General features: G+C 31.6%; 10 protein-coding genes across 18 annotated transcripts in view; 2 read left to right on the plus strand and 8 right to left on the minus strand.

Moving 5' to 3' along the window:
• LOC148193449 (uncharacterized) overlaps positions 1-2,718 on the minus strand; it is a 3,048-nt gene extending 330 nt beyond the window's left edge. The window contains exons 1-5 of the mRNA XM_088099424.1: positions 1,897-2,718; positions 769-1,866; positions 461-684; positions 118-375; positions 1-28 (exon numbers count right to left, since the gene is read on the minus strand). The exon at positions 1-28 is cut by the window's left edge and continues 330 nt beyond it. Of these exons, the coding sequence (XP_087955550.1) occupies positions 1-28; positions 118-375; positions 461-684; positions 769-1,866; positions 1,897-2,607 (2,319 nt within the window). The 5' untranslated portion in view covers positions 2,608-2,718. The remainder of the gene's footprint in view (positions 29-117; positions 376-460; positions 685-768; positions 1,867-1,896) is intronic.
• A 2,894-nt stretch (positions 2,719-5,612) lies between these two features.
• Positions 5,613-7,648, minus strand: LOC148193450 (protein transport protein Sec61 subunit gamma). Its single transcript, XM_088098110.1, has 3 exons — positions 7,480-7,648; positions 7,269-7,384; positions 5,613-5,841 (listed from the first exon to the last, which is right to left on the minus strand). Exons 1-2 carry the CDS (start codon positions 7,571-7,573, stop codon positions 7,269-7,271), a joined length of 210 nt encoding a protein of 69 aa, XP_087954236.1. The 5' UTR covers positions 7,574-7,648; the 3' UTR covers positions 5,613-5,841.
• Positions 7,649-17,011: 9,363 nt separating this feature from the next.
• On the plus strand, positions 17,012-28,249 carry LOC148193451 (uncharacterized). The gene is made up of 4 exons (XM_088099426.1): positions 17,012-17,059; positions 24,949-24,972; positions 27,348-27,452; positions 27,532-28,249. The coding sequence occupies exons 1-4, from the start codon at positions 17,012-17,014 to the stop codon at positions 28,063-28,065; spliced, it is 711 nt and encodes a 236-aa protein (XP_087955552.1). The 3' UTR covers positions 28,066-28,249.
• Positions 28,250-35,336: 7,087 nt separating this feature from the next.
• Positions 35,337-36,281, minus strand: LOC148193452 (uncharacterized). Its single transcript, XM_088098257.1, has one exon. It carries the CDS (start codon positions 36,133-36,135, stop codon positions 35,596-35,598), a length of 540 nt encoding a protein of 179 aa, XP_087954383.1. The 5' UTR covers positions 36,136-36,281; the 3' UTR covers positions 35,337-35,595.
• Positions 36,282-37,718: 1,437 nt separating this feature from the next.
• LOC148193453 (uncharacterized) lies at positions 37,719-38,509 on the minus strand. The gene has a single exon (XM_088099533.1). It carries the CDS (start codon positions 38,358-38,360, stop codon positions 37,989-37,991), a length of 372 nt encoding a protein of 123 aa, XP_087955659.1. The 5' UTR covers positions 38,361-38,509; the 3' UTR covers positions 37,719-37,988.
• Positions 38,510-40,889: 2,380 nt separating this feature from the next.
• Positions 40,890-41,827, minus strand: LOC148193454 (uncharacterized). The gene is made up of 2 exons (XM_088099853.1): positions 41,708-41,827; positions 40,890-41,426 (listed from the first exon to the last, which is right to left on the minus strand). The coding sequence occupies exons 1-2, from the start codon at positions 41,799-41,801 to the stop codon at positions 41,104-41,106; spliced, it is 417 nt and encodes a 138-aa protein (XP_087955979.1). The 5' UTR covers positions 41,802-41,827; the 3' UTR covers positions 40,890-41,103.
• Positions 41,828-43,923: 2,096 nt separating this feature from the next.
• On the minus strand, positions 43,924-45,164 carry LOC148193455 (uncharacterized). 2 transcript variants are annotated; one of them, XM_088097984.1, is made up of 3 exons: positions 45,040-45,164; positions 44,742-44,795; positions 43,924-44,623 (listed from the first exon to the last, which is right to left on the minus strand). In XM_088097984.1, exons 1-3 carry the CDS (start codon positions 45,149-45,151, stop codon positions 44,130-44,132), a joined length of 660 nt encoding a protein of 219 aa, XP_087954110.1. In that variant the 5' UTR covers positions 45,152-45,164; the 3' UTR covers positions 43,924-44,129. The 2 variants fall into 2 exon arrangements, with proteins under 2 accessions (XP_087954110.1, XP_087954109.1); XM_088097983.1 differs by having other exon boundaries at positions 44,742-44,801.
• Positions 45,165-61,433: 16,269 nt separating this feature from the next.
• On the minus strand, positions 61,434-63,607 carry LOC148193456 (uncharacterized). Its single transcript, XM_088098874.1, has 2 exons — positions 63,460-63,607; positions 61,434-63,300 (listed from the first exon to the last, which is right to left on the minus strand). Exons 1-2 carry the CDS (start codon positions 63,572-63,574, stop codon positions 61,667-61,669), a joined length of 1,749 nt encoding a protein of 582 aa, XP_087955000.1. The 5' UTR covers positions 63,575-63,607; the 3' UTR covers positions 61,434-61,666.
• A 2,866-nt stretch (positions 63,608-66,473) lies between these two features.
• Positions 66,474-67,759, minus strand: LOC148193457 (uncharacterized). 4 transcript variants are annotated; one of them, XM_088098368.1, is made up of 4 exons: positions 67,620-67,759; positions 67,398-67,545; positions 67,145-67,327; positions 66,474-67,024 (listed from the first exon to the last, which is right to left on the minus strand). In XM_088098368.1, exons 2-4 carry the CDS (start codon positions 67,525-67,527, stop codon positions 66,792-66,794), a joined length of 546 nt encoding a protein of 181 aa, XP_087954494.1. In that variant the 5' UTR covers positions 67,528-67,545; positions 67,620-67,759; the 3' UTR covers positions 66,474-66,791. The 4 variants fall into 4 exon arrangements, with proteins under 4 accessions (XP_087954494.1, XP_087954493.1, XP_087954492.1 ...); XM_088098367.1 differs by having other exon boundaries at positions 66,474-67,066; XM_088098366.1 differs by having other exon boundaries at positions 67,067-67,327.
• Positions 67,760-70,636: 2,877 nt separating this feature from the next.
• LOC148193458 (uncharacterized) overlaps positions 70,637-71,276 on the plus strand; it is a 2,496-nt gene continuing 1,856 nt past the window's right edge. Inside the window, exons 1-2 of one of the 5 annotated variants that reach the window (XM_088099653.1) lie at positions 70,637-71,069; positions 71,192-71,276. The exon at positions 71,192-71,276 is cut by the window's right edge and continues 58 nt beyond it. In XM_088099653.1, the coding sequence (XP_087955779.1) occupies positions 71,260-71,276 (17 nt within the window). In that variant the 5' untranslated portion in view covers positions 70,637-71,069; positions 71,192-71,259. Of the gene's footprint in view, positions 71,070-71,150 lie in introns of all 5 variants that reach the window. The other 4 variants (XM_088099652.1, XM_088099651.1, XR_015782352.1 and 1 more) reach the window with 4 other exon arrangements.

A 71,276-nucleotide genomic window follows, 5' to 3' on the forward strand; every position in this document is an offset into this window, starting at 1 on the left:
GACCTCAAAAAATTTTTGTCCTGACCAACTGCAAATTTTTAAAACACAAATCACTGTTTAAAGTACAAAATTGAATACATAAAGAAGTCAAATGGTAATGTAGTGATGTCAACATACCTAGGGATCCAGTATTTAGTCAAGTGCAAATCCTTGTCAAATCTTTTCTTAATCTTTGGACAAATAGTACCTTCATATGTACTTATTTTGTTTCTATTTGTTGCCCATCTCTTCATGAGGTACAGACGAATGTCTTCCATCATTGTGATGATAGGCTTACCTCTTGCATGTAATATTACACTATTAAATTCTTCGGACATATTATTCACTAAGGTGTCACAAACAGCATTACTTGTAAACCTTGACCGTGACCAAAATCTACTTACACAAATAACAAGTGCAAAATATCAGCTATGAAAACAAAGAACAATTAATAGGAACAATGGCATGTGGATTGACATACCTTGGTGGAATGACTAATAAGTATTTAAAGGCGTCTGGATTCACCTCTTTAACTTCTCTCATCACTGCTTCCCATGTTTGAGGGTGTGTTGATGCTGCTGCCTTCCATAGTAGACGTTTTAGAATCTGGCCAGGAAACCTCTTCCTGAAATTAGCATAGATGTGCCGAACACAAAACCTTTGCTCCACACCAGGGAGAAGTTCTTGTAATGCTGGTAAAAGTTCCTATTGACATGAAGGTATACAAGTTAAAATAAAAGACATGAAGGCTTAAAAGATAAAAAAAAATTGCAATAGTAAGTTACTCACTTTTTGTTGATCTGACATAAATGTGATGGTTGAAGAAATCTCCACACCACCAAGATCATTAATGAGGAAATGTAGAAACCAACTCCAACTGTCCTTATTCTCCACCTCCACAACAACATATGCCAAAGGACACATTTGGTCATTCCCATCTTTTGCTACTGCAGTTAACAACTCACCTCCAAATTTCCCTTTTAAGAAACAACCATCCAAACCTATAATCTTCCTACAAGACACGAAGCTGTCCTTACAGGCCTTGAAACACACATATAGTCTCTTGAAAATTGGAGTGTCCTCATTAGGTTCAACATGAACTTTGACAGTTGAACCAGGATTTGACCGAAGCAACTCATTGGCATAGTCATACACTCTTCTATATTGTTCTTTAAAATCACCTTCTATTTGTTTAAAAGCCATTGCTTTTGCCCTACACGTTGTGGACCGAGAAACACCAATGTTCCACTTCTTAGAAACTTTGTTATGGAGGTTATATAGATTAATATTTGGATTGTCTTTCATAGTCTTCTCTAACCTTCCACTCAACCATTTTGAAGTCATTAAACGAATGTTAAATTCTCTACTACAAGTGTGGTTGTCTACTATTTTCCTTAGCTGCCATGTTTTTTCAGCTGCCTTATATGCACAATATGCATTCCAAGGACATTTCCCTTTTGCCCCACAACATCTGACACACACTCTTCTTTTGTCATTTTTATAAACTTTTAATTTTCTACCATTTTCTACTCCATAAGATCTTATAGCTTCTGTAAAATCTTTTTTCTCACTGAAGTACGTGCCCACTTCCCATTTATATTGTTCCATAGTTTTGGGCATTGAAAAAACACCAAAATCCCCATAGTCATCCCTGTCATCATCTGTGTTATCACTTTCCACAACACTGTTCAAACTGTCGGATTCCCAATCGCTATCAGATAAACCCCTAGGTCCACCAAATTCAACTTCATTAGTAGCTTCAAAAATATCGAATCCCACTTCATCTCCATGGTCACTCAATACATCCTCTTCGGACCCATTCCAACTTCTAACATCATACTCATCAGCTTCTACTCCATTACCCTCTACCTCACCCTCTACCTCACCCTCTACCTCACCCTCTACCTCTCCTTCTACTTCTGACTGCACATCAGACTGCACGTCTACATTCACATCATTTCCCTCAGCATTTGAATCACTCTGTACCTCAAGATGTGCCTCCACACCAACATCCTGTACCTCAACCTGTGCCTCCACACTAACATCACTCTGTACCTCTACATCACCCACTACATCAACCTCAACTTCAATCATTTGTGGGGCTACTTCTGATTCAGGTTCTACCTCAGGTTGTACATCAACCTCAACTTCTACCATAGCCTCTACATCAGGTTCTACCTCAGGTTGTACATCAACCTCAACTTCTATCATTTGTGGATCAACTTCTGATTCAGGTTCTACCTTAGGTGCTACTGTCTGAACCTCTGCTTCACCCACTGCCTCAACATCTGCTTCACCAATCTTTATCTCAACTTCCTTTTCAACACTCTCTCTCCCAACTTCTCCTTCACCACTAGGTCTATCAACTTGCAAATCAGCACTCTCTCTCTCAACTTGTCCTTCACCACTAGGTCTATCAATTTGGGGTTCAAAAAAGTATTCCAACTGCAGAAGATACTCAGGTTCACACACCCTATGTATAACATAAAGGTGAGCTTCACCATTCAACATAGCAATATTGATCAGATGACAAGCACCCTTGTCATCTAATAAAGGTTCCAAACAATCCTCTAATACAGGACCACGACCCAATGAATACCATAAGTCCTTTACATTCTTATAACCCATCTCCTTTAGAATGCTTAATATTTCAAAATAACTCCATCGGTCAGGGTCTATTTTTAAAGTTGTGGTTTGACCATAGTGATATCCAAATGTCCCATTATTCTCAAATTTCCCTCCATGGTGAAACACGACTTCAATGTCTGAGTTGGCCATATTATCTAATATAAAAATTGTTCACAGTTAATCTATGCTTAACCCTTGACCCAAATGATATCTAACCAAAACACAAAGCATAAACATACCACTGTACAGACCATAAACAACTCAAACAAAGCAAAACCACATTTATCACAGTAAATAAAGAAAATGCCACAACACAGTACCACACACTATCATGGGGGACCACAACGACAATGGCGCAACAGAAACAAAGCAAATGCACTGACAATGGGGCACACAACACAGACAAACCATACAAAAATCAAAACTTCTGGGGGGACCACACCCAAAGCAACACAACACATTATAAAACCTGCCATAAACGCACCTTCGAAAGTCGCTTTTCGATACCCCACCAACACGATCTCCACGAATGGTCGTCCACTGACAAATGCTTTCTCTTAAACTTAATGGTTCCCGCGATCACTGCCTCTGTCTTCTTTCGCACACACCAAAATGCCCTAATCTGCAACAAATCACCCCAAATCAGTTTATCCCCCAATTTCCAATTAGGTGCCCTAACTTTAAAATCATGTGCCCTAACACCACGTAAGCACAATCTCAATTACGTGTTGACACCTAATCAGTGACTACTGCCACATCATCAGCCCATTAACTCCGTTTGCCTCTATTTAACGGAAGGGACTAAATAGACTCACATAATTACAAGTAAGGATACATTACAATAAGTTTTATAAAAAGGGACTAAATTGAGATTTCCGAACCAAAGTGGGGACAACATTGGGTATTAAACCTAAAATATTTTATGTATAGATGTTCCTACTAGGTGAAGCTCAACTTTTTTTTATGCTTTAAAGTGCTCTTAAATACTAATGTGTGTTTGGAAGTTTACACCTAGTTGACTAGAATTATAAGTATTGTTTGTCTAAGGAGAAATTGAAAAAAAAAGTACAAAAAATATATATTTTTATGTCACCATCTAATGAAATTATAAAAATGATTTCTAGCTACCCTACATCGAACTTGTACCTTTTACATGTTTGGAACATCCCAACCCTTTTAATGGAATGTTTAAAAGATAAAGATGGAGTTGTCAAAAATATGGCTGAAATAATGGCGTAGTTTGATAAATACTATGATAAATATAATATTATCCTTACATTTAGGGAAATTTTAGATCCAATGATGAAGTTAGAAACATTAGGATATTGTTATGAGAAGATAGATCCTTTGAGAAGTAAAGTTAAAGAAGATGAAAGAAAAATTATACAAGCTTTTCTTTGAATATTGTTCCAAGAATGAGACTTCCCTTGTTCTAAAGCGAATGCATGATTTTTGTCAACATCATAGTCAATCTCTTTTTATGTAAGTCATATTATTTTCTCGTCATTTAATTACTATTATTATACAATAAATTAAACTTTGATTTCACTTTTTATATTAGGAAATGAAAAAAATGCAAGCTTTAGGCGATTGCTAAAATGGAGAGGAACCAACTTGATATATACTTGAGTGAGTCAACATTGAACATTGATATTATTGAAAGTATATGTGTTCTTGAATGGTGGAAGAATAATAGTCAATGTTTTTCAGATTTGTCAACCATAGCTAGACTTGTTAAGTATCACAATTACTATAATTGCATTTGAACTACTTTCAACATTGGTTTAAGGATTTTAAAGAAGTATAGAAGTCGTCTATTGTCAAAAAAGGTTGAAACAATAATTTGTACTTCCAATTAAAAACATGAATTTTGTGATTATAGTAACTTCTCTAATTTAAAATTTATTAATTTTTTTAATTTTCATAAATAATTTTATATTCTAACTTCTTTTTTTCAATTCCATTCCAAAGATGATGATGTTGATGAAGATAGAAGAGTGAAGGGAAGTTGTTCTAATGATACATCTAATAACCCTAAAAAGGAAAATAGTGAAAATTGAAAGAAGAAATATTTTTTATGTTATGAATATATTGAATCCTGAGTTTGTTATTTGTGTTCAAGTGAAAGTTTTGTGTTGAAACTCCTTCAGGTAGATGGCTTGTGGCAAAAGAAGAAAGTTGAAGTTTTTTATTATGTATTAACTTCTACCTTTGCTAGTAATATTTGAGGATTATGATTGTCATCTGTGAACAAATTTTCTGAATTTTCATTGGTACAAGTACTTATATGTCCAGTTAAGATTTTTTATTTTTGTAACAATGCATTATGTGAATGTCACTGAATACATCATAAAGGTATTGCACTACACATACAAGTTTTAAAACTATATGTATATAACAAAAAATAAAAAACTGATAGACTAGCCTGCCATCCTCTAAACCGGGTTCTAAGTTTCAATCTATTTTTAATTGACAGAGAAGTCCAACCCAACCCACCCGTTTTCAGTAAACCAATATCAACCCAGACTAAAACAAGCCAGACTGTCCATTTTGCCACTCGTAACTTTAATAGAATTCATTATGAAAGTTATTTATGTATGAAAATGTTGTTTAAATAGAAATTCGCAAGAGTTTTTTAATATTAAAGAAATAACAAAGAGGTTGTGAATGTTCATCCATGTAATGAGACGCTCCGAAGTGTGGGCATGTTCGGGTAGCTAGGATAATCAACTTTAGTTGCGAAGGAGAAAGGAAAATTGTTTTCCCAATGAGATTAATAATTTTTTAGTTTGTTTTCACCAACACCGTGATATTAATTTAATAAAAAATTTGTTGATCTTTTCAATATAAATAGTTCTTCATGAACTACTTCTAATTACTTATAAAGAAATTGTTGAATTTATTTTGTTAAGAAAATACTATTTGAGACAGGAAAGTATTTCTTAGGCAACTATACTGTTGAAGCATGAACTGATCACATAAGAAAGAAAACAGTTATAACCGTCTAAAAACAAAACTACAGTTTCACCATTCCTTTTTCCTCCTTATCCTAAATCAAAACAATGTGTGAAGGTATATAACAGAAGATAAGCACAAACGTTCATAGCTTTCCAGTCATAAGGAAAAACCAAAAATGAAATATAACAAAAGATTAATTATCTATTCATGGGGGATTTTTCAGCCTCCATTTTCTTGATAACTTGAAGTCCTGAGGCAATTGCAGTTCCCCTTAACCTGTGGAGAAAACCGAAGGTTTATTTATCATTCATTTTGCACACTTTGTTCAAGACAATTTCATAAAGAACACGGCCATCATCTCGAAACAGACAAAATAAACTAAAATTATTACAAAAACCAGACTATCTAAAAATGCCTTTTCAAAGAAAGTAGAAATCCCATAATAAAAGTTTATTTGATAAATACTCTCGAATTGCTACTGAGGGGATAGATATGCATAATCTTATACATGTACCCATGAAGTAATCCCCACTAAGATGTTTGAATATGAAATCGTAGCACCTTATCGTCATGTATATTCCTTTAAAACTAACGGCAGTGGAATTTATCTTTTGAAAGCCGTATTACAATGCAAAAAATTATTTCTGGCGCTTCAAACAAATTCTACATTTTACATCAAAAGCAATACCATTCAAAGTAAGCGAGAGAAACATAGAACATAACAGAGTCAAAGATGATAAAGTCACCTGCCAATTAACAAATGGCAAGCATTATGATAAGGTAAAAACTAGTAGTTATTCACCCTAAAAACCAATAGAGAGATCATAAAGTTCATTAAAATGTGGTTGACTTGTCATTCAACCCAGTTCAACCTCAAAACTCCATGAACCATTAATTTATATTGAACTTCCATCAAGAAGCACAGATAAAAGACAACAAGCATACTCTTATACATAGGCCAAATACTGTGTCAATTTTGATTTCTAAAAAGAAGATACTTGAGAAGGGAATCCCCCGCCCTTTATTACAATGCCATCTGATCTAAACAATTATATGATCAGGGCAAAAACAGAAGACAGACAGAGGTTGATCTCAATTTGTACAATGTGAATATAAACAAAACCCAGTAAGGTCGGCTTAGTGGATGGAGTGGTGGTGGGTTAGGTGGACAGTTTGAGTAATATGCGCAAGGTTCAAGTCCATAACTTTGTCGCCGTCATCGTAAACCCATTCACATCATCATATGCATAAAAAGAACCTCAATCGAACAAGAACTCAACCATTCCCATTCAAGACTAAATTATTTATTTGACTTCAGTTTTACTTAAAAAAACATAATTTACTTCATCACTTACACTTATCAATCAATCAATAGAACGAAAACTGTCTGAGCTATTATAAAATTTCCAAACACATGAATTTACACAAAAAATCTCCACTGTTCACTCATCCTTAGATATCCAATCGAATCGAAGCCATATTCGCTTCAAACCATCATATCAAATCGTTACTCGCAATCACCAGAAAATAATGCTAACAACTGAAGCAATACTTCTTCCCAATTGACTAACCAATCAAACAAGCCCTTCAAATGATTATTTTAAAATCTACACGCAAAAAAATCGAGAGATCCAAATAGCCGGAAAGAAGCATATAAAAAACAATTAAAAAAAAACATTTTTGAATGAAGTAGTATAATTCACCTAACCAGATCCGACGATAATGTTGTTAATTGGAATGAAAATGAGCTTAACGAAAAACCCCACAAACCCCATCACCACGAAACCAATTGCGGTACGCACTGCAACCTTGGAGAATTCTAAAATACAAAATGCATGAAAAAATCAGGATCCACTGCACAGATATTCGAATCGGATCGTAATGGAAGAAACGTAATTGGGATTAGGGTTTAACCTTTGCGATCGGGTTTGTGGCAACGCTTGACGAGCCTCACGCTGTCCTTTGCAAATTCTCTGAGCGGATCGAAGACGGAATCAATGGCGTCCATTCTCTCTCTCTCACACTCTTTCCCTGTCTCCCAACTTTGGAAACGAGAACGGAAATAGGCGTTGATGTTTTTTGTTCGGACAGGATAGGAGTTTTAATTTATAAGGAAGCTAAGAATATCTTCTTAGTCTAGATTATCAATATTTAAAATCACTTTTTTAATATGTCCTTAAATTTTTTAAAAAGATGTAGAAAAACACTTTTAATTAAAATATTAATATTAATGCTTAATAACTTAAAATATAAATATTGAAAAAGTTAAGTGAGCCAAAATTTTAAAAACAACATGAAGATGATATGATAACGTATACACACATTGACGAATTATTATAAATAATAAATTTATTAATTCTTTTTCAATGTTTAAAACTAATCACATTATAATTTTGTTTACAATTTTACAATAAAATCAAAATATTATTTTTTTATGGATTTTGTATATATAAATATTATATATTATATTTTATTGTTTTAATAACTAATAATTCAATCCAACAAAGAAAAGTGTAATTGAGTTGGATGTAATTTCCTTTTCACATGCGTATTTTAGATTCAATAATTGTTGTCTTTTTTATTTTTTATAATCGTCTAAAATTTCAAATAAAACTAATACAACAAAAACTTTATACATTACTTAATTTTAAATATTTTACGTTAGCTTTAAAATTGATGTAAATGTGATTGATATAGAGAATGGAGGGCCGTTTGACATTGATTTGATTGACAATTTATGTAGAAAATTGACATACTTAGTTACAATACGAACCAATATGCTATGTGTTACTTTTGTACAGAAAGTAATACAAAAGTGACATTTATTTTACATTACTTATTGTCTACAGTTATTATAGAAGGGGCGTGATGACATTTTTTCTTTCTTTTCTATGCTAGTGAATCTATAAAAATTGTTGAGCATTTCTTACTTATCCACAATAATAACATTTTTATAGATAATCACACTCATAAGGAACATATGTAAAGTGTCTTTTGTTTCATACTTTATTTTTATATAACTTTTTTGTCAAACAAAGAAGTATATACTAGATTATACAGACTCTTCACACAAAAAAAAAAAGGTTTTTTAATGGAATTTTAATATAATACAAACTCAAAGTGTTTATGCCTTTATTAATGGGGGACATATAGCATATTGAAAAATACAAACTTAGCATTTAATTTTTTAACTTGAAAAATACTAACATTAAATTGATATTTAGTTATGACAATTAAATTATTTTTTAAGACAAGATGTTAGTATTGAAAATTTATTTTTGTTTTTAAGATCAAATATATTGTATAACAACAATGTCTCAATGTTAAGACTTTGAGTATGTCATGTTAACATGTTCTTAAGTTTAAGACATTTACTAATACTCATATTAAATTAAAGATGTTCTTAAAGACAAATAAAATTTTATTTCAAGATACTACTCATTTCCTTTAAAATTGTACTAAATGACAATAACATTTCCTATACTTTAAAATTTAGACGTAGCTCTATTATGTTTTTGAAAAATTACATTTATCTTATATTTTTTAAAAATAAACATTCACTTTCTTCGTGGTTTTAATAAATAACACTCAAACATCTTATGTTTTTCATAAAAGGACATTGGCATCTCATGTTTTATTTATAAGAAAAATATTTTCTTAATTTTTTATATAAAACATTCTTTAACTTTTCTATTTTGAAATTTCAATTTCTAATCTTTTTAATGTTTATTTAAATTATAGTCAATTTATCTCCTAATCTCATTGTGAGATTTATCGTTCTTTTTTTTACCTTGCGAATAGAGACGTAAACAAGTATGTGATTGATGATTAAAGATGATACAATTTTCTATATTATTTATTCATGTATAAAGGAAAAGAAAAACTCACTTAAATTATTTTATAACGCGTGGAGAGTGAACTATATATAATAATGATTTTATGTTTAGATTATACATTAAACTTATTCTTAATTTAAATATATTATTTCGTTTTTTTAAATTATTAGTCAAAACCCTATCCTATGTAAACATAATTTTACCTAAAAAACTATCATTAAATGTTAACTTTTATTGATGAAGATTCAATCCTACTACTTGTATCATGTCAGATTTAAATATTTTAAATATATATATATATATATATATATATATATATATATATATATATATATATATATATATATATATATATATATATATATATATTGAAAGAGGTCCGAGTGATTTAATATAACTGAGGAGAGATGAGAGTAATTTTTTATTGAAATAAATAAAATTATATGCAAACAATTAAAAAAAACATGGACACGTTGCACTGTTTTTACGATTATTATTTCCTCTTAATTATTTAGTTTTTTATGATTTCACAACCAATAATAATAATAATAATAATAATATTATTATTATTATTATTATTTTACGGTGGAAAAGGATGAGTTGTGCAATCAAGGAATTTAGGTCGTTTGTTTAGGCAATTACGATGACAATTAAGATTGAGGGTTACTCTTCCACCATCAACACATTGCTTTTGTATCTCTCCATTTCCATTTTGTCATAAAGTTAAAAGTTTTTTCAATCAAGATGCATTGAACAATGCATCTCTCACCCTCTTGCTTTCTTAAAACTCTAATTCTATAGCCCTTACTCCTTCACTTTTCTCTTTCAAGGATTTCTTTTTAACAATTTTTTTATACATAAAAATATTACAAAAATTATTAAATTATGTAAAATTTACACAAATGAACACTTACAATGTTCAGAAATTAAAATCTACAAAAAAAAAATTAATAAACTAAAAATAATAAAAAAATTAAAAGAGTTGAAACGCGAAGGCTTGAACGGATGTGGGAAATCCGTCCAGCCTTCAACGAATCTTGACATCCATAGACGGATCACAAGCTCCGTTGAAGGCTGAATAGATTTCTCACATCCGTTCAAGTCTTCGCGTTTCTCTTCTTCCTCTTACACAACACATTACATACATCCATTTACATAACATATATACAAAAAGAATAAAAAGAAAGAAGCTTTAACCACAAAAATGTACAAGGGAAGATTAAACAAAGAGAAAGTGGAAGGGGGTGGGGGCTTTGTGTGTGTGAAGAAGAGAGGAAGATAGAAAGATAGAAAGTTAGGGGTGTGGGTTCTTTGTGTGAAGAAGAGAGGAAGAGAGAAAGTAAGGGGGTGGGTGCTGCATAATTAGAGTTTTAAAAAAGTAAATAAAGTTAAATGGTAAAAGTTAAAAAATTATAACCTAAGATATTTTTGAAATAAGAAAAAATCTGGGGAGGTGTTGGGAGCAGTTGGGGTGGTGGACGGAGTAACTCTCTGGGATTCATTATTTGAGAGTTGCTCCCTCCACCACCACACAATGCTCCCTGCACCTCCCCATTCTTCTTTTGTCCTTCTGTAAATTTTTAATTTCTGTTTTTACTTTCACCAATATTCAACTATTTTATTAAATCTCATTAATGGTTCCCACCAATGCACCCCCACACTCTACCACTTTCACATAAATCAAATTGCTCTTTATTTTCTTCTCTCCTACTGTGATTCTTCTTTACTGTAATTTTTCAAAACAAAATCAATTAACTGTAATTAAATTAATAATAATTATTTGATTAAATAAAATAAAAATAATTTAGAAATAATTACGTAACAAATTAAAAAGGAAGAGAAAGGAGAAAAGAAGAAAATAGAAAAAGGGAGAAGAGAGTAGTGAGTGTGAGTTTTTGTAAGAGAAAGAGAAAAAAAGAATGATAACATTGGAATGGTGGGGTTTCAAGTTAAAAAGGAAGATGAGTTTTGATAAGAGGAGAGTGTGTGCTGTTTTGAATGTCGTTGGTGAAGAGAAAGGAAGATAGAAAAATAGTGTGTGAGAATTGTTGGGAAAAAGTGAGTGATTTAATGAAGATAAAAGAGTTGATGGTTTGAGAATGGCCAAGGGTACGGAAAGGAGCGCGTGAAGTGTTTGGGAAATTAATGGTAGTGAAGGAGGGAAGATAAGATGAGTTTTTGGTAAAAGAGAAAAGAAAAGTAGAAAAGTATGAGAGAGGTTACATGTGATATATGCATGGAGTAAGAGAATGGTAGGGAAAGGAACGAATATGGAGAGAAAGAGAGAAAGTGAAATTGGGGTGGAGTTGTAGTTGTGAGTGAAAATGAGAGGGAGGTGTAGGATAATTAGAGTTTTGACATAAAAAGTAAAAAGGGATAAATGTTAAAAGTAAAAAATGTAATTTTGGAATTAAAAAATTCTGAAAGGTGTATCCAAAAATACTCTACATCTCCTCACTATTTTCTTTTATTCCAAAAATACCCTACACCTCCCCACTATCCTTAACAATCTTTCTTTTTCTCTCTCTGCATTAATGGAGCATTCATTTGGCTTAAATTTAAACTGGTGATATATTGCAAAATATAAAATTCAGAGAAAACTTTAATATTAGTGCTTCTGCCACTTCCATTTTATAAACTTAAGAGTTAGATGCAAATACAAAATAATAAACATAATAATATTAATAGTAAATAATATATTATTATTATTATTATTATTATTATTATTATATACTAACTTTATAATGACGAAAGAACTAAATAAATTTCAAATCTTTAACAAATAACTTTTCTATTATATTTTAAGTATTTAATAATATTTTTATTATTTATCTAATAAATTAAATATTTTATTCAAGTTATTTGAGTCAAACATGTCGATAAGCTAAAACATAATATAATGTTAAAAATTATATATATTAAATGTAAAAAAAACACATATATATAAACATTTTTCTAAAAATTTAGAACAAATTTTACCATTTATTAAGTAATTTGAAGAAAAAAACATTGAACAGTGAAAATAAGATCGAATCAAACTTATTTAAGGAAAAATGTAAATAAAATTTTGCAATATATCACAAGTTTAAATCTGAGTCATGTAATTGCTCCATTAATGTGGAGAGAGAAAGAGAAATATTTTTGAATATAGTGAGAATGTGTAAGGTATTTTTGGAATAAAAAAAAATAGTAAAAAGTATAAAGTATTTTTGAAATAAAAAATAATGGAAAGGTGCAGGAGCGCTTGGGATGGTGAAGGGAGGAACACCCCTAATATTTTTATCTACAAAATTATGATGGGTCAGCGTAAGGCCCACCAACCCAACCTGTTACAGCCCAATCCATTCCTCTACTTAGAACATATTTGTTTCATGATGAATTGCATCATAGTTTTGTATTAGCACTCAAGCTCCCTAAATTGACTTTCGATTGTTAAATCAGGGTTTACATTTTTTATAACTTTTATCATAATATATATCACTATCATTACCATTGACACTGTAGTGTTACTTGGAGAAAACTAGTGTCGGTCATGGCACCAAAACTACACTAACATAATATTGACTTTTCATCAACACTGATATTCTGCTACAAAGTTTAATCATTTTTATTTCATCCTAATAATTTATAAAGTGAATCCATATCAAATGCTTGTTACATAAGTTTATGCATAAACGTGATATACACTCAATATTAAAAAGCTTGTTTCTTTCACATGTGATTGTGAAAACAATTCTAAATTATATTAAAAATTCAAAGTGATTTGGACGTTTTACAATAAATAAAATAATATGATGATATGTTATATAAACTTGTTTATCATTCATTAGTATTAAATCTTTTTTTTATGTTTCTCCTAAAAAAAATTTAGTATTTTAATAAAAAATATATTAAGATTAAATATGTTTTTAGTTAAATTAAAATTAGTTTATTTTTGAAACTTCGGACTAATTTAGTTATTTATCTTTAAAACTGCAGATTTAGTAACTTTAACTAAATTTTGTTAAATTTATTTGATATTACAAATTTATTTCTTAATTAACATTGAAACAAAAATATATCAAATAAACAATTTAAATGTTATCATGTTTCATGTTTAAAACAATAAAATTTAATTAAAAGATCAAATTTACATACTTTTTAAATTTGAGGAATAAATTATATCAAATTTTGAATACGACTATCTCTAACTTTTAATAAAAATTAAGAAAAAGAATATATTTAATTCCAAATATGATTACTGACTAAAATGCCTTAAGAAAGTTGTTAATTAGAAATAAATTTGGACGTAGATGGAAATTCTTAAATAATGAAAAGAATAGATGTGGCATGAAATGGTTGATATGAAGATGTTTGAATGAGTCAAAGTTTTCCAAGAAAAAGGCATCCTAGGAAGGGATTGAAGAAAGATGAAGTGAAATTAATTACCTGTGAAAGGAAGAAACAAGCGTACACGTGCAAACAGTCAGAGACATATAGGGACAAAATTATTAAATCCCTGTGTGAAAGGGATGGAACACAATGTCAAAATTAAACAAAACCCACTTTGACAACCTTTAATCTCCTACAGAATTCCAGGCTTCTCTGTCGTTCAATGTCTCTTCTTCCCAATCCCCAAAACCTCAAAAACTCTAACCTTTAACTAAACCCACTTTACCATATGACATCTTCATGACATAATAATACTTTCCATCTTTCATCTTCCTCACTTCATAAGTATGGCAAATGCTGTGGTGTTATAAAACAAAACAAAAAATGTTTAGCTAGAGACAATTGTAAGAACATCGACAGAGAAAAAGAAAGTCAACAACTTCCTCGAGCGTAATGTCTGCCGCAGAATTCTGAAAAGGATTTATTACCTCTTCCATACCTTCTACCAAGAACAAAATTTATATATGCATCCAAATTTCAAGTACAGTGCAGCATTTATTACTCTTCAAAACCAAATTCAACATATTGGTTATCTGAAAATGGACACCACAACCATGTCTAACATGCACCATTATATATGTATAAACAAAAAGTGTTTGGAATTCAAACGTAAAAATAAGTTTTATATGGGATGAAAATAAAAATATAATTTATTGTATTGAGATTTTGGATTGAAAGTAGCGCTAATTTTTTTATTTTGCTTGGATTTATATTTTATTATTTATATTTTTATAGTTATTCTTTTTAAAGATACACCAGTAATATCAGAATTGATTTTTAGTTTTAATCATCGGTTCATATAAATTCATACAAATAGAATATGATCTTTGAACTCAAAAAAACATATATTAATGTAAAAGAAACTAACCTTTAAAAAGAGATTGTTGAAATCTAAACATGAGTCTAATATTAATTAAAAATAAAGAAGTTGAACATAATATCAGAATAGGTTATCTTAAAATGTTTAATTGAAAACGGTATCAATTTTCCATGTAAATAGAACTCGAATTTCTTTAGTACTATGTCTAAGTCTTAATTTATTTTTCTCAAGAGATATATGTCGAAAGGTTTTGCATGAAAAAAAAACCACTAACTTTAATAATAATATCATCATGTTTATATTTCAAATAACTTTTATGGAACATGTTTCAATTCTTTGGCATCCCTATCTCTTTTCTTATATACGTGTTTCCCTTTCTTTCTAAACAATATTCTGTAGTTAGTGATTGTTTTTACATGGCTGTTAGGATGGTAAGAAGCATCTATTTAAAAGTAAAAGGTGAAGATCAAATATTTAAAAGAACGTAGTAGTTCTGATGTCAATATGAAAAATGCAGACCCACCAATTTTATAATGAAGCAGCATCAACTTTAATAATTTAGATTTAACTGATATATGTAATAGTATAGAGTATTGTAGTTTCTGTTTCTCGTGTCAAATCATCATGTTTTACCCTATCTCACATCATCAAGCATTTCTGCAGTCATAGTTATGAAATTAATATTTTCACATACAAAATGATTAAATAATTCATTCAAACACTATTCATGTGAACATTTTCAAAACCTAATTTCTGCCTCTAAATGTTTGCCCAAAGAGCATCTATATATATATAAATTCCTGTTTTACAAGTCATATTTAATTAGTATTTTGTATTTTCTTTCTCTAAACAATTAAGAAGTACATTAATTAGCTTATCATTTATGTCTTTTAGTTTTCATAATTATGATTATACTTAGGGTTGTTCTTTGAATTCTTTTTTCATTTATCATAATTTTTTTTTCTAAAATAGTCACTTATTGTAGTCTAGTGTCATGTCAGCTACTACAAGATAATAACATATGTGACACACTATGATTGGATGCATGTTAATATTATTTAGTGGTTGCGATTATTTTAGATATTTTAACATTTCTTATATCCACAAACACAAAATGAGTTTTGGAAAAAACCAAAATCTGATTATATTTACTAGTTTTTTTAAGAATATAGTTAGTGAAATAAAAAATACATTTTCTTCTTGTGAAACTTCGCTTGTTAATTACAAGGTAAAACATTAACATTACATTTTCCTCGTTACTAACGTTTAGCTCTTACTAAAATTGTGCTTGTACATCTACGTAAATCCAAAAACACGTGAAAACAAAAATTTAGATTATATATATGCAAACACAACGAAAATAGATTAATTAGTAATAATTTGACCACGTAAAAGTATCAAGGGACTATATGGTTGTAAAGAAAAATTACCCTAATTATAAAAATATATAAACATAAAAGGCTTAAAAAATGTGTTATTGAAGAGACCAGATTCATAATTAATTAAAAGTTGATTAGTTGGTGCATTTAGAGGCAGAAATTGGTAGAACCTCAATAATCAATAATGAAAGCACATGCACATATCTATAATTACTACATGCATTGGTTAAATAGTCTTCTCTTTGAAACACATGACTAGTTTATTAGGTGGGGTTTTCGAATGATCAAAACACGAGAAATATTGCCGACAAACTAATGCAGAAAAAATTTGGTAGCAAATATCGAAAATGAAGTTTTTAGGCTTTTAGCAGAAACATCTTTGTTTTACAACTTCCTATTTATGCAGATTTCCCCCCAAATATATAACCTTGCAAATCAACCACAACATTACCCTTTTATTATTTGTGATCTCAAAGCAAAAAGAAATCGATTTTATAGAAGAAGAAGAAAAAAGCTCATCAATCTTTATGCCAATCAATGCTATATAACACTAAAATTTGGAGCTACACAGCGAAAGGGAGAAGGAGAGAGCAACATGCAAATGAAGAGGGACATGGAAAACCAGTCACAAATGTTTATTTCATGAGTGTTGTAATCTGATGACCATGATGTTCTAGAACGGTTTACAAATGTCTTGTAGCAGGAAGTAGATTCTAAGGGTTACTGAGCCACAAAAATGAAAAAAAGAAAAAGAAAAAGAAAAAGCGATGATGAATTAATTGCAACAGAAAAGAAGGTTAAAGGAAAATAAAAGTTGAAGAAATGCCTGGCTTTCCCATGTACGCCTAATCTTCCACTGGTGAATTCTCCAGCAGAAACGAGAACCTCGACCTCTTCAAAACAGCGTCTTTGGGCCATGTTGGTGACAAAAAACATCATCGAAGAAGGTTCGAATATGGAAGAAGTTGTTGTTGTTCTTCATGGGCAGGGAAGAAAAGCAGCATGATGATGATGATGATGGTGGTGGTGTGAGTTTATAAGAAAGAGTGAGATGTTTTGATAGAGTGTGTTTAATTTTGGTTAAGGTGGGCCATGAAAGAAGGCAGTTTTGTTTGAGACGTTGGAGTGGTTCTCTTTGTCTTCCCCGCAAACAACAGTCAATGCTTTTAGCCAACCCAACCACTTTTTTCATTTTTTTATTAATTTTCTCCTTTTCTTCTCTTCTCCTTCTTTTTCCATCTCCCTGTCCCTATCCCTATGTCTTCCTTCTTCTGTACCTTCACCTACTAGGGAACAATGTGCATCCAAAAACCTACGTCACCGTTTACTTTTCCACTCTACATTTTTCCTATAATCAAATTACTTACTATTCATAACCATTTTTTCTCATCTTATTTTAAAATATTTTCAACTTTCTAACTTAGTTGAGTTTTAGAATTTCACCACTTAAGGGCACACTCGATATCTGGATAAGAACACCTACCTTGTACACACTCAATTTATATTTATATTTTTTATTAAAAAAAATATATAAATTATATAGTTATTGTTATTGTCACTCGTAATCATAAATCACTATAAATTATATAATTTCATTATCATCTCAAACCATTTATTTCATCCGTCACTGATTTATGAGTGATTCTTCCTACACCTCACTGCCTTCATCCTGCACCTTCAATTTTACTTTTTTATCCTTCATTTATAAAAAGTCAAAATTTAATTAATCAATTAATGTTTCCTAACCGCATTTCGAAGTACGTTTTCTAGTGGTCGCACTTCGAAGTGCGTTTCCTACATATCGCACTTCGAAGTGCGTTTTATATCTTTAGCACTTTGAAGTGCGTTTCTTATATGTAATAATTAAATAATTAAATAATTAAATAATTATAAATAAATCTAAAATAATATTTAACAAAAATTACAGATGATAATTATTATTTAATTCAGTAAAAAATTTAATAATTATTTCAATTTCATAAAAAATTAAATAAAATTAAATACATAATAAATAATATATTACGAAAATAATAATATGTTAAAAAGTAACAAATTCAACAAAATTTAACAAATAAAATAAATAAAAATATATTAAGAAAACATTTTATTTATCAACTAAAAAAAATTAAATTTATTATACTAACCTAATAAAAAATAAACCTAATAAAATAAATATATACTAACCTAACAAAAAATTAACCTAATAAAATAAATATATACTAACCTAATAAAAAAAAATTAAAAACCTTTCACATATGGTTATGCGGTTAGTATAACCTAATAAAAAAATTAAATATCTCAACCTAAAATTAATATCGATGCTCGCAACTATTTACATATATAATTTAACCTAATAAATTAAATTAACCTAATATTTCGTCGGAGTTCGAAATGCGGCGACAACTAACGCACATGGATGTGCGGTTAGTATGAGTCGCCTAGGAAACCCTTCGCATATCGATATGCGGTTTTCCTACTTTCCGCACTTCCAACTGCGGAAGTCTGCTACCACTGGCGTTTAAGCAATTGCTCTCCGGCGCTCAACACCAACATCCAGCGAACTCAAATACCTACATTTTATCAAGATACTAACCTGGACGCCAGAAAGCACCTGAGATTTGTGAGAAATCAAGCACGAAGGAGAAACGCAAACACTTGGCACAAGGGAGGAGAAAAGAGGGGCAGAGGAGACCGGAGAGAACAATGGGAGAAGAGGGAGGGCGGAGGAGGGAGGAGTGATTTAGAACGGGGTGTAGGGTTTGAGGGTGAGATGCGGCAGAGTTCAAGTTTCAAAATTAGTCAACCTTTTAAAAATTCAAAATATTCTTGTTCACTGTGCTGAAGGGTATACTTTGGAATTAAAATATATTTTGGAGGTGCAGGACGAAGGGAGTGAGGTGTAGGAGAATCACTCCTGATTTATTTTTTTATTACTCACACAAATCAATAAATCATAAAGTTACGTAAAGTCACCAATTATTGCTTCATAAATGATCTATTTATTTTGTTGTTATGATCATTCAACGTCAATATAATTTACTCTTTACATCACTGTGAACAATTCATAATAATAAGTGACAAATGTGTGTCTTTCTATGGATTTCTCAAATTGACTGCCTGAATATTTCTCATTTGTAAATCGTTTTTTTAATAACTTTTAACTTATTATAAGTCAATTTTTAATTTATAATTTTGAGTTATTTTACTTTTATTACCAATAATTAATTTTAATTTTTTTTCATTGTAGACATTCTTTTACTTTACATTTGTTTTACTTTTTAACATTTTCTAAATCAGATTTATATTTTTTAAAAAAGTAAATCAAAGTTTAATGATAAATTATTTTCAATGTTACTTAAGATGTAATTATAAATTAATTAATTAATTTATTATTTATAACTGAAAACATAACTTTATCTTTTATTATTATAAAAATATATTATAATTATTAAATAAATATAAATATTTTTATAATAAAACATAATAAATATTTAAGTGATATTTTCATTATAATTAAAATATATTTCAATTTAGCAGTGTTGCCCAGCTAACTCATCTCAGCATCCTATTTGACATTTTTGCCTTTATTTATTAAAGTCTGAACAAATTTAATGATGATTTAATTATGTTTCAACAACCAACAATTCCAAATCTTCTGTTTTTATAAACCCTACATGCATCATCTTCCTATTTCTTAATTTTTTTTCACTAACATTTTCTTTCCTGTTTCGTTGTTTTACTGAGTTGAGAGGTTTTCTGAAAGTGGTGGTGATTGTGATCGACTTTGGTGGTGGGCGTGTTATGTGTGGTGTGATTTTTGGAGGAGGAAGGTGGTGAAAGAGATTCATGCATTCGAGATTGTTGAAATGTAAATTGATTTTGTGTTTTGTGCCTAAAAGATAAAAGTTCAATATTAGAAAAGGTTCAGATAGCATTCTAGAAAATCCTATTTAGAAGGATTCTAGAATGATCTATAAATCTAGAAATGCTTCTCCATAAGATGTTTCTAGATAAGTTTAGAATTTTATAAATGTTTTAAAAATCTCTAGAGAATGAATAATGATGACCCTTAGATTAATTGTGGTGACAATATCCTAACCATTGGTTAAGGATGTGCCACTAGTATAAATAGGAGTGATTGAATCATATGTAAGCAAGCCAAAAAGATTAGTAGAAGCATTAAATACAACAAGGTTTTCCTTCCACCTCTAAAAAATCTTCCAACTTCTCCCAATTTTAACACTTTTTCTCCTATCCTTAAAGTTTCCTCCTAACAAAGGTAAAAATATATAATCATAAACATCCTTAACCGACGGTTAAGGGTGTACCAGACATTTGGTTATGTATTGTGGCACTTTGAAGTTCGGTAGCCTTCAATCAAACTTCGAAGTGCAGTGAAAAACAGACACTAGTTCAATTTCGGTTGTGTAGTGTGAATTTCGTTTTGTATTATTTTATTTTTTTAATACTTGTTATTTTATGTATTGTTATTTTATGTAATATGAGTTAATTTATTTTTTGATATATATTATGTTTTTTATTTGTTTAATATTTTTATGTTTTTATATTTGTTTATTTAAATTGTAATATTTATGTGTTAAACATATATTTTTTAATTATTTTGTTATTTATGATGTATCAGTTAATTTTGCAGACATTATTTTTTATATAGTAGTGACTCTGTTGTTTAATTTTTTTATTTGTTATGAAATTTTTACTTTTTATACGTGTTAATGAAGTTTTATTTAATTTTGAATAAGTTTTTGTTTTTTTATTTAGTATTTAGTTTATAATATTTTATGTTATTTTATATTTATTATATACATTTTTTAACTTTGATTTAATTCAAAATATTTTATGTTATTTATGATGTATTAATTAATTATTTAGGTGTTACTTTTTATGTGGTATTTAATATTTTGTTATTAATTTTTTTATTTGTTATTAAGTTTTTAATGTTTTATATAGTTAATGATATGAAGTTTTATTTAATTTTGAATAAGTTTTTTGTTTTTTTATTTAGTATTTAGTTTATAATATTTTATGTTATTTTATATTTATTATATACATTTTTTAACTTTGATTTAATTCAAAATATTTTATGTTATTTATGATGTATTAGTTAATTATTTAGGTGTTACTTTTTATGTGGTATTTAATATTTTGTTATTAATTTTTTTATTTGTTATTAAGTTTTTTATTTGTTATTAAGTTTTTAATGTTTTATATTGTTAATGATATGAAGTTTTATTTAATTTTGAATAAGTTTTTTGTTTTTTTATTTAGTATTTAGTTTATAATATTTTATGTTATTTTATATTTATTATATACATTTTTTAACTTTGATTTAATTCAAAATATTTTATGTTATTTATGATGTATTAGTTAATTATTTAGGTGTTACTTTTTATGTGGTATTTAATATTTTGTTATTAATTTTTTTATTTGTTATTAAGTTTTTTATTTGTTATTAAGTTTTTAATGTTTTATATTGTTAATGATATGAAGTTTTATTTAATTTTGAATAAGTTTTTTGTTTTTTATTTAGTATTTAGTTTAGAATATTTTTGTTATTTTGTATTTATTGTATAGTTATAATTTTTTTAACTTTTGATTTAATTTATAAGATGTTTATATTTGATAATTTTATTTAAATTTTAAAATTTTTTCTTATTTCTTATTTGTTATTTATTACTTAATTTGTAATATGTAATAATATTTTTAAAATTTAATTTAATTAATAATATGTTAAATTTTTATAATATAATATATTGATATTTTTTTTATTTAATTGGTAATTTATATCTTAATGTTTATAATATATGTTTTTTATCTATTATATAAATTTGAATATGTTATGTTGTTTCGTCATTAGTTAAATTTTAATATTTTAATGTTTATTATAAGATGTGGATAAAAACTATTTTATGATTATAAATTGTTATATTATAGTAATTTAAACACTTTTATATAATCACAATGATAAATTTACACAGAAGAGAACCACTACAAGAAATTCAGGCATTACCGAAGGGTTTTTACAGACGGCCTTTTGCCCTTCGGTAAAATTGCGTTTCCGAGATTACCGAAGGCCATGGTGAAATGCATTCATTACCGAAGGTTTTTTTTCCGAAGGTCTTTGAGCCCTCGGTATTGGCTTTAGTGAATTAACTTACCGAAGGATATATGACCCTCGGTAAGGTGCTCGTGTAATTAACCCCAGCGGACTTGGTTTCCCTCTGCAAACTTTCATTTTTCGAGCCAAAATATTGCGTTTCTTTCTTCGAACCCTAACCAGCATTCCCCCTTTTTCGGAGACATCAAACCCTCACCAGCTTTCTCGTTTCTTCCAGCCATTATACCGTCACCAACATTGCCCAAATTTGGGAGGTTTTGTTGTCGGAGGTCGTCTCAGTCACCAACATTCCCCAACGTTCCGTGGTTGCAGGGGCTGCGTCACAAATTTGTTGTGGGTGCGTCAGGAGGGCTTCGTGGAGGAGGGCACAACGTGGAGGAGGGGCTTCGTGGTGCGTGGAAGAGGCAACAATCGAAGAAAACCCAGCTGTTGGACTTGTCTGGCGTCGATATGTAAGTCTCTTTACTCCTCATTTTTGCTATTTTTCATATTGTTTTCACTGTTATGCTTAAATTTTTAGCTTTGTCAATTTGTTTTGAACTTGTTCTAAACCATTTAACCATGGAAAATATTAGTTGGATGTCATATTTTAAAATTTTACTGTTCTTCCTATTTTTAGCTTTAATTATGCTCATATGTTGTCTGTAAATGGTAGACATTGAAATAGTAATTATGGTCATATGTTGTGTGTAAAACAAACACTTGAAATAGTAATTTCATTCCGCTAATAGGACCCTTGCACCCTAGCATACCTAAGTTGTTTCCTTGTTAGGTTCTTTGCTTTGACATCCATAAAGATACATTACCCTATTATACCAATTGGAAGATGAATTCACCTTCCATATTCGGATTTGAAGACGTTGTCTTTAGTGTAGTGTGTGCTTTCTTGCTGCCAAAGAGTGAAAGTGTTCTTCATATAATAGTAGGGTTGGGCACCCTGGACTTAAAAAGGGACCTAAAGTTCAAAAATGAAGTCAATTAACAAGGGAGAGGGAGAGGATTGAGGAGCAAGTTCTAGGGGTGGTGTGTGAGCTTTGTTAGCAAAGGGTAACAATGTTCTTTGACTTGGTCTGAACTGTTTTTTTATGGAGATGAAGGTTGTTGAGAGTAATTAGCTGATTAAATACAGAGATATAAATTATAATTAAGGTTATTTCTTTTTGTTTTCTCTATGAATGAAGTTATATAACATTAAAAAAAATCAGCAAAACATGAAAATAGCTACTTTCATATCAGCAAAGCATGAATTGACCAATGAGATTAAGTGGATGTTATATGCCTTGTCAATGTTTAAAAAACATCAGTGTTCCAGCCATCTTTGGTTCATTCTGTTGTATACTGCAAGTTTTACTTTAAATTCGTATAGCTTATGCTTGAGATCAATGGAGTAGGGAGTTGCTTCCATCCAATTTATGTTGTTTCCATCCATAAATAGGTTTCATTTTGAAAAAAATACAAAGATTTGTTTGCTGGAGCGTGTAGGTTAAAAATTATGAATTCTTTCATCTAGAAATCCTGCATCAGTCTCTGCATCAAATCTTCTTTTTCTTTTCATCATTCCCATGTGCTCTGATGTCATCATTATATCCCTGTATTTTTCATTCAATGTGACTTAAAATAAAAAAATTACTACTGTCAATCATCTCTTTGTTGAATATATATTGTATTTCACAGTGCAAGCCTTAGTTTGTCATTTACCACTTCATATAAGCTTCCCCTGTGATCCAAAGCTACAAACTAAAATAGAGTCATCTGTGATACTTTTTTAATTACCATTTTCTTGTCCTTCTTCATTTTCACTTGGTCAAAGGCAAGAAGTTAAATTGAGACAGAGGGTTTCACACTCAGCTGCCAAAATTGATGGCTTTACTCTTTGAACTCTCATTGATGCCTTTACCCTTTCACACTCAGTGCATACATTCATTGATCCCTTTACTCTTTCAACCTTGTCTTTTACAAGTTATTTGAATGTGTATGATCCTAGCACCTTCGTATTACTCAACCATAGTTCAAGGTAACCTCAATAATCTTTAGCTGTCAATTAAGGCCAACTTGTATAGATCTCAAGCATTTTTGGTATTTTAATTGATTGAATGTTGATTATAGCATTTTGCTGTGAATATTTTCAGTAACATCCATCAAACATAAAAAATTTTCCAATTCTATTGATGCCACTAATTATTTAGAATTATATATATATATATATATATATATATATATATATATATATATATATATATATATATATATATATTTAAAAAAGCAGCTTTTTGAATACATGCCTGCAAGTGTTTTATTACCTTCCAATTTGATAAGAAGATGAACAAGTGGACTCATACTCCATATTTCCATTTGTTGAAATGATTCTTATAACCAGATTTTCAAGTACTTAAAAGTAAATCAAATATATGATCATTATTTTCAGAAGCTCAGAAGTTGTTGGACTGTTACCCCAAGAGCAGTGACAAGATAACATTGAAGAGGTGGTTCTTTATTGATAAAAGAGTAGGGGAAGTAGACATGTGATAGAAACTCTTGTTTGATCCTTGTCAATACTTGTTTAAGTTTTCACTTTGTTACATTTTGTATTGCCTTAACTGTTTATTGGTTTAGTGTTAACATTTGGATTGATGTTTATATTGTTGGTTTGTGCTGACCTTAAGTGCTGTGGTGCAGTTTCCAACTTAGAGACCTTACTCATTTGAGGTAGCATCTTTAGGAAGAGGAGCTGAAACAGAATATTGGTTGAATAGGGAAGTTTGAGGCAGCTGTAAGTGGTAGCTTCAGTTAAAAAATCTACAACCTGTAAGTTTTATTTGTAATTGATGTCATCCATAATGAATTTCCTACCATTCCAGCTCTGCATTATTGAACTTGATCATGAGGTTGAAATTTAATTATTTGTTACCATTGGTGTTTTTGGTTCTGTTGTGAATTGTGTGAATATGTTCCAGCTTCTTATTTTCATTTTGAATCTGTCCTTAGGTGGTTGTGTAGTAAGATATTAACTTATAAGGAAATGATACCATGTCTAGCCTTGGTGATATGAACTAAAAATGCCAAAACTTGAATTTTATTGCACGAAATCTGCAGAAAAAGTAAAACTGGACCCTATCACATCTTCTAAAATATTTAAACCTTGGAAAATTGGTTCAAACATTCCTGTAAACAAGGTATAACAACAACCCAACCTTTTAACATTTAAGTATAGGCAATTTCATTACACCAATTCATGATGTAACTATAAGGATGAAGTAGAGTACAAGGACAAACCAACATGCATATATGTTGGTTATATACTATCATGAATCCCCCAAGTTACGAAAGTAGAAGGAGGAACCAAAGTTATAGTTGTTTTATAGTTTATATATTAACTAAAAAACTTAAAATTCCTTACTAAGGCTAAAGTAGACCATCTCTTAGGTTAAACTTTATTAACTTTACTCCACCTGGTAGTGGTTAAGGCCACTCCAGTGATTAATTTGGCCTTCAACATGTTCAAAGATACGTGTCTTAAAGTTGAACATATGATTTTGGACTTCAATTGTGAAGTCTCAAAATTGAAGGTGCAGTGGAAACATAAAAAGTGTTCTAAAAATAGTTGACAATTTTGATATTCACCTAATATAAGCAAAGAAAGTATACTGTTGTTATCCTAACAACTTTAAAGTACTTAAATGAAGCTAATAGACATGTCAAATTGGATGAAGTAGCAAAATCTAAAAATTTGACTACCTAAAAGTCTACTAAAAGGGTGAGAAAGAGGCAATTCAGCTAAAGTAGACTAATAATAACTAATGTTAATATCCTAACAAGTCTAAAGTAGTGAAATGAGACTAGGAAACTACTCAAAAGCAAACATTGACCTAAAACTCAGATTTTTGAGTTCTTAGAACCTAAAAAAGTTTACTAAAAAGGAGACAAATGGGTTTAAATCGTCTTTGTACTTGTTGTGCTTGTACTTCCAGTGTTCCTTAGTGTTACTTCATCATCTTAATCAGTGAATTTGGTTTGGCTGAGTTGAATTCCACCTTACATATTCATTTCCTAGTTTTGTCTAAAGTCATGTGCCTAAAATTGGAAGTGAACTAGTGATTTTCTGCTGCAGTGTGTTTGTTGGCTGTTTCAGTGTTTAAACACATCCAAATTGATGATACAAAGTTGCTCAAAACTGCAAATTATGTGTCCAAACGTGTTTGTGCAAAATCACCCTTTAAACCACCAAATTTTGCTTAAAATTAGAAGTAGACCACTGATTTTTTGGTGTAGTCTTTATCTTTATTGTTTAAGTGGTTGCACACCTTCAAATTGATCATATAAACTTGCTTCAAGCATCACTTTTGCTATTGAAACACTTCCAAGCATTTTTGGCCTTAAAACCACCATTTTGAAAGTCATTTTCTGGTGCAGTGGGCATTTCATGTGGTTTTTTAAAATTACCAAACATTATTCTTTAGATGTAGTGTATTATGACCTTCTTGAGTCATTGATTCTACTGTCCAGTTTTGATTCCATTGATTTCTACATTGTGGTCCAAATTTTGTGTAAAAAGTGTTGCATATTTGGCTACAAAAGGGGTGTTTTTTTTAATCTGTCCATTTCAGTGCAGTTTAAACATTTTTCCAAGTGTATTTCACCTTTTCAAACATGTATGCACTGTTCATTTGGCCAAATTTGAGTTCATATGCAAAATCACTTCCTAAACCATCATATTTGCCTTAATTTGGAAGTGAACTAGTCAATTTTGAGTGCAATGTGTTTCTTTGGTAGGTCAGTGTCTAAACACCTTCAAATTGATGATAAAAAGTTGCTAAAAACATCAATTTATATTTCCAAACGTGTTTATGAAGATTCACCCATTTAAGCACCAAATTTGGCCTAAAATTGGAAGTGGACCACTGATTTTCTGGTGTAATCTGTTTCTTGGCTATTTAACTGTTTGCACACATCCAATTTGATGATATAAACTTGCTTGAAGTCTCAATTGAGCCTTAGAGACACTGCCATTCATTTTGACCACTGTAGTCCACTTTTTTATAGCCTGCATACTGGTGGGTCGATCACCATTCATGAGCATGCCATTCGTATGGTATAATCTCATTACATAACTTTTTCTTTCATACACAAGTTATGTATATTGTATTTCATATGTACGCTTGTAATTCTTAATTATGTTACAGGCACAGGCTCTAGGACGGGCGGTCCATGTTGATGAGGTCTTTGCACAGACTCATGTTCGGAAGGGAACTAATCAATTTGTTGATGAAAGATCTCGGAAGACTCATGTAAGCAAATAACACTATTACTAATTTTTTATTTCTGTTATACTGTCGTTCTCTGACATTGCTTTTAATGTTTCAACAGGAAGACTTTTCTACGAGACTTTCACAGGTTAGATCTGAACATGAGTCAGCTCCTACACCGGATGATGCCAGTAATGCAGATGATGACATCCGTAGGACGCAGTGCTGGATCGACACCGTTGGTGGGAAGAAAAAGGGACGAGTGTATGGTGCGGGACAGCTTGCTGCAAACTATACAGCATCCAGAGGAGGTACTCTGAAGCACCAGCCTTCTTCTTCCACCAGTACTCCTGACGAGGTTCTTCAACTCAGGCAGGAACTCCATCAACGTGACCAGGAGCTCACTGATCTCAGAGCAGAGTTTTCAAATTTTAAGGCCCTGGTCATGACTGTCTTGCCTCAAACCTCACAGGACGTACAAAATATCCCTCCCACCCAATCACGACCGTCCTCATCACCTGCTGCCACTCAGCAGCCCACTTCAGTCCAACCCTCATCAGTCCAACCCTCATCAGTCCAACCCACACCAGTCCAGCCATCAATAGAGGAGCAGGATGATGAAAATCATTCTGATGATAGTTATGTACATTATTAGGTTTCATTTTCTCATTACTTGTTAGACAAACTTTTGGATATTAGAACATTTTGAGTTGATATCATTTCAATGTTAGATGTACTTACAGACTTTGGATGTTACAACATCCTTGTGTTACATTGTTTTATGTTTGAACTATAAATACATTATTTTTACATTAATGGATGTCCTGTGGATTATTTGATGTGCCTTGGATATTGATCATTGATTGGATCTTTGAGATGCACATTATGCATGTTTGTATGTGTTTGGCAATTTATGCAGGTCTGTTTGTAAATTAAATTTGTTATACAGGTCTGGGTTGCACAGGGAAAACCATTTCTCTAAAACCTGCTCTGCATTTTACCGAAGGCTTTTGCCCTTCGGTAAATGCCCTCGTCTGGCCATTACCGAAGGCTTCCGCCCTTCGGTAAATACCCTCGAATGCTCATTACCGAGGGCTTCTGCCCTTCGGAAATTACCGAAGGCTTTCGCCCTTCGGTAATTACCGAAGGCTTCCGCCCTTCGGTAATTACCGAGGGCTTTCGCCCTTCGGTAATTACCGAAGGCTTCTGACCCTCGGTAATTACCGAAGGTCAGAAGCCCTCGGTAATGGTTAGCGACAAGGGATTTACCGAAGGATTTTTGGCCGTCGATAGGCCTTCGGTAAACGTTCATTATCGACGGCTTTTGGCATTTTCCGAGGGTTTCTGGCCTTCGGTAATGCCCTACTTTTTTGTAGTGAACATGTTAGGAAACAACATAATTATATAAAAAAATATCAAAATAATATTTTATATATTATAAAAATAAACAAAAGTAATAATATTAAGAAGAAGTAAAAATATCAAATATGTGTTCTAGAAACAATTTGATGTATCACGAAATCACATAAAAAACATATAATTAACATTATGATAAGGGAAATATTTTAAAGATTTAAAAAAATATGAGAAATATGAAACTAGTCAAATTGTTGAAAAATGATGAAAATTATTTTATGTTACTCAATCAATTAAGAGTTTACTCAATTAATGAATTGTAAAGGAGAATTAAACATTTTCATACAAAAATAAAATAAATAATAAGTAAAAATATTAAAATTGAACAGAAATAATTGAATATATATACATATTCATTTATATTACCGTACCTAATTTAAAGAATTATATATTATCTATGTCTCCCGATATTGATATTAATTTTTTTATCAATACATAAACAAGTTGGAATAATACCCGCGTCAACAAGTTTAATCTTAATCACTTGTCATTCACCCTAAACTTATAATAACTTATTTATTGTCATTGTGACATTGTTGTCAGTGGAATTAATATTACTCCTTATTTTCATTTTCACTCACAATGGACTTATTAACTGTGGTAAATTATATACTTTTATAATCACTTAGAAGTTTTCCATCAATCACTATTTTCTTTATTACTTCCACAAATTAATCATTTGTAAGGTTATGTCTTGTCAACTCATACGTGACTAATTTGTTCTTATAATCATTGTATGCTAATACTTTTCACGACTAACAATTTTTTTTACGTTAAGTTTAGAATCAACATAAATATAAGGTTTCCGGAGGTTTTTATTTTTGGACAGAATTTTAATTCGGTCCTTTTCTTTCTCGGCGTCTCAATTGGATCCTATTTTTGTAAAAATTGTAACAATTCGGTTCTTGCCGTTAAATTGAACCCAACGACATCAGTGTCTTGTTGACGTGGCACACTGGAATGAGTACGTGTAAGGGCTACTCTGTCTGATGTGTATATTTATATTTTTTTAAAAACAAACAAATGAAAAGTAGGGTTTTGGTGTTTTTGATGATGGTGCTAAAAACGGAAATGGTAGCCGCGGAGGTGGCGGCTGGGGAGAAACCCACTGACCCTAGCGGTGATCGTCGATGGAGTCCAGAGGAGGCAGAGTTCTTACCTTTAGGGTATGAATTTGGGGATTTAGGTTTTAATTAAAGTTGACGTTGACAGAGAGCATGCACAAACCCTAACCCTTGTCGTTCTACGTTGACAGATTGCAAAGTTCAATCAATTTCACTGACTTTTTTAGATGTGGTTTATGCAAATCCACCTTCTTCCAATGCCTCCCTTCTTCCAATGCCTCCCTTTTTCTAGGATTCTCTTCCATCTGATTTCACTCTGCCAAGCTGGAGGCTCATTATTGGCTCATGAAGAATTTTACTTGAGAAAATCTTTTTCCATTATTGTAGAAGCAAAAGAAAAACAAAATGGAATCTGGAGTTAGGTTCTACTCAGTTGATGAGTTCAGATTGGACCCCAAATGGCTGATTGATGCTAAGCATCTCTTTATTGGGCCACAGATTGGAGAGGGAACTCATGCTAAAGTCTATGAGGGAAAGTAAGTTCGTATATTCAAACCCCATTTCCTATTTCCTATTTCCTCTCCCCAAGGTTAAATTTTTAATCTTTTCTTATTGGGAAATTGCATATCTCATGCCTGGATGTCATTTACTTTTGGATTTGTAATTATTGATTGTGTATGTTATTTACTGATTTGTAAAGCTTATTGGAAAATTGCATATCTCATGCCTTGATCTGAATAATTGTTTTGAAATTTTTGATGAAGTTTCTTGTTTTGTCAATCAGCTTCTAATTCTTTTTGCTGGATTTTAAAATCCCTCCACTCTGTCCTTTAACTTTTCTCTTAATTTTACAAAGTTTTTAATTTTAAAACTATCTTAATACACATCATTTATCCACGTTAAGCAAAAAAATCAGTACAAATCAGGACAACGTGCCACGTTTATAAGATACTGACGCCGTTTGACTCAATTTAACGACAAGGGCCGAATTGTTGCAATTTTTACAAAAATAGGACCCAATTGAGACACCGAGAAAGAAAAAGACCAAATTAAGATTCTGCCCAAAAATAAAGACCTCCTGAATGATTAAACCTAGATATAACTGATATAAAAATTCTAAACTTTTTAAAACGTTGAATAATTGTTATAAAATATGTCAGTTATAAAATATAAAAACCAAGCATGGAAAAAATATTAGGAAAATGATACTTGAACAACCATTTTTGACAACATTTAGACACGCGCACATGTGTCAAAATCTGAGTGGTCCATTTTCATTTAATTTTTCCAACTGGACCACTCAGATTTTGACACGTATGCGCGTGTCTAAATGTTGTCAAAAATGGTTGTTCAAGTATCATTTTCCAAAATATTAAAAGATGTTATTTACATGTTTATCACCTTACTTTCTATGATAATTAAAATTACATTAATATATAAAATATTATTTTCTATGACAATTTTGAGTACAACCATCACAAAAAGTAAATGTCATAGAAAATATATTTTCTTTTAAAATTTATGTATTTATTTCCCTATCTGCACAACAAATATTTTCACACAAGATTTCAAATAAACTACTAATAATCTAGTACATAAATATTTTTAAACTTTACTAAATGTTAATGTGTTTAAATGTATACGATTATTTAAGTTAGCTATACAAAGTTATTAATTCTATAACAATCATTAGAATAAATATTTTTGAAAAACATGTTCACAACTCTCAAATTTTTCGTAAAACTTCATAACGAGTCATTGAATATCTTCATAAACAAATATTTATTTTATCAATAAAGATAAAATTAATAATCAAATATTTACATTACCCAAGTTAATTGCATATTACATTCTTCCATAAATCACTGATATACATGTGCCTAGTCATATAAAACTCGTACTTTTATCTCTCCAATTGATTGATGTGAGCATTATAAAGTTAAATACAAATAATATATATAATTGAATAACAATACAAAAAAAATGACTTATTAGATGTAATGTATTGCAGTCTTTTCTAATTATGAAAACTCCATCAATTTAAATGAGCTTTCATATCTTAATATAAAATAATATTCATTAAAATTATACTAATTACTAAATTTATTTAACTAATTAATGCATATAAAGAATAACAAATAATAACATACATATTATTACTACTATTATTATTGATATTATTGCGATATAAAAGTATTAAAATAAGGAGTACAAGTACATATGATGCTTCGAAAAATAATTTCATCTACTCAAAACTTTAAGAAAAAATCAATAAATTTTATCAACCAACCTTTATTTTATACTAGTCTCTCATTCTCTCACATATTAAAGTAAAGTTTGTCCACCAACTCTTATTTTAAACTATTATCTCATTCTCTGATATATATATATATATATATATATATATATATATATATATATATATATATATATACTACACTGTGTGGCATAAGTTTAAATGTTCACATTTTTAGTATTTATTTTTCTCTGGCTGATTATCTTCAAGAAAGAGTATGAGGCAAACGGAAATCTCTTCTTTCATGTAAAGTTTTTACTCTGTTAATAGTTTCTGTTATAATAAGTCTCATTTATTATGATAAATTTTCGTTGTTATAATAAGTCTGCTTTATTACGATAGATTTTCGTTTAGAAAGAGTTAACATTTTATGACTACCTAGCATCTATTTTTTGTTGTACAATCCGTGCTTACTGAAGTTTATATTAGTTTATACAGTCTCGATCGGATTTTAAGGTTATCTCTTAGCAAATAAACTATAGATGGAGTATAGTTTATCAATCAAGACACAAATTATTTTTGTGTTAAACTTTACGAATTGTACCTATCATCACACAGCAATTTTTGTTTTAAAAAGTTAAAAGAAAGTGAGAAAGATGGATTCACACCATGTTTGGTAAGAAGTGTTGTATCAGTACTGCTATATACTGTTGTTCTAATGCATTTAAAACGATAGCACAATCACATCAAAATTGATAGCAATGGCATCACTCGAATGTAATGGTATCAAATGCAGTGGAGTTTTCAGTCACACATTATTTTGCTCAATTATTGATGTTGCATGCTTCAACCAACAAGCGATAAGCTCCAATCTGCTATTCCTAAACCAGTACTTACATTCAACAACATTACTCAGTTTATTATACATCTAACTCTCCAAATTCAATATTTTATTCACTTGCTTTATAAGAGCCAGCACGAACATATACGTGTGTCAGCATTTTATTACACTGTTGTATTTTTTTTACATTAAAATAAAATAATCATATAAAACTTATTATATTGTTTGGAAAGGACGACGATCATGAAAGTTAAAAAATAGAGAATGTAAAATGCTTTCTTGAAATACAAGTTTATGATAGTTAGTAGTTATGCAAGTAATAGACTCTTCTTTTTATTTTTTTGTCTGAGAGAATATGTAATATTATGATAGTAATTTTGGAAAACAAAAATATGTGCACAAATTGAAATATCTCATCTGTTATTGTTATGAGTGTATATAACCATCATTGGAGGGGCAAGTAAGTGCAAAATTAATGACAAATTTAGAGACAAGTGCAACATACTATAAAAAATATATTGAAATTCTTGCTGATATAGTGAAGAGAAATTGTTTTCAATAGTGAAATGGATAGAAAGATCGAGAGCAAAGATAAATGTCATAATTACGTTCTTACTAGATAACATACTAATGTACATATTTAAAAACATACTAAGAAAATTGAAATGTAAAAACATACTAGATGACAAATATTCTTCACGAGAATTTCACAAGATTTGGAAAATAAGAGAAGGATTCAAAGGATGATATAGCAAAATAAAAATCTAAAGGATAAAAGGGACATAAGGCAGATCTGTGGGTTAAGAAACTTCGACACTTTAAGTCATAATGTTCAAAGTAGGAAAAGTCAAACGAAAGAAGTTTGTCAAAAATGATTCCAAGAAAAAACTAATGTCACATGGAAAAATTTGACTTGGTTGACTTTGAAGATGAAGACATATAGAAGAAGAATCACAACTTTGTTTTATGGTAGCCATGATGGAGTTTAAACTACCTTTGAATGAGTCACATGAATAGGTAGACTTTATTAACATTCATTTTATCATACAGGCATGGAATGAGCTTCTACATAAGTCTTTACTGCTTTTGGAAACCTTCTATTAACTGCTAAAAAGGATTTAAGAGTTGTTTGTGACTAAATAGCTCAGCATTTGAAAATCATGTTCAACTCTACAAATGATCTAATCACTCAAAATTTGGAGCAGAGATAATACAATGAGAACTGTTCAAAGTAAACGAAAATGTGAAATAAAGTCCTAAAAGTCTAAGTAAAAACTTTGGAATAATAAGAACAAAAAATGATTCATTGATTTTGTCAGTAGAAAAAATCTATAGAAAAAAAAGAGAGTCTTTCTTCAATAGGCCATCCTCCACATGTAGACAATCTACTAAGATAGAACAGGGTTTTGAAAAAATTCACATCCTTGAAAAGATCGGAGAAAAAAGGCTTGATCTTCTTGTAAGAAGTTCACAACACCCCCACATGATAGGATATCAATAAGTTGTGAGAAGAGAAAAATAATCTCATGAAAATTCCTTTTAGTTTAATTTCGTTTGGTTATTGATAGTTTTTAGTTCAGTTTAGTTTCTTTCCCACTTCTATTGCTATTTAAGGTTAGTTTTTGCAAAACATGATTTACTTGTGTGGCACGCAGTACTGCAAAAGCTGTGAATAGGATGCAGCATGGTCCAAAAATCTTAACCCTTATGAGAATGTAGATCATAGCAAAATTGAAGAGAGCAAAAATGGACCCCTTTAAAAGATCCATAATGGATTGTCCAGAAAAAAGAACAGTACGCAACATCTAAGACATCATGTAAAAATTAGCTCCACCTTATATTCCGAACAAAATTGGTAAACTTTTCTTCTACGAGTAGGGACTCCATATATACAAGCTTGGTAATATTTAAATATACCATAGTTACTTAGTCAGAAGATATTTGTATAGATAAAGTGTCTCCATACCGTGATGAAATGCAAGTGCAAGCCATTTCATTCAATATTTACCATCGGCAGATCCCAGGTGCTTCTGTTCTTCTCTTTGCAAGCACTTGCTCACATTTTGAAGCAGCATATACAAAGCCAACTGCATGAGTGGCACAGACCAATTAAATTGCTTATTTATAAAAGAAAAAAACTTAGATAAAAGTAGTGTTATTGCTGTTAACCAATTAGAAATTAAGTTTTACCTTGATAATCTGCAAAATCTTCTGATTCAGACTTTTATGATGCAAGTTACCGAAATACAACTTCAATTCTGATAAGAGAACAATATAAAACAGAACTGTATCCAAATTCGTCTCTATAAGTGTTTAACAAGTAGCTAGCATAAAACAAATTGTAGGCGTGGGGTGCGGGCAATGAGAGGGAGGAGGAAAAACTGTGTGCATTTCTACTTCACTTCAAAATCTTGAGAATTTGCAAGGCAAGGATTCCCATAAGTAGAAACATGTGGTTCTACTCAATCAAAATCAACCGAGTTTAAGAAGAAAATTTATTAGCATAATCACCACTAATGAAAAAAACCCATCGAAATCCATCGCACCTTACACCATTTCTGTTACATCTCAACAGACAAAATATGTTAACAGCTACAACCAACACCTAGAAAACAACAACAACATCAACTATCGAGTAGAACTACTACCAGACCTCATGCTGGACCAGGGGAACTTGGCATCATCGACACTCTCGCGGCGGCCCAAACGCCCATGATTTTGGGCCCGGAAGGGCCGTTGGGCCCTGAAGGGCTGCTGGGACTCTTTCCTGTCATCGAGCCAGTGACTCCTGGCGTGGGTGTCTTCCTCGACGACGCTGGACGTGGTTTGCTTGTTGACCCTCTTCTTATCCTCCTCGATGATTCGGATCGGGTAGAGATCGGGCGAAATGGAGAGCGGGTTCTTGAGAGTGACATAAGCCTTTTTGTAATCGGGTTTGGCGATCAACAAGCCGCCCCGTTTCTTCTTCTTACCCTCCATGTTCAATGTCTGAACCTTTTCGACCTCGAACCCGTAGAGGGATTCAAGAACACGCTTGATTTCGATCTTCGAAGCGGAAGGAATGGTCTTCAGTGCAATTTCTTGGATGTTGGTGAAGGTTTTGGGCATCAAAAGTTTTATGGGTAGGTTTGCAAACTGCACCACCCTTCTTCCCATTCTGCTTCCCATGGTCGTTCACGACGTCTCTCGCCACACTACCTTCGCAAAACTTCAAAACTTTCCCCTCTGCTCTTTTGCCCTGAAAATAAATATCGCTTTTCCGGCCAAAACCCAATTTTCACATCGGGCCTGATTATTTTTGTTCTTTCCAGTCCCCAAAAGAAGAAGGCCCAATCTTGAATGAAAAACATTAGGAATTATAAAATAAAATGATATTTTATAATTAAAAAATATATTTTTCAAATCAAACACCTTTAAAATCGTAGAAGAGTAGAAGTAAACTATTTTTCGGAGTTTACCTGAAAGATCAGCAGCATCCAATTCGTAAAGTCCAAACAATGTACAACGTTTAAAAAATGTACAGCGTTCTCACAGTGGTTGCAACATTGTCCCTGGTATTATGCGTTGACTCAACAAACATTCATAATTTTAACCTTCACTTCCATATATTTTTTTTTATTTATTTTGATGGTATAATTTAAAATATAAATTTTACATTTTAAATTATATAATCTCAATCATATTTTTATATTATAAATAATACAATTCAAAATATGATTTTTTATATTCTAATGGATATAAATCAAAACGTGTTCCAGAACATATCCAAACATTTTAACGTTTAAGTCAGTTAAGTAAGTCAATTAATAATAAATATAATAATTAATAAAAATAAATCACATATCTTATTAAAATGCATTATTTGTATCATTGTTCATAAATTCTTACTTTGAATAATAACTTATTAATCTTGAATTATTTTAGTTAATATTAAATTATTGTGAATAGTATGTGTTGATATGATGTCGTCGTGATTTAATAAATACACATTAGGTATTTGTTTACTTAGCAGATCAACAAGTATTCAGGAGTAGGTCATATATTTTTACAATCGAAAGAATCTTGAACATATATAGTACACAAAATATAAAAAATGTATTTTAAAGTATACAATTCATAAGATGTATATATTTTATTTTATATCTCAAAATACATAATATATTCTAAATTTTACATTTAGAATAAAAAAATTATGAGGGTGCAGATTAAAATTATGGAGGTGTAGGAAGAAGATGCCAAACAACCAATTTTTGCTTATTGAGGTGAATTTTTAAAACTAAATCTTTCTTTTGTGAGCCCAAATTCTGTAAAGAAAGAACCAAAACAGATTCTAATAATAAGTTACAAGTGCTTATTTCAAACATTCATATATTTAAGTATGTGTTTCAACTAAGACCAACATATAAAATAATTCACTTTTTGAAAATATTTTTTCTAAAATATTTAGGAAGTTACCAGTGAATATTTCAACTGACAATCTAGTTTTCCTTTTTTTGGTAAACGTTTAAAGGGGAAACAAAATTTAAAGTGAAGTATGAGATGTTATATCAGTGAGAAAAGAGAGTGAATTCTTTATTTTTCTTCTTTATACAAGGCCACCCACTTTTCCATCATTTTCTAGATTTCTGCATTAATTTCTGCAAGAATCCTGTGAACTCTCCTTCATTGATCCACAACAAGAAAGAAAAGAAAAAGAAAAAGCCCCTTCTAAAGTTGGAGTTATGTAGTAATAATTTATCTAAAACCAAAACAAATCATAAGAAAATAGCATAGCCATTTAATCTTACATACAACATTGCATGAAGCTGCTTCAAAATTTGCCATATAGTCGTGCAAAAGTAACCTATTGTAGCTATATAACTCACTGGACTATGGATACCACCACTCCAAAGAAAAATTAACAGTTCACTGCACTTATTCTCTGATACGAGAAAAATGATCTCAGACTAAGTTCTCTGTGTTACAATAACTTTTACTGGTTTAGTTACCTCTTGATAGAAACAGTAACAACAGTAATCATCTCATCTTGTAGCCAAAGGAAACCAACGTTGGTGGAAGGAAGATTGGTAAGCCATCATGAACAAGACAAAGAGAAGCAACAGTGCCACTCCCCATGGAGACCCTCCAGCTCTGTGAAGCGACTCTCTCTCTTCTGGCAACGGTATTGGGAACGATGCTCCGCTTGAGAGGCAGTGAACGACCAGCAGCAACAGCAGTGGAACCAGAGCCAGAAAGATCTTCACCTGCACAAGCAAGTCCTCGAACAAGGACTCGTAGTTTATGTACCAGGAGAATGCCAGCACGAACAAAAGGATGATCACGAAGAACACAAGGTGGAGAGGGAAAGACAAATACTCCCACAAGTAGTAGTACTGATCATGGTACCTTGCCATGTTGAGATGTTTGTGAAGAACTAGTGGCTCAGAATTTTATATGAGATTGAATGAGATCTTGTTAATGTTTCAGATGTTGTGTGGAGCCTTCTCGGGGTTCCATATGAAGAGAAAGTTAGGTCAAAAAGGTTTATATATAATAAGAAAATCACTTACCACATTCGTTATTCATTCTTTCACACCGAAATTAATTAAAAGTCTTTCAATTTATGTCATAACTCTCCTAAAGAAAGTCACAGTTTATGTTTCTGCCATTAATGGAAGCAAAAAGTATATGTTAATTGTAATTATGTTGATGAAGCCACATCATAAATAACAGATAAAAGAAAAAGTATAAGAGAATCAAAGTAAAAATGAACTGCGTTTAAGAAAAGTAAAACATACATAACAAAGTGAAATACGAATTAATAGTGTCTGTCAAAAGAGAAAGTAGAGATTCTACTTTTTATTTTATTCTGGTGAGGAGTGAGAAACATCGAGATTATCCCAGAGACTATAGGAAGAGAATAATAATTGCTGATTTAGATTGAAAATGGTGTGATCCAATGGGGAGGTGCCAGATACTATGAACAAGGAACAAGAAAACGTGTGAAGATGAGAAAATCAAGGAATTAAAATTAGAAATTTAGAAGCAGTGAACACTGTAGTTTTTGATAAAGAGGAGGCAAATGGGGTCATTCCATTGGGAAATCTGCGTCTTGCTTATTGCCATGTATGGCCCATGTTTCCACTTCCAAGCTTTATTAGGGTTTAGCTACCACATTCTTCACTGTATCTGATTCTTATCAGATAAATTCGTGTCCATTTGCATATTCTATATTACGCGAATAATTAATATATATGATATAATAAAAAACAGAAATAAAAATAAAATAAATTAAGAAACAAAATGAAGATATCTTAAGCAAAATGCATAAATTAGTTTAAGTTTGAGCAGAATTTTCTCTTATTTAACTAGTTAGAAGAAAGATACACATCACATAGTACTCTGTCATTCATGATCATGCATATTTTCATCCGTTCTTTTGTCTTTTTCTCTTTTTGATAATGTTCCTCCGCTCCTTCAATGGTTGCTTTCAATTGTTTTTGAAGTATCTCTTACCAGTAATAATGCAATACACAGAATCAACTATTTTGATTAGGTTGGACCACTGTAGTTTAATCCAAACATCATAATAAATATTCTTCACTGTTTTAATAATGTAACTAAAATAAATCAAACTTAGATACCTTCATAACTTGCATGTACATATATAGTCTTAACATCAACTCTCATTTTGAGTCTCTATTAATATAATATAGAATGTTAATAAATAAGATGTATGATGTATGAAAAGACAATTTTTTTAATATATGATTTAAGTACTTTATGATTCAGTTGTTGAATAGTGATAAATACTTTATTTAAAATAAAGTTATAGATTAACTAAACATAACGTAGAAAAATATTTTTCAGACGAAGTTAATATACAAATTATGTCCCTGTTCTGGAAACTTTTTTTATTTAACAAATCATAATTATATTTTTAATATAGGTGAAAAATTACATTTTAAATGATATTTTTGAGTTTTTTTGTTTTATTTTTTGTGACCAACCCACCAAACTCAAACACGCTATGTGTGGGTGAGATTGGGCTTGCTAAAATTAATCCGTTTAGAATATGGACTTTGCGAAGCCCATGTTTCACATGTTTTGGGTTGCGGCATCCATCTTTACGTTAATATAATTTATTAAGAAAAATTACAGAAAAATCAACAAAAACAAGTAATGGTTTCTTTATCAAAATATAAAATCAGGGGTTATATAAGGGTAAGAAACTTATTAGTACCAGTTAAGATTATTGTTCTTTTTATTGAATGTGTATGATTGATGAAACTTTCAAAGTAGTTATTTTACTCCTTAAAAACAATATAAAAAGAAATTTGATGAAATATTTATTTAGGTATGGTAACATATTAATTTTGATCTCATGTATCTTTTTAATTTTTAAAATAAGTTTTAATCATTTAAAAGTCTTTTTATAATTGGACACTAAATAGGAAGGGATGAATTTGATCGTATACGTCTTAAACTACTTGTATCTATATTATATATTAACTTTGGCACGTTTATATTAAAGCGTTTGATTCATAGTTTGTAAAAATTATTATCATATTAACATAATAAAAAAAGAGATATTAGAAATTAAATGATACAAGTGGTGATACATGTATTCATTTAATCAAATATATTATTAAATATTTGCCTTGCCATGGCTTTGAAGACATTTATTTATTACTTTTGATGTAAGACATTTTTATGGTAGTTATATATACCAATAAAATAATTAATTGATTTTAAGACATTTATTGATCTATAAAATTTAAATTTATAACATTTCATGAAAAAATTAACATTTCATAAAAAGGAGAAAATACTCTATAAAAGGCAAGAATTTATTTTAAATGATGCCTATATGGATGGTTAAGAAGACGAGACAGTAATATTGTAGTAACTTCTAAGAACTTAAACTCGTACAAGCTACTCTTTTTTTTTTAATTTTATTATTATTTTAAAAGGTGGTATATTGAAAAGATGTGCTTCAAGTACATCCATGATGATTGTGGGGTAACCCTAGCAAAGATAGATTCAATGCTTTTATTTCTAATTTCTTATTTTCTTATTTCACATAGCAGTCATCACATGGATTACACGTGTTATTTGCAGCCTATTTGACCACACATCCGCAACCTCCGCCGTGACCTAATCTCCTCCGTGTCCTCCTCCGGGGCTTCCACCGGGGCCTCCTCGGGGCCCTCCACCGGGTCCTCCACCGGGGCCTCCTCGGGGTCCTCCACCGGGTCCTCCACCGGGTCCTCCTCTGGGTCCTCCACCAGGTCCTCCTCTGGGTCCTCCACCGGGGCCTCCACCGGGTCCTCCACCAGGGCCTCCTCTGGGTCCTCCACCGGGTCCTCCTCTGGGTCCTCCTCCGGGTCCTCCTCCGGGTCCTCCTCTGGGTCCTCCTCCGGGTCCTCCTCCATCTCTTCCCCAGTCATCTAATCCTGCTCGTGTCTCGGATTCTTCTGCTGCACACGCATATACAAACATTTTTAAATATTTTAATATATAATATCCATTCTTTCATTTTTATGTAGAACAGTGTCTTACATTCAAAGTTTTTCAATTAAACAACATAATTGCATGCAAGGGCTATGTTTAGAAATTATGTTTAAATTCTTTCACTAAAATTAATTTTCAATTGCTTTAGTGAAATGTGAATAGGAATAACAAGAAAGAAAGATGGAGATTAATTGGTAGAACAGTGGTTCTTGGTGATATGAGGAAGGAAGAGATGCAGTATACTTACCCATAGTACCATGTTTAGATGGCTGAGTTGCCATAGCAGAGATGAGAAGCAACGTGCAGAGGAAGCAAAAGAAGAAAGTGGTTTTGGTATTCATGTTTGCTGCTAGGTTAAGAGTTACTGTGAGATACAAAGAAAGTAGTTTCTCAATATATAACTATTTATAGTGATAATGGAAGAGTATAGAAGAGAGCTGAAAGTAAATGATAGCTCTTGATTCAAGACAGAAAAAAAAAATGGAGTGAATGATCCTTATCAACACCACTGAGCCATAAAAGGGTTAAACTGGGACAAGTGTGTAAACTGAGGTAAGCAAATCTAACACAAGATGGCAAGTGGCAAGTGACTAAGGAAATCTGCAAACTCGTTGCTTAAAATATGTAACAAAATTTCTACAAACATTAAACGAAATGGATATTCGTGCTGTATTTTTGGTTGATCAATGTCTCAAATTTTCTGCTTTAAGTTCTGGGGGAGTCCTCAACTTTATCTTTATATGAAAATTTTGATATGTTGAATTTAACTTTATCTGGAAATTTTACTTGGGAATTTCAACTTTATCTTCTCTTTTTCTTCTAAGTGTATACTACTACTAGTACTACACCTGTTACATAAATTTTGAACGGGATTTTATATCGACTTACATAAACGTAGTCAAAATAGAGATATAACACAGTCAAATCATCTTTCTCTATCTACACTTTTGATATACAAAAATTTAAAAAAACCTTTAAAATTTATAAACAAAAGTAAAATTATACAAAATTATTTTAACCTATCACCCCAAGAAAGCGAAAATAATACAAAATAAATAATTACAAAGAACACAAGAAAAGAAATCATCTAATTTGTAAAAATATTATAATTTCACTTAATGTCAAGTAGGAGAGTTTCCAATAATACTTAATTTTGATTACTTTTAGATTAACAAAGAATGTTGCAATTGTAAATATCTCAAAACACTTTTTTCCAAGTTATTATGAGTTTGTATTATGAAAAAGACTTATTTAAATAGATATTTTTTTTTTAAAAAAAGAGACAATTGTTCATAATTATGTAATTTATTTAATTGATTATGTAATTACTTCATCAATTAATATAGAAACAAGAACAATGTTTTAGTTTATATTAGATTAATTGATTATCTTTCAGATTAATTGATTAACGCAGAAAAAAACATAGTTTTAGTTTTGCATTAACATTAAGTGATTATGTTATTAATGTAATTGATTAAAAAAATAATTTTTGCAATTTTTTTAAAACTTGATTTATTTAACGCTAAAACTAACTCTACTTTATTACAATTAAATTAAATTAATTTTATGAAAATCTTAACTTTCGCAACCAATCTAGTCATAATTATGATCTAACTATTCTAAATCATTCACTACGTATGAATATCTTGATCTTATTTGACATATGGTAACAACATTTGTTAGTAATGTTAGCTTGCAGCAACATTTGTTAGTAACAACATTTGTTAGTAAATGGTAACAACATTTATTATAAAGTTTTAAACCTATGTTTGGTTAATTTTTTGAAAGGGATTTCATTAAACATTGCTACAATTACAAATAACTGGCACAATCCTATCTCACCAAATTATGACATCATAAGAATGAAGAAAGATGAAACTAGAACAAGTCTGTTCTTGTATGCATAATTCAAAATTGTTAGAAATCATCCGTGCTTTTCATTGATACGATAGTATCAATATATATATCAAAACAAGAGGAATCATAATCTATGATTATGGATCTTACGAGTGTGAATCTCTATAATTATGATCCTATTCAAATTATTGATTTCTAATAATCATTTATAAGAAAAATATTTGCTATGCATTTATTTACGTTATTTAACAAAAAATAATCACTAACTTTTTCTCAATAAACTATGGGTGACAAGTTCAGTTTCTATATTTTCAAATTTCGTTTTCTTCCATATTTCATCCTAAATGGTAATATAAGAAGAGCTCATCATCAGAATTCACCAATGATAATAAACAACAGAACTACTAATCCAAAAGTATGTGTTATTCTGCACAACTCAGATTCCTCCTTCTCTATACCCACGATATGATCCATATAAACACAACGTTACCAAAGAGCAACCTTAAAACTTTCAACGTGTGAGTGCAGGGATTGCAACTTCTTATATAATATAATTTATGTTCGAAGAAAGTTATTAGTTTTAAATTAGGTGAAACTTGTAGGAGGTACAGATAATAGCATGGATTCCTTGTATAAATATATATTATATTGATTCAATATATGAAGTTAAAATATTACAAGAATAGGGGAGAATGGAATCAATTATCTCATTGAAAGCTACATTTAAGTTCGAGAAAGAACTAAGTAGTTGTCTAACTTTGGACTTTGGTTTCATATGCACCAACTCCTTTATTCTGCATCTCATTACTCTTTCAATATCCTCCTCCTCCTTCTCCGCCACCTTTTCCTCCTTTACCACATCCGTTTCCACTACCGCCACCAGCAATGCCTCCTCCTCCATGGCTTCCACAACCTCCTCTTCCACTGCCACCACCGGCACTACTTCCTCCCCCTTGGCTTCCACCACTTCCCCAACCTCCACCACCTCCCCAACCTCCACCACCTCCCCAACCTCTCCCACCTCCACCACCTCCCCCACCTCCACCACCTCCTCCACCTCCACCGCCTCCCCCACCTCCTCCCCCTCTTCCACTGCCACCACCGCCACCACCACCACCACCTCCTCCTCCTCCTCCTCCAGCACTACCACCTCTTCCTGGGCATCCACCACTACAATCACCACCTCCTGGTTTACCTCCTTGGCCACCGCCAGATCCACCACCACCGTATCCGCCCCCTCCTTTTCCTCCCTTTCCTCTATAATGATCCGTACCATAATTTGACACGAGTTTCCTACCGCTAAAAACTGCAAAATCGCCAGGTTTAGGATTAATATATCATGTTTATTTCCTCAAATTGCCATGATTTGCAAATATTCCAACTGACTAAAACAAAAGGAAAAGAAAACGAAAGGAAATACTCACAGAGTCCCTGCTCGTCATCGCTTCCAGTAAATTTCTCGTCAATTCCACTCATACCTGGAGCTTCACCAGCAAAGGTTTAAAATAATACACGTCAATTTAACATGCATTTCATGCACCAAATAATTGCAAATAGGAATGCACTTCTAAACTTTGATTAATCTTATGGCATCACAAACATAGAGTACTATATTGGCACGTCGTTTCTATATACTCTTGCTAAATTGTTTAACAAGTTTAATTAATTGTCGAAAAAATAAAGTGCATTATCGATACTAAAATAAAGCTGAGAGCCTCGTACCATTTCCCTCTTCTAGAGGTGGATCATCAGCCACAACCGCAGCGATGACAACCACCGCGGACAGAAAACACAGCAGAATAAAAGGCTTGAGATTCATTTTGTTACTAACCATAACAATACTTGAGAAGGATGAAAACAAGGGTCAGGGAAAACCCTATATATAGTGCAAGAAAAATATAAAAAATTGCATGCGAGTGAGTGAGCAGGACCACATCTGAATAGCAACATTAATATCTTTGGCTCTTTTTCGCGCACTTTCAGGCCTTCTCTAACTTTGCCATGAAAACCTGCTATTCTAAACTGTGTATCAAATATTAAACAAATATTTTGATATTAATTTTGATATTAATTTTCCTTACTTTTTACTTTCTTTTAATTTTGAAAAAAATAAAAAAAAAATTATTTTTTATTATCATTTTATTCTTAAACTGTGTATCAAATATTAAAGTATGTCATTTACTATTACTTTTTTTTATGATAGCTTCAATATGCGTATTTATTAAAAGTAATGATACTATGACTATATATTTTTATCTTCATTTCACATATAATACAAATGTAAAATAAAAAATAATTTTTTATATTTTAAGAAAATAAATAAATAAAAAGTAAAAAAAAATGTGAATAACAAATGTAAAAAATTTATATGTATTAAAATATCACTTTTCTTTCGTTACAATAAAGATGACAACCTGACATATCATCTAAGTTTCTTTCAGTCAAAGAAAGAGAAAAAGATTGGAAGAGGACACTTGAAGGTCAAATATTAGGAAGAGTTTCTGATTTCACGTATCCATGTCACTGACCATGATCAACACTAGGACAAATGAGGTAGGTAATATTTAAAGAAAAAAAAGTATTTTGAGACATTTGTTTTACGACATTTTATATGTTATTCTTTTTAATTAATTCACTATTTATTTATTATTATACTGACGTACTCTAAACTCTTACCGATTTGGTTAATTATAACACTATCCATTAAAAAAGACCATGCATGCATGAGTTGTGCTGAAAGCTAAATAATTAACAAGAACTAAATGGCAGTAGAAAGTTTCCAATATCCTAGAATATTAGGGCTTAGGCACATACATACCACACACACATACACACATATATATATCAAGGCCAAGAGGCCATAGGACAATGGGGTTTCCTTATAAATCATTTTTCATTAGTAAACAGAAAGTTGAGTAAAATTTTTTGATAAAAGATTGATACCATAATTATAAAGGAACGAAGGAAAAGGTTAAGAAAGGGGTACTCTTGATATCATAATTGATGGTTAGTTTTGGCTACCGATTCATACGAGTGTAATATAGTTCATGTATCAAAAATCTTCCTGAAAAGAGTTTCAAGTAAGCGTGTATTGTTAAGATAAACGGCGATACAAAAAAAAGAATATTCTTTAGAGGAGGAGTTACCAATGTAACAGGAACTCACCCTTAAAAGGAAAATTACTGAAAATTCAAGTATGAGTCTAAGTCCCACATTCGATAAAAATGTAAAAGTAGAATAGGTAAAAACCCGTTCACCCTTAAAAGGAAGATTGTTAGAAATCCAAGTGTGAGTCTAAGTCCCACACTTTTATACCTTTTAATCTCTTAATTAAATTTTAAAAAAGAATAATTTTGACATAAATTATTGTACAATATTTTAACATAATACATATGTTATTTTTTATTAATTTATTATTTATTTCTTATTATGTTGACGTACTCTAAATTTAATGAAAAATATATATTATTTTTCATTAAGTTTTCATAATAAAGAAGTAATTAACTAATTGCTTGATGCTGATTTGTAGGATATTTTGACTGAAAAAGCTAACTTTTGACAACTCACATTTGTTTTTCGTATTTAAAAATTATGTAATAATATAATATTAAATTAAGTCATTCATTTAAAATATAAATAAAAACATTAAATTAAAATGGTTATGGAATGATGACAGGGTATTTACCTATCATATACGTATTTTGATATAAAGAAAGCATTCACAGAACAATTCATTCAAATAAATAATAATATATTTTAAAATGTTAAATTAAAAGTAAAATAATTTTAATCAAAACAATGTTATTTTGAGTCTGTAAGTAGGTGAGTGGGTGAGTCAAAAGATTATTACCGTTATCCTATTATAAGGATTTCTCCATTGAAGGTGGGTAAATCTTGAACAAATGGGTATATATATGTTGCGCAATAAAATTTTTAAATATGAGTATTTATTCATTTTTATTATTTTATTTTAATAAGGAGGGTTGTTAAACGTTTAATTTTGAAAAGGAACGGTAAACGTATAGCTAATCTAAGTATAATTAGCTGTAAAATAATGAAAAGCACCAAAGTTAACTTGAAAATGCCTACTTGCTTCATCGATTTAACTGACTAATAAATATAAACGAAACTTAATTCAGTCTCTTTAGTTTCTCTTATATAAATTATAAGAATAAAAACAAAACTTTCAATAGTTCATTAAATGTTTATCATAAAGTTTGTAAACCATTAATTCCTGTAGTTTTGAACATGAAATAACCTTCATTAAGAATATGTATTGTACAAAAATAATATCCATTTTTATTTGACATTTTATGATAAAAAAAGAATAGAAATGTTAACGAACTTATAGTTTTAGGTTTCAAAATATAAATTCCAAAAAGAAAAAAAATCGTTTCACTAAAATGCAGCTAACAAGTCGCTTTAAAGTCAAACTAGACATGTTCATAGCTAAATTAAAAAAGAGAGAGACTAGAGACATTGTTCGTGACGAATCTATTGATATGTGTAAGACCCATGAAAAATATTTAAATTTAATAAATAGTTGTTTTTTTTATTTTTATAAAATAAAAGTATGGTAAAAAAAAAAATTAAAATTTATGATAGGTAATAATAATAATAATTTCAAAGGAAGGAGTTTAAAAATTTGAGAATTTATTTTAAAAGTTAAAAAAAAAAAAGAAAAAAAAAAAAGAAAATGAATAGTGAATAGTGAATAGTAAATAGTGAATAGTGAATAGTTAAAAAAAAATATTAAAATAAATTGTGGAAGAAAACACTCCACGTAGAATGAATGATTCAGAGATAAGAATGGTGAATAAAAAATAATTTTTGAATAGTAAAAATGAATAGTAAAAGTGAATAGTAAAAATGAATAGTAAAAATGAATAGTAATTTTTTTTGGCTATAAATAGCCAAGGGGGGGAGGCTGAAAATTTGCACCAAAATTCTAGAGAAATTGTGAGAGAAGAAAGTTGGAGGAAATTATAGTTGAAGAGGGGAAATTCTGGAAGTTTCCGGAGAACGGTTTGAGAAGAGGAACCTAAGTCTGGAATAGAGGTAAGGGGAGTTACATTTTGTTTGGTATTATTTTGAGTCTTGTATATGTTGCTTTTGGTTGATCTTAAATCTTGAGTGTGAAGTATTTTGTTTCTGTATGATTTTGAATTTTTGATGAGAACATGCTTTTGTGTTTAAATCCAAGTGTGATAGTTGTAAAATGTGATGTTGATTATGTTATGCATATGTATGCTATTAATTGCCTATGGATGGATTAGAAGTTGTCTAACCGGCTCTGCCAGATTCAACTTCTTGTTTCCCCATACTTTATATTGTTTTCCTTTTTCGTTTTTATTTTGGAAGGATTAGAAGTTGTCTAACCGGCTCTGCCAGATTCAACTTCTTATTTCCCCAAACCTGTTATTATTCTTATTATTTAATTACGTTGTATTCTTGGAAGGATGAGAAGTTGTCTAACCGGCTCTGCCAGATTCAACTTCTTGTTTCCCCATACTTTATATTGTTTTCCTTATTCGTTTTTATTTTTGGAAGGATTAGAAGTTGTCTAACCGGCTCTGCCAGATTCAACTTCTTATTTCCCCAAACCTGTCATTATTCTTATTATTTAATTACGTTGTATTCTTGGAAGGATGAGAAGTTGTCTAACCGGCTCTGCCAGATTCAACTTCTTGTTTCCCCAAGAGTTTTTATTAAGTTTATTTTAATGATTGTCAAACATTTGATTCTTCTCCGTTGACTATTTATAGTAAGATTTTATTATTGTTAATTTGTTTGTAATATATTTATCTTGTATGATTTCTGTGTTGAATGTATTTTATGATGTTGATATGAAATTATGAATCTGAACATGATATGAGTTTTATGAGGAAATTTTGTAATAGTATGACATGAGTTGAGGAAAATGAGCATGATATGAGTCTCATGGAGAGATTCTATATTGGTATGGTATTAGTGTATATGTTGATGTTGAGGGTCCTGTTGTTGGTGGTTATCCTAAAACTCTAATAATCTTCCAGTATCAATTAGAGAAGGATGTGTTATGTGGTGAGAGTAGTAGGAGGTCCTAGTCTATGTTTATAGACATTAATGGATTAACCTTGTGGGTGATATGATATATTATATTTGGCCAAAATTTTTGTTGTTGAAATCACCACAAGTGCATGACCACCCGAGACTTCCATCAACATTATATCCGGATAATAGAGTCTAGAATGATAATTGCATTTTACATGAATTTATGGTGAATGTATTACGTATAGCAATAGTGTAATGTTTTTCTTTGAAAGTTGCATGGTAGCTCACCCTTACTTGTTTGTTTGTGCCGGAAAAATCTTATTTTTGCGATGATCGTATAATGTTTTTGTTATACGGGAGCAGATGAGGGAACGACATCTGAACCAATTCAAGTGAAGGAGGAAGCAGCAGAAAAATGAAGAATATTTTAAGAAGAAGAAAAATATAAAATAAAATTAAGAGTGTTTTATTTATGTGTGAAAATTTAATGTATTTCTAGTGTGAACTATGTTACTCCTAAATGGAGGGTTGTAATATTGTATGATGTTTTCTTTATTAATGAAATAAATTTGGGTGTGAGATGTTTTATATTTTGGGGTGTTACATTTAGTGGTATCAGAGCGGTTCGTCCTTAAGACGACCTAAGAGTTGTGGATTAATCCTACAAACTCATATTATAACTCATAATAACAATAATTCTCTGTGTGAACAGAGAGAAATGGCTCGTAGACAACCCAACCGTGAAACCCCTGAGGTACCCAGCCTTGCAAGGGCTTTAGAATCTATCGCATCCGCTCTTCAACAACAAGGAGCTGCTTTAATGCAACAACACACAACGGCCCTACAACAGTTAGAAACGGCCAGACTAAATTCTGAAGCAAGCCAAAGACAACATGTAGAAACCTTAAGACAACTAGCCGAGAATGGAACCCATGTGGAAACTCAACCTCAGAGAGTTCAAGAATGGACCTTAGAAAATTTTCTGCAACATCGTCCAGCTATTTTTAATGGGAAAACAAGTCCGGATGAGGCTGATCTCTGGATAAGGAACATGGAAAAGATTTTTGAAGCGAAAAGGTGTCCACCCGAAACTAGGTTGGCATATTCTGAGTATCAGCTATCTGGGGAAGCAGTACACTGGTGGAACAACACAAAGCTAGTATTAGAGGAAAGCGGTGAGATTATCACTTGGGAAATTTTTAAGAGTAAATTTTATGCTGAGTACTTTCCGGACAGTGTGAGACATTTGAAAGAGGTGGAGTTCTTGCAGCTGGTGCAAGGCAACAAATCTGTAGCTGAATATGCAGACAGGTTCAAACACTTGGTTCGTTTCTACACCCAACCGTCAAATGAAGAATGGAGGTGCAGGAAATTCAAAAATGGATTGAGAGCAAACATTCAACTAGCTGTGAATCCTTTAGTTATTAAGGAGTTTGCTGCTTTAGTGGAACATGCCAAAGCTGTGGAAAGGTTAATAAGTGAGATTGAAGTTCAGAAGCCACCAAGGGTAGGAGGACCATCTGGGTCACGAGTTGGACAAAACATAAGGATCCGTCCTTATGAAAGACCGCAACCTCAAAGGAATCCTCATCAACAACAACCCCAACATAAAATAATCCAATGTTACGTTTGCGGAGGACCTCATCTGAAGAACGTTTGTCCACAAATTAATTCACACATCAAATGTTTCCTTTGCGGAGCAGAAGGACATTTTGCTAGAAATTGTCCCTCTAAAAGAGAAGCAACTCAACCTCAACAACCGATTCAACAGAGAAGGACTGACAATAGGCCCCAAGCAACTGGAAGGGTCTATGCTTTGACTGGAGCAGAAGCTGCAAAATCAGGTAATCTCATCATTGGATGTTGTATGATAGCTAGTAGAGAGTTGAATGTGCTATTTGATTCTGGAGCGACACATTCCTTTTTGTCTGAAACTCTTATTCAAGAGTTGAACCTACCCGTGAGAGAGTTACAATATGATCTCATGGTATCTGCACCAGCCTCTAAACTGATAAAAACATCGAGGATGTGTCCTCAATGTCCAATAGTTATAGAAGGACGTAGGTTCAAAGTACATCTTATATCTTTACCCTTACAAGGTTTAGATGTAATCTTAGGAATGGATTGGTTATCTGCCAATCGTATCCTTATTGATTGTAGCAAAAAGGAGTTGATTTTCCCTAATCCTGAAGAAGCGGAGTTGTTGTCAGTGCAACAAGTGTTAAAGGAAGTCAAAGAAGGATCTTCGTGTTTCGTTATCTTGACTCATGTGGAAGTCGAGAAAAATGAACAAAATCTTGATATTCCTATAGTTAATGAGTTTAGTGATGTGTTCCCAGAAGAAGTACCAGGATTGCCTCCTCAACGAGAAATAGAATTCTCCATTGATTTAATACCCGGAGCTGGACCAGTATCAGTAGCCCCATATCGAATGGCTCCGGCGGAGTTAATTGAATTGAAGAAGCAAATTGAAGAACTGATGGGGAAGCAATTTATTCGACCAAGTGTGTCACCTTGGGGAGCACCTGTACTGTTGGTAAAGAAGAAGGATGGAAGCTCTAGATTGTGTATCGACTACAGACAGTTGAACAAGCTAACCATCAAGAACAAATATCCTCTACCTAGGATTGATGATCTGCTGGACCAGTTGCATGGAGCTCAGGTGTTTTCAAAGATAGATCTCAGGTCTGGATATCATCAAATTTTGGTGAAGCCAGAAGATGTACAGAAGACCGCTTTTAGATCCAGATACGGACACTACGAGTATGTAGTTATGCCATTCGGTGTAACTAATGCTCCAGCTCTATTCATGGATTTCATGAACAGAATCTTTCAACCATTCCTAGATAAGTTTGTCGTAGTCTTTATAGATGACATACTTATCTATTCTAAGACTCAAGCAGAACATGTTGAACACTTAAGGACCATCCTTGGGATCTTGAGGGAGAAGAAATTGTATGCAAAGATGTCAAAATGCGAGTTTTGGATGCAAGAAGTGAAATTCTTAGGACATGTTATATCATCTCAAGGCATAGCGGTGGATCCAACAAAAGTTGAAGCAGTGTTGCAATGGGAAAGACCGAAGACTATAACAGAAATAAGGAGTTTTGTGGGATTAGCTGGCTACTATAGAAGGTTTATAGAGAATTTCTCTAGAATAGTAGCGCCTTTAACACAACTAACTCGTAAAGATCAACCTTTTGTCTGGACGGATAAGTGTGAGAAGAGTTTTTTGGAGCTGAAGCAGAAGTTGACTAGTGCACCGGTTTTGGTAATCCCTGAACCAAGTAAAAAGTTTGAAGTTTATTGTGATGCTTCTCATCAGGGATTAGGTTGTGTGCTCATGCAAGAAAGAAAAGTGGTGGCATACGCTTCAAGACAATTAAAGGCTCATGAGAAGAACTACCCTACTCATGATTTGGAATTGGCAGCGGTGGTATTTTCCTTGAAGATTTGGCGGCACTATCTCTATGGAGCTCAATTTCAAGTATTCAGCGATCACAAAAGCTTGAAGTACTTATTCGACCAAAAGGAGCTGAATATGAGGCAAAGACGGTGGATGGAATTCTTGAAGGATTATGATTTTGAACTCCTATATCATCCAGGAAAAGCAAACGTGGTAGCAGATGCTTTGAGTAGAAAGGCAATTCATGTTTCTCATTTGATGATCAAAGAACAAGAGTTGGTGGAGAAGTTCAGAGACCTGAAGTTACAGATGGAGTTTGGAGAAGATTTCATTAGATGTAGTAGTCTAACTATATCTAGTGATTTTCTTATTTTAATTAAAGAGAAGCAATTGTCAGATCTTGACTTGAAAAAGATAACAAAAATGATCGGTACAGAAAAGGCTAAAGAATTTAGGCTAGGATCTGATGATATATTAAGATTCAGAAGTAGAATATGTGTACCAGACAATGCAGATATAAAAAGACTAATCCTTGAAGAAGGACACAAAAGTCGTTTTAGCATACATCCCGGTATGACTAAAATGTATCAAGATCTCAAGGAGTCCTTTTGGTGGCCAGGAATGAAGAAGGAAGTAGCACAATTTGTAGCGGCTTGTTTAATTTGTCAGAAGGCAAAAGTGGAACATCAGAGACCTGGAGGATTGCTACAACAATTAGACATACCAGAATGGAAATGGGATAGCATTGCTATGGATTTCGTCACCCATTTACCACGGACAATAAGAGGTAATGATTCTATCTGGGTTATCATTGACCGATTGACAAAAACTGCTCACTTTTTGGCAATAAATCTGAGAATGTCGATGGCTAAGTTGGCACAACTGTACATAAAAGAGATAGTAAGACTGCACGGCGTCCCTTCAAGCATTGTGTCAGATCGAGACCCAAGATTCACTTCTAGATTCTGGCAAACTCTACAGGAAGCTATGGGCAGCAAGTTACGAATGAGTTCTGCGTATCATCCCCAAACCGATGGACAATCTGAAAGAACCATCCAATCGTTAGAAGACCTACTCAGAACGTGCGTATTGGATCATCTAGGTAGCTGGGATGAAGTACTTCCTCTAGTGGAGTTCACCTACAACAATAGCTTTCATGCTAGTATTGGAATGGCACCTTACGAGGCTCTGTATGGAAGACGATGTCGAACTCCTTTATGCTGGTACCAGGACGGTGAAAAGGCTCTGATAGGACCTGAATTACTACAACAGACCACAGACAAAGTAAAGTTGATACGAGAAAGAATGAAGGCTTCGCAGAGCAGACAAAAGTCATATGCTGATCAAAGGAGGAGACCATTGGAGTTTGCAGTCGGAGATCATGTCTTTTTGCGAGTGACTTCAACTACAGGAGTAGGAAGGGCTCTTCGTTCGAAGAAACTTTCTCCTAAGTTCATTGGTCCATATCAAATTTTGAGAAGAATTGGGCTTGTCGCTTACGAGATGGCGTTACCTCCTCAGTTAGCCAAACTCCATCCAGTTTTTCACGTTTCTCAACTAAGAAAATATGTTCATGATCCTTCTCACATTTTAGAAGTAGAAGATATTCAAATCAGAGAGGATTTATCTGTAGAAGTGCAACCTGTTTGTATAGAAGACACTAAAACCAAAGAGCTTAGAGGGAAAACTATCAACTTAGTGAGAGTAGTTTGGGATAGAAAAACAGGTGACTCTACCTGGGAATTAGAAGATGATGTAAAACATTCTTATCCCCATCTTTTTTTGTGAAGTGTCGAATTTTCGAGGTCGAAAATTTTTGTTGTTGGGGAGAATGTAAGACCCATGAAAAATATTTAAATTTAATAAATAGTTGTTTTTTTTATTTTTATAAAATAAAAGTATGGTAAAAAAAAAATTAAAATTTATGATAGGTAATAATAATAATAATTTCAAAGGAAGGAGTTTAAAAATTTGAGAATTTATTTTAAAAGTTAAAAAAAAAAAAGAAAAAAAAAAAAAAAGAAAATGAATAGTGAATAGTGAATAGTAAATAGTGAATAGTGAATAGTTAAAAAAAAATATTAAAATAAATTGTGGAAGAAAACACTCCACGTAGAATGAATGATTCAGAGATAAGAATGATGAATAAAAAATAATTTTTGAATAGTAAAAATGAATAGTAAAAGTGAATAGTAAAAATGAATAGTAAAAATGAATAGTAATTTTTTTTGGCTATAAATAGCCAAGGGGGGGAGGCTGAAAATTTGCACCAAAATTCTAGAGAAATTGTGAGAGAAGAAAGTTGGAGGAAATTATAGTTGAAGAGGGGAAATTCTGGAAGTTTCCGGAGAACGGTTTGAGAAGAGGAACCTAAGTCTGGAATAGAGGTAAGGGGAGTTACATTTTGTTTGGTATTATTTTGAGTCTTGTATATGTTGCTTTTGGTTGATCTTAAATCTTGAGTGTGAAGTATTTTGTTTCTGTATGATTTTGAATTTTTGATGAGAACATGCTTTTGTGTTTAAATCCAAGTGTGATAGTTGTAAAATGTGATGTTGATTATGTTATGCATATGTATGCTATTAATTGCCTATGGATGGATTAGAAGTTGTCTAACCGGCTCTGCCAGATTCAACTTCTTGTTTCCCCATACTTTATATTGTTTTCCTTTTTCGTTTTTATTTTGGAAGGATTAGAAGTTGTCTAACCGGCTCTGCCAGATTCAACTTCTTATTTCCCCAAACCTGTTATTATTCTTATTATTTAATTACGTTGTATTCTTGGAAGGATGAGAAGTTGTCTAACCGGCTCTGCCAGATTCAACTTCTTGTTTCCCCATACTTTATATTGTTTTCCTTATTCGTTTTTATTTTTGGAAGGATTAGAAGTTGTCTAACCGGCTCTGCCAGATTCAACTTCTTATTTCCCCAAACCTGTCATTATTCTTATTATTTAATTACGTTGTATTCTTGGAAGGATGAGAAGTTGTCTAACCGGCTCTGCCAGATTCAACTTCTTGTTTCCCCAAGAGTTTTTATTAAGTTTATTTTAATGATTGTCAAACATTTGATTCTTCTCCGTTGACTATTTATAGTAAGATTTTATTATTGTTAATTTGTTTGTAATATATTTATCTTGTATGATTTCTGTGTTGAATGTATTTTATGATGTTGATATGAAATTATGAATCTGAACATGATATGAGTTTTATGAGGAAATTTTGTAATAGTATGACATGAGTTGAGGAAAATGAGCATGATATGAGTCTCATGGAGAGATTCTATATTGGTATGGTATTAGTGTATATGTTGATGTTGAGGGTCCTGTTGTTGGTGGTTATCCTAAAACTCTAATAATCTTCCAGTATCAATTAGAGAAGGATGTGTTATGTGGTGAGAGTAGTAGGAGGTCCTAGTCTATGTTTATAGACATTAATGGATTAACCTTGTGGGTGATATGATATATTATATTTGGCCAAAATTTTTGTTGTTGAAATCACCACAAGTGCATGACCACCCGAGACTTCCATCAACATTATATCCGGATAATAGAGTCTAGAATGATAATTGCATTTTACATGAATTTATGGTGAATGTATTACGTATAGCAATAGTGTAATGTTTTTCTTTGAAAGTTGCATGGTAGCTCACCCTTACTTGTTTGTTTGTGCCGGAAAAATCTTATTTTTGCGATGATCGTATAATGTTTTTGTTATACGGGAGCAGATGAGGGAACGACATCTGAACCAATTCAAGTGAAGGAGGAAGCAGCAGAAAAATGAAGAATATTTTAAGAAGAAGAAAAATATAAAATAAAATTAAGAGTGTTTTATTTATGTGTGAAAATTTAATGTATTTCTAGTGTGAACTATGTTACTCCTAAATGGAGGGTTGTAATATTGTATGATGTTTTCTTTATTAATGAAATAAATTTGGGTGTGAGATGTTTTATATTTTGGGGTGTTACAATATGAATATGTATGGCTCAAATTGTATTTTTAGAAAAATGTAGTAATCAATATTTACTAAACTCAAAATTTTAAACACAACAAAAATTGAGTTTAAAAGCGTCAAAGATTACATAATTCTAAAGTTTTCAACAATAATAATTATACATCAGATGTAACAAAATTTCACAGTTAATCTTATAGAGTAATATTTTTTAAATATTTCGTCCGAATTGGGTTAGATCACCTTCCAACATACATTAATTCACTACAAAAGAAAATAATTTTATTGATAATCAATATTTATCAGAAACTATAAAAATTCTTCGGTAAAAGTGTTGCTAATAAGATTTATCGAAAAATATATTCATCAGTATTTACATTACTAAAGTACAGGATATTATCCAAGGATTTATATCAATAAATTTCATTGATAAATGACACAATAGTTTTCAGTGCATTTATTTCCTGCTTACCAAACAAACATCCTAGACATAAACATTAAAAAGGCTGTACAAAATTGATAACACCAACTAGACAATAAAATCCAAATAAATATTATTCAATACGAGACAAACATCACAAACATGTTTATATGACAATCCAAACAAACATAGAATTTTTAAATATATGTCTATAAGTAACAAAGTCCTAATAATCTACATATCTATCAAAGTTGTTTCTTTTTCAGGGTGTTGTTGCTGTTGGATGATTCCTTTTTGTTTTTCCTAAACGAGTAATTAGTGGGCAATAACCTACGATGACAGTCAAACCAACAACTTTTTCGATCATAATTTAATGTGGATGTTTTAGTATGCTCATGAAATGCGGACAACCTAATAAACCATATGTGCTTCAATCAGACAACATCCCAGACAACATCCCATATGCATGAAAGTCATTAATAGTCCACATCAAAGCTACCCTATAAAGAAAATTTTCTTCCTTAAAACATTATACATCCAAATATCTCTCTACAACTTATTCAAATCATCAATTAAAGACTCTAAATAAACATCAATGGAAGCGTTAGGATTAGATGGACTTGATATTAGACACAGTAAAAACATATAAGACTTTGTCATTGGTTTATTGTTGTGATAGTCATACACCTACAAAAATTTATGGAATTGATGAAAATTTACTAATGGAAATAAATCCATCGATAAATTTACATACGAATTTTGAATTTTTAATTACATATAAATTTTATTAATAGGTTTATTATTAATGCAAAAAATTCTTCGATAAATTTGTGAATAATACATATTTTAGTTACTGACAAAACAATTGGTTGATAAATGAAATATGTTTTACTGATGAAATAATTCGTCGGTAATTACATAACTTATTATCAACAAATAAATCTGTTGGTAAAATGATCAACAAATTCTCTATCCAAATCTTGCAGTCAATATCAACATATATCCCTTTCTTCATCTTCTCCCATGTGCAACCCACCACAACTGCAACCTGGGGCCTTGTTGCCATTGCCCTTTGCCATCGACCTGAGATGAGACAGGCACCAACACCACTAGCGAGATTTTCTTCTTTTCCTTCTACAGTGTTCGCGTTTGAGCTTCTCCAACGAGCCCTTGCTCACATCGTTGCAAGTTTCTCACGGTGTCGACACAATAGTGCGAATGAGAACATCACCGGCGCTGACAACATCTTTCTTCCCTCCCTCTTTCTCTCTCAATTTGAGAATCATGAAAACAGAGCACTGCAACCTGACCTTGTGATAAGTGTGATAATTACCTTTTATTCACACTTAACATAATCCCTTATTTGTCTCTTTGTCCTTTATTTTGTGTTGAATTCCATGAAAAGATGCAAGACTTGTATATAGTTGTTATAAAGATAGATACTTATTTATTTTTGAGTTATTTTGAAGAAAATTGAAAGAATTGGAGAATATTAATGTTGTTAAAAGCCACTCGCTTATCTCTACTCGGCTAGCGAGAGCTTGACAATACTACCTTAGTCAAGAAGCCTAATGAGTTGAAAAAAGTCACGTGTCTGAAAAGCTACCTCTCGCCCAACGAGAGGATTTAGTGGTCCAAGAAAACACTTTTTGGTGAACCATTTAAAGTGTTGAGAGTTTTTTGGATGTGGGAATGAACCAGACGCTCAAGACAAGGGTTGAGGCAGTTATAGGGTTGAAGAACTCCGTCTTCCTTCATCCTTTTGCATCACTCCAATCCATTCTTGTTTTCTAGATGTATAGGAGTAGCTAAATTCCATTTCATTGGGGTTGGATGTAAAGTACCTAAACTCTTTGTAGTTCTTTCTATGCAATAGAATATCTTTCATATTTCTTGTGTTCTATTCGTTTTATTCACTTGCATGATGGAATATCTATGCTATTTTATTGGTATCTAATAATTGGAAAATGCTTTGGAACCTAGACATGGATAAAACAACCAAGAGGCTAGGCTTTAGACATAAACCAAGGCTTTGGGTCATTAGACATCTTTTCTTAATGTAAATCTTGTGTTTGAATATCTAAGGGATTAATATTTTCACATAAATATTTAGAACTTGTCTATAAGGAATTAGGGCTTGTATACTTGTGATGTTAATGCTTGAATATGTTATAAATATATTGTGTGGATGAATGCATAAAATTTTTTGGATCATGGAATCCAACTCCGATGAGTCTTTGCCCACATCACTTTATAATCTTTATATTTATTTGTTTATATTCATTGCTTAAACTTGTAAGTAATTATAATTAACAAACACAAATATTTTGGGAAACGATATTTGGACTTACAATCTATATTACTTGCACGGTTTGGTGCATTTGCCAATGAGTTAACACCTTGCCGAAAACAAACATTTGAACATCATTTGCATGAGGTTTCTTTCTACTTCGCATGATGGTTCCCTATGATTTTCATTTCCCGAAATAAACTGGTTGGATTAGTTGTTGTTTGAGGCTGATAGTACTTTGTTGGTGACAAAATTCATGAAAATAGAAAAATAAAGGAAAAAAAAAGAATGAAGGAGGAGGAAAAAAATGAACTAGATCGTAATATTTATTGACATATTATATTGATAAATATTTTTGTTGGTAATTACCGATGAACATTACCGATCAATTTTATCCATCAATATTTTCTTTAGTATTTAGCTATAGAACAAAAATTTTCTCAATAAAATTTACTGATAAATATTTTTTCGACAAATTTTTGTCATCAGTACAATTTTAACTTTTGATAATATTACTTTTCTTGCAGTGGTATAAGCACTTTTGCTATACTTCTGATTATATTTTGGTTTTATAATAATTTGAATTTATCGTATCACTAATGCTCAACTTTTATCTTTGTGTTCGATGATATCAAAATACCCATAAATTTCTCATTCTGTCACTAATTGCAAGTCATTTATATTGATCTAAAGTACTTTAGCATTCTAATTTATGAGTATCCTCCAACAAGTTGACTTTATCCTTCCAAATCCGGAAACCTCTGTATTTTATTATCCTCTCAAATTTGCAATACTTCAAAGGTTTGTTTTCTTTTTTCTTTTTTAGTTGCATGAATTTCCAACTTGTCAATTCAGCCTATATATTAAATTCAGGTTTCTCCAACAAAATTCGCATTTCTAACACCATACTCAACCGCTCTTATTATTTTTGGGATGTAGCATTCATTGTTTGATGTTGATGCTTGTAAGTGTGTGAATTAAATTCATGATAAGAAAATTTGTAGACTGAAGTTGATTTTCTATGTATAGAACCAATGGTGAACTTCATTAGGGTAAATGCACCCTGTGTTTTAAAAAATAAAACAAGAACAAAAGATCATAACAACGTAAAAAAATGTTTTTAGGATTTCAAAATGTTTTCTTATAAACATTTTATACATGAAGTGAATATCAAATAGCCCGGTGATTAGGTTTCTCTTAGCATCGTTCAGCTAAGAAGGCTCCAACGTATAAACTAAATGTTAAGATTGAGTAGTCTACAATATTTTAAATTTGTGGAAATTAATTAATTGTAGAATTTATCTTTTCAATTAAGCTTAAACTAACCACTTTTTTCTTCACTTTCTTCAGTGCTGCAATCAGTTCTGTGTAGTGTTGTGCGTGAGAGATGGGAAATGTGTTGTGTGGGAGGGACATGATATAGTAGAAATGGTGTTGCGTGGAAGGAGATATGAGAAAGTGTTATGCGTGGGGAGGAGATGGAAGAAAATGTTTAGCAAATAGATTGTGTGAAAACTCAAATGTGATGCCTTTATTTAATCTTCACTCAAAATCCAACAACCCCTAACTTTAATTTCAAACCTAATTCTAATTTTCTAGACCTAATTTCAATTCAAACTATTTTAATCAATTTTGTTGAAGAACATAAATAGCTAATTAATAGATAATACTTTTTTAATTAAGAAAGCTATATATTGATATCATTATACATAGCATTCAAATCTAAAAACACTATCGATTGGTATATCAAAAAAATAGTATTTTTTTTGAAAAAATAAATAAATCAAATATAGATAGCATCTTTCAAATGAAGCCTTTTGTATGTGTAGTCCATTTTTTTTTCGTAAAGTTCTATGTTTTGATTTCGTGTTTTAATTCCATGCATTTAATTAAATAAGGACTCTTTAGAGGGCGTTGTCTATTGATAATTTTACAGGGGTGATCCTCTTTTTTCACATTGTCTTAATATATTTCTGTTGTAGAATTCATTCATTATCAAAAACAACATTCGTGGTATCTCTTACCTCCACTAGTGGGGTATATAATAAATAATATTATTTAGGTTAAATAAAGTTCTATTAAGTGGATAACATTCCACTACTTTGTGTTCATATAAGGATGACAACATACTCTTTAGGAGTTAACATAACTTGTTCATAAATTATCTAATTATGGTCTTTAAGATAATTCTTAATGCCAAATCCACGAGGCTTTCCATTTTATTTATCACTAGGCTTGTCATCGTAATCTCAAGGAGCTTCACCATTATAACCATGAACAAGGTTGTCTCCATAAACACCATTTCCATGTCCACCTCCACAATTACCGAGTCCACCATCTCTTGATTCACCTCCATGAGATTTACCACCTCCATGATCGCCTCTGTAATCACCGGGTCCACCACCAGGTTTATCACCTTGATGGTCGTCTCCATTGGGTCCATTGTCTGGTTTATTACCTCCATGGTTGTCTCCATAGTCACCGACTCCACCACCACCTCCAGGTTTATCACTTCTATGATCGCCTCCATAATCACCGGGTCCACCCCCTGATTTATCACCTCCATGGTTGCCTTTGTGGTCACCTCCATAATCGCCTGATCCTCCGCCTGGTTTATTACCTCCATGGTTGCCTCCAGAATCATCGTGTCCTTCACCTGGTTTATCACCTCCATGGTTGCCTCCATAATCACTGGGTCCATTGCCAGGTCTATCACCTCCATGGTTGCCTTCATAATTACCGGGTCCTCCGCCTGGTTTATCAGCTCCGTGGTTGCCTCTATAATCACCTGGTCCTTCGTTTGGTTTATCACCTCCATGGTTGCCTCCATAGTCATTGTGTCCACCGCCAGGTCTATAACCTCCATGGTTGCCTCCAAAATCATTGTGTCCTTCACCTGGTTTATCACCTCCATGATCACCTCCATAGTTACTGGGTCCACCACCAGGTCTATAACCTCCGTGGTTGCCTCCATAATCATCATGTCTTTCGCCTGGTTTATCACCTTCATGGTTGTGTCCATAATGATCGGGTCCTCCATCTGGTTTATCACCTCCATGGTTTCCTCCATAATCATTGTGTTCTTTGTCAGGTTTATCACTTCCATGATCGCCTCCATAATCACTACGTCCATCGCCAGGTCTATTACCTCCATGGTTGCCTCCATAATCACCGTGTTCATTACCTGGTTTATCACTTCCATGGTCGCCTCCATAGTCACCAGGTCCACCGCCAGGTTTATTACCTCCATGGTTGCCTCCATAATCATCGTGTTCTTTGCCGGATTTATCATTTCCATGGTCACCTCCATAATCACTATTTCCACCGTCAGGTCTATTACCTCCATGGTTGCCTCCATAATCATCGTGTTCATTGCCTGGTTTATCACTTCCATGGTTGCTTCCATAGTCACCAGATCCACCACCAGGTCTATTGCCTCCATGGTTGCCTCCATAATCACCGTGTTCTCTGTCGGGTTTATCACTTCCATGGTCACCTCCATAATCACTAGGTCCACCGCCAGATCTATTACCTCCATGGTTGCCTCCATAATCACCGTGTTCATTGCCTGGTTTATCGCTTCCATGGTTGCCTCCATAATCACCAGGTCTACCGCCAGATCTATTACCTCCATGGTTGCCTCCATAATCACCGTGTTCATTGCCTGGTTTATCGCTTCCATGGTTGCCTCCATAATCACCAGGTCCACCGCCAGGTTTATTACCTCCATGGTTTCCTTCATATTCACCGTGTCTTTCGTCTGGTTTATCACCTTTATGGTCACCTCCATAATCACTAGATCCACTACTAGATCTATTACCTCCCTGACCACCTTCATAATCACCTGGACCTCCATATTTGATATCATCGATGTGGTTTTTGTCTATAACAAGTTCAATTACAAACACATGGAAGAACATGAGCAACGGTCATAATCACATATATTTCATATGAAAGCAGAGTAACTATGATTGAGGAACAAGACACAAGTTTTATCATGAGTTCAGTAAAGTTATTGAAAGCAAATGCATGCAGAACTAACCCTTTGTAGAGGACATTGAGGGAGTCTGAGCAAGGTTCCTAGCAGTCGCATGAGAGGGTATGAGAGAAGCCATGGCCAAGAGGCCTAGGATGAGTAAGGTTTCGTGAGAAACCATTTTTCAGAAATATATGTTTGGTGATGAGACGTTGAATTGAAAATTAGTGAGGAAGTGGCCGTATATATAGTAGTAGGAAGGAGGGAGATTGTTGGTGTTGAGCAATCATCTTGCCAATTTAGTCTAAATAATAATAAATTCAGTTTTCTCCAACAAGCTCAAAATTTCCACTTCTCGTACAACACTCAACCTAACGTTCTTTCTTCATAATTTTCTGAAGTAGCATTCATTATGCTTGTATGAACGTAATTCTGTAATGAAATAGTAAAATGTGGAACGAGTGCATATCTAAACTTAAGCTTGCATCGCCATCGTTACAAGCATGAGGTTAACACGGAAAGTTAACATGGGTATATATGGGTCATGAGGATGATATATTGACAACTCTCACTTAACAACACTTACATAACAATTCTAAAATATAATATTAATATTTTAATTATTATTTTTTAATTTATTATGCTAATACATATTATTATATTATTAAAACAGTTGTTGAGTGGGTCTAATTACTCTTTCTCATACCTCATCCCGTGATGTCATTCTGAAACTATTAATATTGTTTCAATGTAAAAATGAGAAATGCATTCAAGTGATAGAAAATGAAATCAACTATAAAATTTATAAAATCAAGTTACTGCTTACTATAATAATTTTTAGTGATTTCTTTTTGAAATATTTAAGTTGATATAACATTGCCAAATGCATATAATTTATAGAAAAAACATTCATTTAAAAATTTGGATATTTTAAAACAAATATATACCAAATTTTATCCGTGCCCCTTACTGTAAAATGATCACTCATTATTATATAAGAAAATATTTGAATAATGATTATTATTAATAAATTATAACTAATTTATGAATTAGGTTTTAAATTAATTTTTATCATCAAGATTTTTATTACTTACATAATTCATCAATATAGATTTTTTTTTATCAAAAAATATTAATTAATATTATAATATTAATGGAGAGTTGAACTTACAGCTTTTTTCTTTCACTTACTATTTTATCTTTATTATTAAGTGAACCTTGTATGATTTATTTTTGCATTTATCATATAAGCACTTTTGCTATACTTCCGATTATATTTTGTTCATAATAATTTAAATTTATCGTGTCACTTATGCTCTCGATTATATCTAGATACCCATAATTTTCTCACTCTCTGTCCACTTATTGCAACCTAATTTATGTGTATTTTGCTATCCACCAAACTTCTCACTTCATCCCTCCAAATCCCGAAACCTCCCTATTTTGCTATCCTTTCAAATTTGCAGTACTTCAAAGGTTGTTTTCTTATTTTTTCTGTTTAGTTGCAATGAATTTCAAACTTTCCAATTCAGCCTATGTAATAAGTTAGGTTTTTCCAAAAAATTAGCATTTTTGATACCATACTCAACAGTTCTTTTTATTTTTGGATGAAGCATTGTTTGATGTTGATACTTGTATGTCTGTGAATTAGATTCATCTTCCAAACTTTAATCCAATTTAATATCTCAACTCCAACAATGTATGAATTTTATCTTTTTAATTAAATTTTATTAACTTTATTTAACATTTTTTATAATATTAGTTGAATTGTTTACTTTCTTTGACACATTTCTACTTTATAATGTTAATTTAAAAAAATATTTGAAACATTAAATAAATTTAACAAAGTTTGATTAAAATAACTAAATACTTATATTCTTAAATGACTAAGTTAGTTTAAAATTTTAAAAACAAACTAATTCTAATTTTTACTTAAAATTAATAAACTAAAAATATATTTAACTTATAAAATAATTATTTCACACAACAACACAGGGATGAGGTTGTCATGCCCCCCTTCCACCATCCTCAATTTTTTTAAAAACTTTTAAATTTTTATATTAGAAATTTTTAAAATTTTTTTTTTAAAATTTTATATTATATTTAGTATATATCCAAATTGATTAAAATTAAATTATGTATCTTTTAATTTTTTTATAAAATACAATATTTAATGTTAATAAATAATAAAATATAAATCAAATATAATACAAAAAATAAAAATATTTATTAAGTTTTTTTTTTTCAATTGTCTTTTGTATTTGTCGGATATCATTTTTACGTGTTTTCTTATTGTTTATGAAGAAAAAGAAGTTAGACAGAAATTTTTTATTTCTACTTTAATTTTTCGTTCTTAACGAAAATAAATTATCTCACTTTAATAGTGAAATATTATTTATTAGGTAATATTATTTTATTTTATGACCTTTATATATTCAGTTTTTATGAATATAGAAAAATAATAATTTGTTATGTATTTTTTCATAATTTATTTTTAATTGTGATTTAATTATTATATTTTTATTTTAACAATTTCATCTCTAAATTTTTTATTAAATTACGATAAATTATTTTTTTAAACTTTTTTGGTAAGAGAATATTAATTTAAAGTTCCAACTCTAACATTATATTCTTGATGCTCCTAATCATCTAAATTTAAGGAATTTATTAATCATATTTAAATTATATCAATCCGAAAGTCAAGGATGTACTATATACACCTCAGATCATTTCCGCAGCCCAAGCCAAGTAGATTCGGTTTGCATATTCTCTCGACTAGGACAAGTAACAGTGGTAGCTGTTATCTGCATCCCTAATAATTTTAATTTTTAAAGGTACTAAAAAAGTTTATTTTGTATTTTATTTAAAAAAAATGTACAAATAAATATTATAGGTCACACATTGAGGCTTACTTTTTATTTTCTGAGCATCTATATACAAAGATTAAATGGTTTGATAGGTTATGAACTTATTCAATCAACATTAATCAAGTTGTTCAATTAAGCTTTGGCTTGCAATGTTCTATGATTAAATAAAATATAATTATATGAATTGCCTACGGTTATAATGACATGATAATGTAGAAAAAAAGACAAACTTATAATAGTATATATAGATGAACAGAAGTAAAGTGACAAACTACATGATATTTCAGTATGCGGTAAAACTTATAACACTATACTACAAATTATTTAATTGTGAAATATCCATATGATAAGAAAGGTTAGAGGAAAACACAAGCCTCCTTCTCCTCCATCATGCCTCTCACACACAACACGAAATTTTAATCATAGAATATGAAGTACGTAGAACTGCACATTATATAAAATTTATTTGGCTGATTAAAGAAAAAAAAAAAGTAGAACTACACTGTCTTATCTTATTTGTGGGTGAAATCCTCAGATTGTGCAGCAACTTGAGCAATATCCATCAGTCCAAACACAACAGCCATAAGGGCAACGCAATCCTCCTCTGTATCCTCTTTGACCGGGATAGCCACCACCATAGATGCCACCACCGATGCCTGGGATGCCACCTCTGATGCCTCGGATGCCACCGCCGATACCTGGGATGCCACCGCCGATACCTGGGATGCCACCGCCGCCGATACCTGGGATGCCACCGCCGATACCTGAGATGCCACCACCGATACCTGAGATGCCACCGCCGATACCTGGGAGGAAACCATTATTACCTGGGATGCCACCACCGACAATACCTGGGATGATACCTGTGATGCCACCGATAATACCTGGGATGATACCGATAATATCTGGAGTTATACCACCAATGACTGGGATGCTACCGACAGTGCCTGGGATGCTACCGACAATGCCTGTGATGCCACCAAAACCTCTATTACCTATGTCTGGGATTTTAACATCATTTACTAATCTGCCATCACCCGCTTCATTTGTCTCTTTAACAAATTTGCCTGCAAGCACTAACTTAAGTCAACTAACCATATTAAACAGAAAAATGAATTTCGCAGATATATAACTCACCCTCTTCAAAATTCCTAGCTGCCATTGCCACCTTTGGGGAAATCAAAATGAACATGACCAACAGACCTGGGATAAGTAACGCTATCTTTGTCTTCGAACCCATCTTTCTAGGGTAAACTATGATATGCATATACTCAAACGGGATTATCTGTTAATAAAGGATGAGAAAATCAGTGGAAATGCATACTGTTTTATAAGAGAGGATGAGGAAAAAGTTGGCACCCTCTTAATTGGCGCCGTATAGCGTACAAATTCATTATTTTCTAGCCCACTTCCTCTTCGTCTCCATTTTCAATGCTTAGAATAGTTGTGGGCTGTCTGAAATTGAAGTGCAGCAATTACTGTGAGTGACTACGTGTGTGTGCTATGTTATAAAAAGTATAAGTAGCCACCTCATACTAGTTTGATACCATAATATATCACACCTTTGGCCATAGAGAATATAATTTAATGGGTAAAATTATATCTTTAAAATTTATATATGAGTCATTCAACTTTTTTATGTTTCACAGAAAATTCTAACTGCATCTTTGAATTCGGAACAATAAATTTAAAATTAAGATTTCAAATAGTTAATAAAACAGTTGAAAGAAAACGTTAAAATAGAAATATTAGAGTAAATATAAAAATGTTTTATATATATATTGTGTGTGTGTGTTTAATACTTATATATTAATACAGTAATCGGCTTCTATTGGGTAAAGATATTAGACTGGGCCATTTGTCATGGTATGAATTATGGGTTTTTTTTCTTACCTATTTGGAGAATGGGCACATTTTTAGTTTAGTTTATTATACGAGGTGGGATAACCCATGCCTAGTACTTACAGAAGACTTTAACATATAATACATAAGTTTTGTCCATGCACATAATTTTTACTTTTTAATTTAAAAAAAATTACAAATTATCCTTGAGATAATTAAAAAAAAAATTATAGTGTAAAAACTACTCAATAAAACATTATTGATATGGTAATCACTAAGGAGAGAAGACTAACATATAACTACTGTATCATAGTTATTCATATAAGTATGTGTTGCATACATATAATCATATAACTAAACTAATAGAATTAAAGTTTTTCAAAAGTAAAAAAATTATACATAATAAGATTATCTTAAAATTATACCACTATGCATTGAATCAACTTTTACATCATAATATACTCACATTATTAAGATGATTATTGTAAATAAAGAAAATACAGACAATAAACAACTCAGAAGAAAACATAAGTTGATGTGCAAAAAGAGTAATCATAAAAGAGCTATAAAGATATTATTACATATAAATCATTCATAAAAACCAAGACTTATATTATTAGGCTTGATGATCCAGATATATGTATTGATATCAGACTCTAGCGAGTTATGCATCTGTGATGATCTCTGCTGCTCTACAGAATCATTGTCAATGAGTTTCAACTTCCACACACAAGGTTAACCCGTTAACATCTTTGACCAAGAGAAAGCCCCTAAACTATAACATTTTGCTTCTCTCACCACATAACTCACTCTTCTCTGCTTGAGATTGAATGGTTATTAGAGCGACATGATAACTCCTAATACTAAATTCATATATTAATACATACACTATTGTGATCACAATTAATCCTCCTTGGATTAGTACCAATCATTTTCAGATAAACATTATAAACCAACCATTATTTTAAGATTTACAATATCACACATTAAACATACTAGAAGAGAACATATAAATAGAGTTAGACTTTGTCAATTTCGCTCACTGAGAATATCTACTCGCTCAACGATTAGTGCCTAAGAGCACACTTGCTCAGTGACTAGATAGTTTGTCTAACGAGACTTGTCTCACCCAGCTATTACCAAATTAATGAGCTCTTTAACTTTCGTTTCGCTCAGTGAGAATATCTACTCGCTCAACGATTAGTGCCTAAGAGCACACTTGCTCAACGACTAGATAGTTTGTCTAACGAGACTTGTCTCACCCAGTTATTACCAAATCAGTGAGCTCTCTAACTTTCGTTTCGCCCAATGAGTATATTCTTGTCCAATGACCACGAAGTTAGTAGTTCTCTAACTTTGACTTCGCCCAACGGGTATATTCTCGCTCAACAACAATTAAGTCAGTAATTCTCTGACTTTGGCTTCACCCAACGAGTATATTCTTGCCCAACAAGTTTGCATAACATAATTTTGCAGATTGATGTCATTCGAACCCCGCAACTTAATCAAACAACAATTACATATGCCAAAATATATCAATTATCATATTGTACACTACTCAATGATTCTATTAATCTAAATTGCAATACCAACTAGACAACATACCCAATTTCAAAATACAATTCATGTAAGTCAAATTAAATCCTAACTCAATTTCACATATCATATTTCATCGGACAGCTTAATCAAACAAATATAACATCATACTAGCATATAGTTAGCAATTACAATGTATCTATCGGTTAAAATTACAATTAGCTTCCTTTACTAAGAAGATAGACCAAACTGCTTAAGAACTCTAAAATCACATATAGACGCACATGTAGTTTTATATGTCTCTATGAATAACACAAACATGATCAAGGCACACCATTAGGACCATTGATCAATACATACTAGTAAAGAAAATTCAGACCCTACATGCGAGTAAAAAAATGTCACATGCATAGGAAGAACAAAGATAGCAAGAAAAGAAGCGAAATCAACTTACTTTCTTGAAAAAACTTATCAAATAGAAGTGGAGAACTCGTCGCAAGAATCATTGAAGCAATCTTTGATCTTTAAACAAATGAATAAAAGATGAGAAAACCTAAAAAGAAGAGAGAACGCTCGATTTTTTTTTTTTTTTAAAAAGGATATGTGTTTTTAAATGATAAAACTCATTTATGAAGAAATTATTTATAATTTAAATTTTTAGTATTAAAATAAGCAAGTGTCATAATTTTAAACAAATTATCAATTTTAAAATAAAATTTATTAAACTTTTATACGTCATAAAATAAAAATGGAGTAAGAGAGTATAGAAGTTAAAATATCATTTAATATTTATAGTAATAGCACAAGTAAAAGTGACGATTCATGAGAGAATACAGTGCAATTTCAGTTTTGTCTTAAAACAGGTCACACAAATACAATGACGCATTATATTATTCAGCATGCACTACCAAAGAAATCCTCCTCAAATAGACATTATTTACAATGATTCTGATAAATTATCTGAAAAACAATAGGAGAGAGGTTTTAATTTCTTTTTAAAGAGATTGGTTACCAGATTATAATACTTTTTCACTATTTCCCTCCCAAAAATTTTCTTTTTTCTCTCTCCATTTAGGTTCTTCTTTTCTAGAATTAGAACACAACAAACCCAAAAGACCGAAACCCTTCGTGCCTCAGCTTCCTCCTTTAACCTTCACTGCCTCAGTTTGCTCTTCATCCTTCATTGCCCTCAAACGTCGGTGAGGATTCTGGCGAGGCTCATCTAATGGCAGCTTCAGTAATTAACGCTCCATCACGACCACCATGCGCCTCCTCGGAATAACTTTCTCCTCTGCCCCTTTCTATCTCGCGCTCAACGCAACACCTAAACCCTAAGCTACCATTTCCGGCAATCCCACTATTGTCAGCATCGTCGGTCCACCACTGCATGTTCCTCCACGGCCAAATCCTCGTGAAACAATGTACAAGAAGGTACACGTTTCAATATATGATTCCTTTTCTTCAGTATGCATTGCAGTATACTTGTTTTCATCTATGTAGTTTTTGTAATAGTTGCCAATAGGTCACTGAAACTAATATTGAGGAGTTTGAAGCAAACAATAGGGATCTGACTCTGAGAAATGAAGCTTTCGGTGAGGTGAGGCCAAGTGGGAGTAAGAGGATGGAAGAGAAAACTCT

This window comes from Vigna umbellata, chromosome 9, assembly GCF_029865625.1.
Source record: "Vigna umbellata cultivar VRB3 chromosome 9, Vumbellata_1.0, whole genome shotgun sequence".
In the NCBI taxonomy this organism is placed as follows: Eukaryota; Viridiplantae; Streptophyta; class Magnoliopsida; order Fabales; family Fabaceae; genus Vigna; species Vigna umbellata.

What these genes read in the sequence shown, in the direction of transcription:
- LOC148193450 (XM_088098110.1), bottom strand. Translation starts at nt 7,573, where the DNA reads ATGGACGCCATTGATTCCGTCTTCGATCCGCTCAGAGAATTTGCAAAG. An exon ending in CCACAAACCCGATCGCAAAG is followed by an intron (nt 7,385 to 7,479) that starts GTTAAACCCTAA and finishes TTTGTATTTTAG; the next exon opens with AATTCTCCAAGGTTGCAGTG.
- LOC148193451 (XM_088099426.1), top strand. Translation starts at nt 17,012, where the DNA reads ATGGGCAGGGAAGAAAAGCAGCATGATGATGATGATGATGGTGGTGGT. An exon ending in AGTTAAAAAATCTACAACCT is followed by an intron (nt 24,973 to 27,347) that starts GTAAGTTTTATT and finishes ATTATGTTACAG; the next exon opens with GCACAGGCTCTAGGACGGGC. An exon ending in AAAGATCTCGGAAGACTCAT is followed by an intron (nt 27,453 to 27,531) that starts GTAAGCAAATAA and finishes ATGTTTCAACAG; the next exon opens with GAAGACTTTTCTACGAGACT.
- LOC148193452 (XM_088098257.1), bottom strand. Translation starts at nt 36,135, where the DNA reads ATGGGAAGCAGAATGGGAAGAAGGGTGGTGCAGTTTGCAAACCTACCC.
- LOC148193453 (XM_088099533.1), bottom strand. Translation starts at nt 38,360, where the DNA reads ATGGCAAGGTACCATGATCAGTACTACTACTTGTGGGAGTATTTGTCT.
- LOC148193454 (XM_088099853.1), bottom strand. Translation starts at nt 41,801, where the DNA reads ATGAATACCAAAACCACTTTCTTCTTTTGCTTCCTCTGCACGTTGCTT. An exon ending in ATCTAAACATGGTACTATGG is followed by an intron (nt 41,427 to 41,707) that starts GTAAGTATACTG and finishes ATGCGTGTGCAG; the next exon opens with CAGAAGAATCCGAGACACGA.
- LOC148193455 (XM_088097983.1), bottom strand. Translation starts at nt 45,151, where the DNA reads ATGGTTAGTAACAAAATGAATCTCAAGCCTTTTATTCTGCTGTGTTTT. An exon ending in ACCTCTAGAAGAGGGAAATG is followed by an intron (nt 44,802 to 45,039) that starts GTACGAGGCTCT and finishes TTGCTGGTGAAG; the next exon opens with CTCCAGGTATGAGTGGAATT. An exon ending in CGATGACGAGCAGGGACTCT is followed by an intron (nt 44,624 to 44,741) that starts GTGAGTATTTCC and finishes GCGATTTTGCAG; the next exon opens with TTTTTAGCGGTAGGAAACTC.
- LOC148193456 (XM_088098874.1), bottom strand. Translation starts at nt 63,574, where the DNA reads ATGGTTTCTCACGAAACCTTACTCATCCTAGGCCTCTTGGCCATGGCT. An exon ending in CTCAATGTCCTCTACAAAGG is followed by an intron (nt 63,301 to 63,459) that starts GTTAGTTCTGCA and finishes AACTTGTTATAG; the next exon opens with ACAAAAACCACATCGATGAT.
- LOC148193457 (XM_088098365.1), bottom strand. Translation starts at nt 67,527, where the DNA reads ATGCATATCATAGTTTACCCTAGAAAGATGGGTTCGAAGACAAAGATA. An exon ending in AGCTAGGAATTTTGAAGAGG is followed by an intron (nt 67,328 to 67,397) that starts GTGAGTTATATA and finishes TAGTGCTTGCAG; the next exon opens with GCAAATTTGTTAAAGAGACA.